This window comes from Alexandromys fortis, unplaced genomic scaffold (assembly GCF_014885135.2).
Source record: "Alexandromys fortis isolate MF-2015 unplaced genomic scaffold, M_Fortis_MF-2015_v1.1 scaffold_43, whole genome shotgun sequence".
Taxonomy (NCBI): domain Eukaryota; kingdom Metazoa; phylum Chordata; class Mammalia; order Rodentia; family Cricetidae; genus Alexandromys; species Alexandromys fortis.
The window spans coordinates 10,344,594-10,416,682 of record NW_026067928.1 but is presented as its reverse complement, the minus strand read 5'-3'; the positions used below and the strand labels follow the sequence as shown (position 1 = coordinate 10,416,682).

Below are 72,089 nucleotides of genomic sequence, written 5' to 3'. Positions count from 1 at the left end.
ATAAATTATATATGTTAATGTGTACAAGTTAACTATAGATATTTATATACATGAAGATTGTACATGTGTGTATGAATATATATGTCTGTACATGCATATATATGTGTGTATATAACTATACTGAAACACTGGAGGCAAAGTGTGTCTGCGGGGAGGAGAGAGGGACGAGACGGAAATAGGAGGTGAATGTGAATAAAGAAAATGCTATACTTGTGTAAAAATATCACAAAAATACATCATTTTATACAGTGAATATACACTTGTCAAAATGTATTTAGGAAAGTAAATAGTTGTATCATGCTTTTAAATCAATTATTTTGCTCATTAGCGTTCTTTGTTTATTCTTATACATTTCATAATTTGATGTTATCAATTATATAAACATTTCCCAGTACTAAAACCCAGAGACTTTCTACATGCTAGGCAAACTCTAGCCATCTCATTCATTTTTTTTTGTTTATATATTGTAGACATTATGCTTACCAATATATATCTATAATGAATTCCTTACATATTTCGTTGTAATTCAGGTGATAAAAACAACTCTGTATATAAATACAGAGAGCTTCATTATTGCTTTTTTCATTTTATCACATCCCTTCAAGCTTTCATCTTACATTCTTCCCTTTTCTACAGAATTCATACTGTATTTATTTTAGCAGTAAGCTACAATCATAAATCTATAGTAAAGATACAAAGATATGGATTTTATTGCTTACAATAGTACTTAGTTACAATCAGCTTCCCAGTGGAGTTTCTGTCTTTAACATTGCTCCATGTACAAAGGAATGGGGAATACACCGTAACAATGTTAGTACTTTAAATTGCTGTTGGAAATATCCCAAGTTGGTAATAATCCCATTTCACAATTCATACGGAAAACCATACTCTAAGTAAACATTGGTGAACCAATCCACAACAAAGAGAACTCAAGTCACATAGGCAGGTTCTTCCTGAGGTAGGCACAAATGAAGAAAAAAAAATTAAATGAACAGTACTTCCTGTAATAATATTGGTCTTGGGTGTGATGATAACTGTGTTAAACTATGCCAATATTGATATTGCTATTTTTCAGAAGTTAAATCTCATAAGCATTGCTCTTACTGTGTTTAAAATAAATAACATAAACAAACTTGACTGAAAATTTATATAATAGAATATTAAAGATCTACATTCTGTAACATTCATCTCTAGCAATATCTTATAATTGAACTTCAAAGTTCATATACACACAGCTACTACTCTCTCTATAAAAAACAAGTTGCTGTAGAAATTTGTTCACATTTCATTAAATATTTGTACCAAACTCTTTTCAACTTCAAACGACATGTTTAAGATTTGCAGAAATGATGTTTTGGATACAGATGTAAAATAAAGCATTATTTTATTTTTGACATATCTGAAATAGAAACATATCCATCATGCAGTGCCCGCAGAATAAAATTATATTTGCTACTGCGAAAGGCTCAATAAAACTGATATCTGACAAGAATTTCAAGGTTAGTTCTTTACTCAAAAAAAAAAAAAAAGATTTCCCTGAAACCTTCATCTATCCAGTTCCTAAGATTTTACATATTCTTTCTATTTGACCAAATATAGAAAGAAGAATTGGGGAAAGGAGTGCTGATCTATGACTTGCAATATTCTACTCGAACATGACAGGTTTTTGATCTTGGCCATTCTTACAGGTGTAAGATGGACTCTCAGAATTGTTTTGATTCGTATTTCTCTGATGACTAATGATGTTGAACATTTCCTTAAGTGTCTTTCAGCCATTTTAGATTCCTCTGTTGAGAGTTCTCTGTTTAGGTCTGTACTACATTTTTTAATTGGATTATGTGTTCTTTTGATGACTAATTTCTGGATGCTCAATCATGCCACAAGGACATGTGCTCAACTATATTCAGAGCAGCATTGTTTGTCATAGCCAGAACCTGGAAACAACCTAAATTCCCCTCAACTAAAGAATAGATAAGGAAAATGTTGCACATTTACACAATGGAGTACTACACATCAGGAAAAAAAATAAGGACATCTTAAATTTTGCAGGAAAATGGATGGAACTAAAAACATTATTTTGAGAGAGGTAACCCAGACCCAGAAAGACAGTTATCACTGTCCTCATTCATAGTTGGTTTTTAAACATAAAGCAAAGAAAACCAGCCTACAAACCACAATCTCAAAGAACTTAGACAACAATTAGGACACTAAGAGAGGCTTACATGGATCTAATCTACATGGGAAGTAGAAAAAGACAGATATTCTGAGTAAATTGGGAGCATGCGGACCTTGGAGGAGGGTTGTAGAGGGAAGATGAGAGGCAGGGAAGGGAGCAGAGACAAATGTAGTGCTCAATAAAAATCAATAAAAAAATAAAATGACAGGTTTTGTACAAGACTATTTCAACCTCATTTTTTTGGAAAAAAAAACAAGTAGGTAAATGATTGTGTAGAAATAGAAGTAGTCTTATATTCTCATAGAAAAATTTGAATGATGTCATTTAAATATATACACATGAAAATCACAATTTGAAGGTCATTATATCCTTTTCTCACAAGATAATATGAGAAGAAAAAAGTGACATTTTATTCAAAATAACTTAGATGTATATTTTTTATTCTCTATTGAAATCATATATAACATTCTTAAATTCTGTGGCATGAAATATTTGCCATTTAAATTAATATATTTGTGGAACTTTTGTGAGATTGAATCATTTCTGGTCCACATCTAGGAAATCAAATTTTCCTATATGTAGTCATGGTTGGAGCATTTCCACTTGGCCATACATCCAGCACTAAAGTGCTCCTTGTGATGTGTGATGTATTGCCATATTCAAGACGACATCCTCACTCACATCCCTTGCTCCAGTGTCCATGTGACTGGAAGTGCTAACATGCAGACAACTTTGGTTCTCCTTGCCCTCTTAAAGTGGCTCCATTGTTCTGCCCAAGAGATAAGCCATCTCAAAAGACCATGCAGCACTATTATATATCTCAATTCCTCTTGTGTGACATTCTAAAAATCTCAGGGAAGGAGAAAGATAAAAGTTCGTTATCATGTATCATTAGGGGTCCCAGAGTACTGCAAATATGTCCTTTTGTTTTGGTTAACTATATTTAAATAACACCCAGAATTAAGGAAATGGAATTCAAATTCTAGCTATGAGAGAACCGATCATGAAAATGAAATGTATTGTTGACCTAGTATTTCCATTTAATGAAAAGAACAAACAAATGTTTTCATATTTTACGGTCACAAATGAACATATTGCTTCATATACGCCTAAGAAGTGAATTTCCTCAGCTAAATATCATAGCTTAATAATAATCTAAGTCTTCATACATCAACAATACAATAAGAGTAGGCCTATCATACAAACCCACTATATTTTGTAGAGACTGAATTATGTATTAAATATTCTAGTATTTCTTATGTGTATCTTTTCATATAATATATAGAAAACTACTGGATAGGAAAAATCATTTTCTATATTGTAGTCCAGTATAGCATATTTGAATGTTATTGACATGATGAAGGAATGCTGATCTATCCACAACTTGATTCATCATTTCTTCCTTTGTTTACATGCTGGGACTTTAAACTGACAATCACTGACGCTTTTTCTCTTTTTTCCAATTATGTACAACTGAGTTTTGTAGTAGTTAATGTAGTTTCTTTATAGTTAACGTATGTTATTCTACTGTCTAGGCTGAAGAAAGGAGCTGAAAGTAATGAGATTACATTCTTGCAAGCGAGAAGTTACAATCCCCGACATTCAAAAAGAGCGTCTAAATTAGGCAGCAGCACAGAAATGAGGTTCTGCACATAAAACTATCTTTCTAATTTTTAGCATATCAAGAAATATCACCAAGCCAATTTACCAGAAGAAGGAGGAAGGCTATGAAAGAAATGGGATATGGAGCCTTTAATCCAACGTTTTTGGTTGAGAAATCTGCTTCAGGAATAAAGAGAATCGCAAGGACTCTCTGGCCTTGAGCTCTGAAATACTGGCTTCTTCTGCTGAGCCTAAACTTAATGAACTCTCAAAGTTAGCTCAACGTTTTGCCTTGTCTCGTTGTAAAACAGACTTGGAAATGCCATGTAGTGTGGTTTCAGAAAAAAGGCAGATTGAGAATATGGTGCGAGTTGAATAGCTAAAGCCATGGTTCAGGCAAGGAAAAGTCAAAACAAGTCTCCGAATAATAGAAAAGTGAAGGAAGCAAATCATACAGAATACATCAGGTTACTACATGCAATGTCAATCAAAGGCATCTGGGATCTTGCAAGGAATATGCCTAAAGCAGAAGCACCAGTTGCATAATACACATGTCCCTAAGCAGACAGCTCATGTTACACCTCAACACAACATACATATAGTGCAGAAGAGAACCAGTTATAGATTCATAAGTTGTTTAAATTTTTTTCTTCAAACAGAAGGACTATTTATAAAAAAAATGAAATAAATACATAATTTAACCTTGACAAATTTACCAAAATTATCAATATTAAGCTTTAAATTATTAAACAAGATAGCCACTGGATTCCAGCTCATGTTTTAATTACTTTATTTTTAGTTATGTGTATGCATGGGAGTATCTGCACACTAGTGTCATGTCTACAGAGGGCAGGAGAGGGTGATGACTACCTCAGAGTTGGCATTAAGGGCAGTATTGCACTACCTATGTGAGTATGAGAAAGGAACTCAGGTCATATGCAGGGGCAATGGTGCTCTTAACCACTAAACAGCCCCTCCATCACCCCAGATTCAGGTTGTCACTTACAAATGAGCTGTTCTTAAAGAAATTTACATCATTTGTAGAAAGAAGACAAAGTTTTCTTGTGGAAAAGTATATGCCCACAATCATATCATACATGTTCTCTTTTTCAAGCCTTACTGATTTATTATTCCCATTCTATCTTACCATCTCCACAGCTTTTTTAAAGCAGAACATGATAAACATTTGATTATTTAAGCAATATCCTACAATAATAATTTTCAAAAGTATAGACTCCAGGTGAATATCATCATCCAGCAGTTTATTGAAACTAAGAATTCCGAGGCCACACTTTATTCCAATGAGATAGAAACTCTTGAGCTAAATAAACACACTGTTTTTGTTTTACATGCTTTCACAATGAAAATTATGCTTGAAAAATTTTAGAGACGCTCTTCTGGTAAAAATCGCAATTTAATCTTAATTTCTGCATATTGGTTTTAAATGTTCCACAGTATGATCTCCTCCAACCTCAGTTGTGTGTATGCAGTTTGCCAAGGTATAAAAGTTAACTTTTAACATTCATTCTTTGACATTTCAAACATGTGACTATCCCTTGGCTGATTTAATTAACATTCTTCAAATTAGCCTGTGCTAACTAATTTGGGAGGAAATGCCAGGTGACTAATCTTGTTTCCTTAGATGGTGCCTCTTTCTATTGCTTTTGTGCTCCGAGCAGTGTAAGTCTGTTATGGAAGTTTCCGTTGAGGGTCCTCACTACAAAGTTTCTTAGCCAATGCTAATCTCCACACTCTCGGTTTCACTTTCATTTCTCTTGCCACTCTGACAGCCCCTAACTGCCGTCACCATGTCATTTAATATTTGAGTTTTCTGGTATCTTGGCAAATTTTAAACGAATGTATTTTAATCTACCTATACATCACATTTGATTTACTTTCTACATTTATAAAAGGAATGCTTTTCCTAAACATCCTCTAATATTTTGGAATGTCTTGACATCGCAAAAGGTTTCTCTACCCCAATTTCTGAACTGGCAGTATTCCTTAATGCATCTTGTTAGGATATCCTCCTTCTTGTGTTGGAGGGACGCTCCCCAATGTGTTTATGCATCTTGTAGGTCTAAAGCTTAAGCACTGATTGTTATAAAATTTATAGCTTTGAAGATGATCACACCTATAAAAATGAACAGACTTCCTGAGTCACTAAGTATATAAATATTCATGTGCTAGTCATGATATCATAAATATGACTTATTTATATCACAATAAACTTATGATATCACTATTTATTAAGAAAGTAAAATGCATTGAAGTGATAGAACCTGCCATTTTTTAAATTTCTAGATAAAAGTAACCAGTGTACATGCAATATACACAGCCTCAAATCCTTATTTTTATGCATGCTGATTATCTTTACCAGCAGAGTAGCTGCTTAGAATCCCAGATTACTTTTGATTACCCATATGGAAAATGCTGTAACCACTTATGCATAAGTCACATGCCAAATAAACTAGACAATTCTTGTGCAAGAATCTGTTTCCTGGACAGTTATTTGCACTTGGTTGCATTTGAATTACAAAAGAATATGTGCTTCAGGATATGGATCTTTCAGGTTCAAAGCCAGCACACAACATTACCCTTAAAGGATATGCCTTTCCATAAATATGTTTTCCTTCTGGAAACCAATATTCTGCCCAGGAAAACTGTAGAAAACGTCAGAGTGACATTTAGTGGATTTCAGTTTTGAAACGGACATGTGGCTGCACACTCTTTTATTGCTTCAATGTATCTTAGATCAAGACTATTGAAAAGATGATTCTTTTCATGCCCAAATGTCAATATAAAATGCTCCAGAATTAAAGTTTTCCTCAGAGTTTCTGTGCTTGTGTGGGCGTGTACAATACACATGCATGGGTATTAAAAACTGCACCTATTCTTAACTGTAAAACTTTTGATTTTATTAGTTCTCAATATTTATGTGGTAGATATTTTTATTCAAATTTACTTGATATATAAAATCATTCAATATATAAAAATCATTGAGAAATGAGTTAAGCATAAAATACATTATCTAAGTGAAGTATGGGGCCCTGAATATGGAAAGGCTTTCCTTATGCCACTTTCTCTGACAGAACTCTGGTGAAGCATGTGGGAACTTTAATATAAAATTCAAGTCTTTCATGAATGAAAATTCATATATATATACATATATGATATATAATATATAAATATATATAAATGTCATTTGTTTCTTACAATTTCTTTGTCTCCTACTTGATTCAAAACAAACTAATGTATGCTTCATGCTCCTAGAAGGGCAGGCAAATGAAAAGTGAATCTGTAGTGAGATCTAATTGTTATCAGAGTTGTTATCAACTTTCTGGAGAATATGGGATATTGATATTACTGTTATATTTTATTTTGTCAAATCCATTCATTTTATGCATTTTCTCTTCTCTTTCTTCTTGTAGTAGCTTTAAGGTCTGTGAAGAACCCATGTGTTTTTCCTTCTGCAAGTGTTCTTGGGCCTAGACCCCAATCTTTCATTTATTGCCCCCTCCAGAATATTTGTTCTCTCAAATTCTAATCCTGAGTGAATGTAAAAATATAACCTCTGATTCTTTGACCCAGCCACTGAATTATGCTGCCAGGCAGATATGTTATTCCTAGTCAAGGTACAGTATCTCAGCATCTAATCAGGATTAGTGAAGAATCTTATTATTTTAGTACTTCGGAGGTACACTCACTCATCCGTTCAATCCAGAAAACAAATCATATTTTCTTTTTCCAAATTTTGTTTCTCTTAACTACAAGTTTTTTAGTAACCAGGTAAAAAGCCGCACACACTCCAAAACCAATTGGGACATCACTAGGGGCTTTAGCTTTGCTAACATCCGCATTTTCCACTTGATCTGCACATCACGCACTGTTAAGTGTCATATCCACTACTGCTCACTTCTCCCTTCTGAAAGTCTTCCTCTTCTTTTTCATTCTGTGCTGAGATTCTTTTAGTCCTAGTCTGCATTTTTTCTTCCTTTTACAAATTTGTAGTGTTGAATTTTCTTAGAGTACTGTATTAGATTAATATCTAGATGAGTATTTCTTCTACTACATACAAATGCTAAGCATTCTGTCTGGTTTCTTGCTTGTTAGCATCTGTTCTCTTCATGCCTGGTGCTAATGTTGTATCATTTCACTTCAGCACATTCTCATCGTCTTATGTGTTCTAGTCACTATGAATCTACCATTATAACATTATACAAGACATTAACCAGAGATGTGTTTGTTCGGGGACCGAGTAAATGGAACTACTTGTGACCACATTATGGTCACAATGTACAATGACATTTGGACCCATGTCGATAAAAGCATAGAGAACAGGTCAATGATTTCCTTCCCTTTTGGTATTGTCATTATATTTTTGAAACAGCAGGCTTTCAGATGCTTCTTTCACTCATTGAATGTAATCATATCTTGTTATTATATTCTCATTTCTGCTTGGAAGCTGTAACTGTGTGCCTTTTCTCTTCTGAAAAAAAAATTGTACGATAGTACAGCTAAAGTCTTTGTCTGCCTGTAGTTGGATATGGAAGCTTTGCAGCAAAGGACTTGTTTTATTTTGGTACCTACAGGACACTTGACATTATTTATTTTGAGAAGCCTACTTTCTACCTTATTAGTGATGCTACATGCTTCATGGTGCCAGGTAATTTCTTTCTACATATATGCATAAATTCTCAACATCACCCTATAATTTTTCACATAAAAACTATATTTTAGTTCCTTTGGAAACTTGATCAGGTTATAGTCTCACATTTGAATATTATATTTAATGTCTTTGTGTATCTATATTTGAATGTTCTTAAGCAATAGTCTGTTATGAGTGTATATATTGCCAATGAGAAGTAATTTTTACAGTTACTTTTAAGGAAAATGTCAATAAATTTCTACTTACTTAAGAATAACACTCCCCTTCTTTATCTTTTCAGTCACCATTAAATCTTTCACATTGAACCAGAGATCATATATTGAAACTAATTAATTGTATCTTCTTATATTCTGTAAGTCTGAGAGCTAAGGCATCATCATACATAATGTTATTACAAAAATTGATGTGTCTTCTGTTTGATAAGACAAAAGTGCCAAGTCTGGTCAAGCTGTATGCCATGATATAAGGAAACTATAGGGCCTAAATAAAAAATGATTCATTTTTATAGCAAGTTCTCAGATTTATGACTTAGGATAATTTCATGTGCAGGTAGAATCACTTTAAATGTACTTTGTCATTTCTGTTTATGTTCCTTCGAACTAATATTTGCTTGCAATTTAGGGAAGTGTGTAGGCCAAAAATGCAGGCCCATTTCCTCCTTATCTGAAGGTCAGAGAGTTTGGAGATTGCCAAGCAAAGTTGAACATCCTAACTCAGGAGGTAATTGCTTGTTCTTTTGAAATTAAGATAGCTTATTCTAGTAAATCCATGTCATTTCTCTCTATATACTCTCGATGTTATCTATTTTATTATTTTTATGCATCTTCATATTTTTTATTTATATTTCAATTCTAACAACCCTACCCTGTTAAGAAGTATTTTTGTCAAGGCTGATCCTCAACAGTGAAAGAATTGTTTCCAAATTGCAGTTAATAAGTAAGTCCTATGTAAGATCAACAAAGAAATTATTGTAAGATGCCCTTTAAAATGTTTTTAAAATGAGAAACTATTAGAAATGTTTGAGGAAGCCACAATAAAAAAGAATTCTGAAAAGGAGAATACTACCAATGAACTCTCTCTCGAGACAAAAAGCTGCAGATAATGTCTAATAGAAAATGGTGGCAAGTTGATACCAGGGTTACCACACACCAGAGTTTGTTGTTTGTCTGCTGCTTATCAAATTGCGTTCAGAAGCCTCTATATCAATAGTTACTGGTGTGGTGTTAAACTAACTAGCAATAAATGCTGCTCATTGATTCTGGTATACTCAAGGACTTTGATTTATTTTGATTTATTTTTTGTTTGCTTGTTTTGTTTGTGGTTTTAAGCCCAAACTTTCAGACTACCCTAAAAATCAACAACAAAATTGTGTAGAAAATTGTGCTGATGTAAAGTATTTTAGAAGTCAAAACAAAAATATATGTTTTTTTAAAGATTCAAAATTCAGGTTGCAAGTTTTATGAAATAATATTTATACTAACTGCTTAAGTTCAAAATAGCTTGTCTTTATTTTATACTGTATTATGTTAAACAAAGTGAATTCAAAAGACACTGAAAAATTTTTTGAAAATAAATTATATTCAAGGGACACCATAATAATAATTATAATTATTAAATTGTACATCTACTCACAAGAGCAAGTGTTGGTACAGAGAACTAAAGTACAAACTGAAGGCAAACATTTTCAGAGATCAAAACAATAAACATTTGGTCATCTTGGTAAATACTTAGAACTAAACACTTCCTGATAGTTGTTTGTGAACGAATTTATGGGTCTAGGTAATAGATAAATAGATAAATAGTTAGTCTATTAAGAATTATTGCCCTATAATGAATAAAAGGAGATGCCAAGGGAGAGACACCTGAGAACAGAAGAATAATAAGGTAGGAAATAAAGAGAACCGAGAATGCATATGGAGGAAAGTGAGAAGACAGAGTCCTTGCGTTGGCTTAGTGATTCAAGACAATTGCCACTAACTGAAGACCTGAGTTTGATCCTTTAAAATAACATGGGTAGAAGAGAAAAGCAAGGCTGAAACTTTTGGTTCGTGTTCTGACCTCCTCCTAATCATGCTGCTAGGCTTCCTGAGCCTGCTTATTCCCCAGGGAAAGGTAAGTACACTATCTGCCCATTGCACAGCCCCACTAAGCAGGGCAGATGTGATAAGGAGTCAAGTCAAAGCAAGAACTCAGTTTATTACTATGAGCAGCAGCTTATATATATGAAGTAACATCCTGTGATGTGGGGGTTCCTACAGCCAATGAGAAGCAGCCAAACCCTCCCTTTGGTTGGAGGGGTGTCTACCTAGTTTTTGCTGTCTCAACCTCACTCAAACTCGAGCAAGGCTTTTCTCTATCCTACAGGCCTTGAACTCAAGCCAGACTTTTTTCTGTACTATAGGCCTCGAGGTACAGGCCCTGAGATAATTTTGGCCCAACAAATGCAACCTGACACAGGCATCTACACACACATAAATTCCAAACCAAGTTTTTAAATTGAAAGTAATGCATTCTATTTTATTTTCTATGAAGACAGAGGTCTGTGTAAATAATCAACTATCATTTAATTCTCCTTATTTAAAAGTATAAAAATTACTGTAAGATTCTTTCTCAAAATTACATATTAGCCTTTAGGAATTTATTCTGTGGATATAATCATAAAATTTCATTGGGCTTTCTTTGAAAATTACTTTTTAAAGGAAAAGCACAAGATCTCATGTTGATCGGAAATACATGGAGTCAACCACAGTATTATTTCTTAAATTACAAATGTTTTCGAATTACACTAAAGAAGATATAATGTCATCAGCCCAATGATGGTGCTTAATGCTTCTTGAATATAAATAAAATATCATTTTTTGCTACAACCTGATTAATATTATCATCCTTATCTTTTTATAATTAGGCCTATCTTTAATCAGTACTGTAAAGTCTTTAAAAATGTACCCTCCAATTATTTATTGTTTAAAAATTGATATGTATTTAGTTGGACTGACACCAATATGGAATAGCATGATATTTGACCCATACAGGTTTTTATAAAGTTTGTTTGCTGCAGAAGTTTGCATTCCCACCAGCAATGCATGAGTGTTCCCCTTATCCCACAGCCTCTCTAGCAAAGGCTATCATTGGTGTTTTTGATTTTAGCCTTTCTGACAGGTGTAAGATGGAATCTCAAAGTTGTTTTGATTTGCATTTCCCTGATCACTAAGGAGATTGAGCATGACCTTAAGTGTCTTTTGGCCATTTGAACTTCTTCTGTTGAGAATTCTCTGTTCAGCTCAGTGCCTCATTTTTTAATTGGGTTAATTAGCATTTTAAAGTCTAGTTTCATGAGTTCTTTATATATTTTGGAGATAAGACCTTTGTCTGTTGTGGGGTTGGTGAAGATCTTCTCCTATTCAGTAGGTTGCCTTTTTGTCTTAATGACAGTGTCCTTTGCATTACAGAAGCTTCTCAGTTTTAGAAGGTCCCATTTATTCAATGTTGCCCTTATTGTCTGTGCTACTGGGGTTATGCGTAGGAAGTGATCTCCTGTGTCTATGTGTTGCAGACTACTTCCCACTTTCTCTTCTATCAGGTTCAGTGTTTTCAGATTGATATTGAGGTGTTTAATCCATTTGGACTTGAGTTTTGCATTGAATTTATAGATTGCCTTTGGTAGAATTGCCATTTTTACTATGTTGTTCCTACCCATCAAAGAGCATGGGAGGTCTTTCCACTTTTTGGTGTCATCTTCAATTTCTTTCTTCAATGCCTTAAAGTTCTTGTCAAATAGATATGTCACTTCCTTGGTGAGAGTTACCCCAAGATACTTTATGCAAGTTGTGGCTATCATAAAAAAGTGAAGTTTCTCTGAATTCCCACTCTGCTTCTCTATTCTTTGTGTATAGGAGGGCTACTGATTTTTTTTTTTTTTTTTGAGTTGATCTTATAAGCTGCCACTTCGCTGAAGTTATTTATGAGCTGTAAGAGTTCTTTGGTAGAGGTTTGGGAGTCACTAATGTATACTATCATATCATCTGCAAATAACAAAATTTGACTTCTTCCTTTCCTATTTGAATCCCTTTGATCTCCTTGTGTTGTCTTATTGCTATTGCTAGAACTTCAAGAACTATGTTGAAGAGATATGGTGAGAGTGGACAGCCTTGTCTTGTTTTTGATTTTAGTGGAATGGCTTTGAGTTTCTCGCCATTTAATTTTATATTAGCTGTTGGCTTGCTATATATTGCTTTGATTATATTTAGGTATGATCCTTGTATCCCTAACCTCTCCAAAACCTTTATTATAAACGGGTGTTGAATTTTGTCAAATGCCTTTTCCCCATCTAATAAAATGATCATATGTTTTTTTTTCTTTCAGTTTATTTATATGATGGTTTACATTTATAGATTTTTATATATTGAACCAGCCCTGCATCTCAGGGATGAAGCCTTCTATAATTTTGTTGGATATATTTTCTGGGCCTTTGAGCTGTAATTCTTCTCCTTTTTCTACCCCTATTATTTTTAGGTTTGGCTTTTTATTATGTCCCAGATTTCCTGGATGTTTTGTGATGAGAATTTGTTGGATTTGCTGTTTTCTTTGATCAGTGCGTTTATTTTCTTTATGGTGTCTTCAGCATCTGAGATTCTTACTTCTATCTCTTGTATTCTGTTGGTTATGCTTGTCTCTGTCATCTCTGTTCGTTTACCTACATTTCCCATATCCAGCCAGTCCCTCGGTTTGTGTTTCATTGCCTCCATTTCAATTTTCAAGTCTAGAACTGTTTTCATTATCTGTTTGATTGTTTTTTCTTGGTTTCCTAGGGTATCTTTTATGAATTTACCCATTTCTTCAAACTTTTTGTTATTCTTCTCATCCATTTCTTTAAGGAATTTTCACATCCTGTTTAAGGGACTCTCTCACTTTCATAATGTTAATTTTTTTCTACTTCATCTGGATTAGGGTGTTCAAGTCCTCCTGTTGTAACATCATTGGGTTCTGGTGTTTTCATGTTGTTTTTCAGATTGTTGGAGGAATTCTTGCATTGGCTCCTGCCCATGGCTTCCTTCAAATGCTCTCTTATGGAACTTCTGGTACAGGATCAGATCCCCTTGCTGGCCAGGAACCTTGCAGACAAAAGGCCTACCTTGCAGCCAGCAGGCTATTGAAACAAAAGAACTTTGCCCCGTTGCACTCACCACCCCTTCCCAGCACCCAAACAGGCTGAGCTGGGGGATCTTATGGCCCTGAGGAAGGGAAGAAGGGAGGGGGTGCTTATGTGCAAGCTGGGATGGGATAGGAAGAGAGAGGCAGTAGCAGGGGAGAGTAGCCCCTGCAGAATGACCAGGAGGTCTAGGGAGTCGAGCCTGGTGAGATATTTTTAAGCTGTACAATTAGTTTTTTTAACTACTATCAAATAATTATCATTTGTATGGTATGCCAATATTTTCTTCATTTTATTAGTACTTTTGTTCTAATAATGGTTTCCTTTACTATGCAAAATAATGTCAATACACCATAATTAAATTCATCTATATTATTTGGTTTCCTGTGCTTTTGTAGTGAACAGCATTATCACATTATAAATTGGACCAATATAATAGAAACCTTCTCCCAGGATTTCTCTTTGTGTTTACTCTTTAGATTTATTCTTTATGAATTATTCAATTTAAGTTTAGTTTCCTTATTATTTGAGATAAATTGACTTAGTTAATCAATTAGCTAATTATTTTGAGTATACCTTTTTAATTATAACTTGCTAAGATGACACCTTTGTCATCACCTAATCACAGAAACTTTGTAAAGACATTACTAACCAAATAGAAAAGAATTTGTTTCCTGTTTTATTAGCTGATATTATGGTTTTAGGCTATTTTTATATGGCTGTAATGTCTAAGTGATAATCATTGATAAAATTAAGGTAACCAATATCTCTACTGTGGGGGATTTGATTTATATTTTTATTTATACTTTATTAGCACTTCCTTTGTACATTCATGGATTTCCATGTAGGCTATTGACAAGAATTAGATAATCTTCAACATGGGTCCCTTCTAAAAGCACTAAAATCTTTTAATTTTTAATAGTTTTTCATTTGTCCATTTTCATGATGAAAATATAGCTATGTGTATCCCCTTCTCACTATATTGTTTTTCCCTTATTTTATTTTCGCTCTACAAGATTTCCTATGAATAGAGTGAACAATTACAGGCAGATTAGTTGTGGGTGTTTTACTTTGTTTATTTAGCCACAAATTGTATTTTCATGGCACAATTTACATTCACACTAATTTTGGACACATTTCTCTATTTTTGTTGTTGTTGTTACTTGTTCTCTAGGTGTGTTACAAAACTCTTGGTTCTTTACTTCCGTCTCACACTTCAGTTCCCTTCTCTTTAACTTAAGTAATTTTTTTTACTCGTACAAAAGCCTTTCTTTAATAGCACCAAGGAGGCTTAAATACCCAGCCATCAATGGCCAACAGGTGAAAATCCCATCCTCTGATCCTCTAGGCAAGGCACAGCTTTTAGTAATTTCAATTAGAAGGCTCTACACAGGGAAGAGCAGCTGAAGGCCAGGACTTCAATTGGTCCCAAAACTTAACTAGCAGAAAATATGTTTAAAATATACTTTGGATAAAGAACTGTTTCTAAAATATACAAAAAGCTAATAGCCAGCATTCCAAATTAATATCACCTATGAAAATATTGGCAAATATTTCACTAGAGAAATGATGCGGGATTACTAAACATTTCACAACTCATTCATTGCCATTAAACATGATCACCTGTATAATTCACAAATAAACTGCTAAGTGATTATCATTAAATCCTTAAGAGAGTTACTATTTTAAAATATATGTTAGTAGTAGTAGTATTTGAGGGCAATCACTAATAGGAACAAATTTCCTATTGAATTTGAATTAGATGATAACCTGGATATTAATCATACCAGGAACTAATAACAAGAACTCTAAAAGCTATTGGCATCTGCAAAACTCAGGGATTTTGCATACATACCTACATGCATACCCAGTAAGTGTGTGGGTATGCATGTAGGTATGTATGTAAATTTTTTGAAACAGTTTCTCTGAATAACTTTGGTGCCTGTCCTGAAACTAGATATTTTTTACTAGACTTACCTTAAACTTAAAGAGATCCACCTGCCTCTGCCTCCCAAGTTCTGGGACCAAAGACCTGCACCACCACCACCTGGCTATTCCTCTTATGATAGTAAACAGTGCCGGGTGTGGTACCACATGTTTTAATCCCAAGGCTGGGGGGCCAAGGCAGACTGATCTTTAAGAATTCTAGGCCAGCCTGGTTCTAAGACAGAGTTAGTTCCAGAAACCCTTTTCTCAAAAATGCAAATAGAGAATAAAGTGTCATAATAAACCAAAAAGTGATGTTTTGAATGAATAGTTAAAAAGCTGAAGAGTCCATATAAGTTCAAATATTAGTAAACAAAATGAGTGTTACTGCTAAACTAAATTAATTCTCTGGGTCACAGTGAGTAAATACTAATATATCTATGATAAATGATTAGAAACTCAAGTCCAAATGGATTAAAGATCTCAATATAAATCTGACCATGCTGGACCTAATGAAAGAGAAAGTGGGAAGTAGTCTGCAAAACATGGGCACAGGAGACTAATTCTTACGTATAACCCCAGTAGCACAGACAATAAGAGCAACAATGAATAAATGTCACTTCCTGAAACTGAGAAGCTTCTGTAATTCAAAGGACACTGTCATTCAGACAAAAAGGCAACCTACTGACTGGGAGAAGATCTTCACCAACCCTGCAACAGACAAAGGTCTTATCTCCAAAATATATGAAGAACTCCAAAACCTAGGCATTAATATTCTAATTAACCCAGTTAAAAAATGGGGTACTGAACTGAACAGAGAATTCTCAACAGAAGAAGTTCAAATGGCCAAAAGACACTTAAGGTCATGCTCAACCTCCTTAGCGATCAGGGAAATGCAAATCAAAACAACTTTGAGTTTCCATCTTACACCTGTCAGAATGGCTAAAATCAAAAACACCAATGATAGCCTTTGCTGGAGAGGTTGTGGAGTAAGGGGAACACTCATGCATTGTTGGTGGGAGTGCAAACTTGTGCAACCACTTTGGAAATCAGTGAGTCTGTTTCTGAGGAAACTGGGAGCCAACCTACCTCAGGATCCAGCAATTCCACTCTTGAAAGTATACCCAAGAGATGCCCAATCATACTACAAAAGCATTTATTTAACTATGTTCATAGCAGCACTATTTGTAATAGCCAGATCCTGGAAACAAGCTAGATGCCCCTCAATAGAAGAATGGATAAAGACGGTCTGGCACATATATTCTTTAGAGTTCTACTCAGCGGGAAAAAAAAAAATGATATCTTGAACTTTGCATGCAAATGGATGAAAATAGAAAACACTATCCTGAGTGAGATAACCCAGACCCCAAAAGTGGACTATGCTATGTACTCACTCATAAGCGGGTTCTAGCCATAAACAAAGGACATTGAGCCTATAGTTCGTGATCCTAGAGAAGCTAAATAAGATGGTGAACCCAAAGAAAAACATATATTTATCCTCTTGGATATTGAAAGTTGACAAGATCATCGGGCAAAAGTTGGTAACAGGGGGGTGAGGGTGGATTGGGGGGAAGAGGAGATGGGGAGAGAGAAGGGAGAAGGGGAGGATTGGGGAGAGCTTGGGGGAATGGGATAATTGAGATGGAGGAAGTGTGGATATGGGAGCAGGGAAGAAGTTGTCTTAACCAAGGGAGCCATTTTAGGGTTGGCTCGAGTCTTGGCTCTCTCTAAAGGGGTTCCCAGTTGTCCAATGGGGATTTCTCCAGCTAGTTCTGTGGGCAGCAGAGGAGAGGGTGCCTGTACTGGCCTTATCCTATAGCCACATTGATGAATCTCTTGCATATCACCATAGAACCTTCATCCAGCGATGGAGGGAGATAGAGAGAGAGACCCACATTTGAGCACTGGACTGAGCTCCCAAGGTCCAAATGAGGAGCAGAAGGGGGGGAGAACATGAGCAAGGAAGTCAGGACTGCGAGGGGTGCACCCACCCACTAAGACAATGGGACTGATATAATGGGAGCTCACCAAAGCCAACTTGACTGGGACTGATGGAGCATGTGATCAAACTGGACTCTCTGAATGTGACAGACAATGAGGGCTTACTGAGAAGCCAAGGACAATTGCACTGTGATTTGATTCTACTGTATGGACTGGCCTTGTGGGAGACTAGTCTGTTTTGAGGCTCACCTTCCTAGACCTGGATGGAGGGGGGAGCACCTTGGACTTTCCACAGTTCAGGAAACCCTGACTGCTTTTAGGACTGGAGAAGGAGGGAGAGAGAGAAGGGGGTGAGAGGGAGGGAAATGGGAAGAGGTGGAAATTTTAATAAATTAATTAATTTAAAAAAATAAAAAAATAAAAACCATCTAGAAAACATGAAAACACCATTTGTCTAAAGGCTGGTGCTGTGTTGTCTGAGTGAAAGGTCATAACTACAGGGATGTGGGAGGAGTATAAAGTAACTTTAAAAAAGCTGCTTGTTGCCAATGCCTGGTCTATAAGGCTGAGCAGTGGGACTATTTTACTCTCAGATTTTTATATTAAAATACAAATGAAATGACACTACAGAGTTAATCTACCTAGTGGTAAAACTTTCTGCACAAACTATAAATTTTTATTTAATGATTGTTTTTAGAAAGTATTAAGTTGAGTTCTTTGATCCACTTGGCCCTAAGTTTTGTTCAAGGTGACAGATATGGATCTACTGCATTCATGCATACTGACATCCAGTTAGGCCTACACAGTTTTGTTGAATATGCTTCTTTCCATCATGTATTTCTGACTTCTGTGTCAATTCTTGTGTCCATAGCTGTGCGGATTTATGTCTGGGTCTTCCATTTCATTCTATGGATCAATGTGTCTGATTTTCTGGAAATACCACATGAGTTTTATTACTACAGCTCTGCAGTAAAGCTTAAAATACGGGATGATGAAACCTCCACAAGTTCTTTCATTGTACAGGAATCCTGCTATTTTTGTTTTTGTTGGTTTGCTCTGCTTGTTTTTTCATAGGGAGTTGAGCATTGCTCTTTCGAGGTCTGTAAAGAATCGTGTTCTAATTTGGCTGGGGATTGTGTGAATCTTTAAGTTGCTGTTGGTAGCATGGCCATTTCTGCCATGTTAACCCTAATAATCCGTGGGCAATGAGGGTATTTACATCTTTTGATGCTTTCTTCAATTTCCTTCTTCAAAGCCATGAAGTTTTGTCTTACAAGTCTTTCACTTTCTTGGTTAGAATTACCTCAAGATATTTTATATTATTTGTGAAGTGTGTTTTTTTCCCATAAATTCTTTTCCAGCCAATTTGTCATTTGTATACAGGAGGGTTACTAATTCTTTTTTTTAATTAATCTTGTTTCAAGATACTTCCCTTAAGGTGTTTCTCACCTGTAGGAATTCACAGGTAGAATTTTTGGTTGCTAGTGTATACTATCATATCATCTCTACATGTTGGTACTCTGATTTCCTCCTTTCCAATTTGTATCCATTCCATCTCCTTTAGTTATCTTATAGCTCTACCTATACCTTCAAGTACTATAGTGAATAGATATGGAAAGAATGGACAGCCTTGTCTTGTTTCTGATAATAGTGGAATTTCTTTGAGCTTCAATCCATGTAATTTGATGATGACAATAGGCTTGCTCTAAATTGCCTTTTTCAAGTTTAGATATGTCTCTTGTATCCCTGATCGCTTCACAACTGTTATCATGAATGGGTGTTGTGTTCTCTCAAAATCTTTTCTTACGTCAAATGAGATTATTATGTAGGTTTTTTTGTTGGTTTGTTTTATGCATTTTTAAAGTTTGTATTTCGCCATCTTCTGTAACCAGGCACAGTCTCAAGTAGAGGGAATGTAACATCAAGCCAGACACAAAATCATTAGCCTACACGTTATCTTGACTGCAGAGTGTTCTTCAAAGGAACCAGAGAGAATTCATCCAGCAAGTGATGGGTGCAGATACAGAGTTCCTCAGTCAAAAAGTAGCTGGCACTTGGGAATTCCTGAGGAAAATAGGGAGGAAGAAACAGAGGAACCAGACAGGTCAGGGACACCACACAATTTTGGGACACAGAATAAACTGACTGTGACTCATGGGGGTTCCCAGAAATCATGGCGCTTGTAAGCATACAACCTAGATCCTTGGCATAAATGCTATGGCTGAAGAGCTTTGTATTACTGTAGGATTCCTAATAGTTGGAGCAGTTTGATTCTTTTGTCAGGTTTTGGAACTCTTCTTCATTTTGGGTTACTTCATCCAGCACAAATATGACAGCATGTGGTGCCTTGTTATGCCATATTTGGTTGATGTCCCTGAGAGACCTCCTTTTACTGAGGGGAGGCAAAAGAGAGGTGAACCTAAGGGTGAGGAGAAATGATGGGGATTGGGGGGGGACAGGAGAGAGGGAGCAGAAATTGTAGTTGGGTTGCAATATGATAGAAAAAAATAAAAATAAAGAACTTATTACATAAGTACTGTGGCTACATTATGCCTGTCACTGCCTCTCATTCTCCTCCAACTCCTCCCATACACCCTGCTCCTAAAGTCTTAGTGTCTCCTTTGATTATAATCATTACATATATATGTACACCCCCACACATATATACATTGGAGCATGTCTTTCGGGCACCTGAATCCATATATTGCGATAATGTTACTGCCATTTAAGCTTGCTTTAGAATAAAGAGTCATTTATTTTCTTTGAGGTTAAAACTGCATTTTGTCTTCTTTAGGTGATAATTGTCACTACAGGTGTATTTATTTAGTAATTTGCTCTCTTGAGGGTTTTTTCTTATAGTAGACATTGATCATATATCATATTATAAAGAACTAACCCTTCTCTGACACAGTGAATCATGATAGCCTGCAGAAGAAGAGGAAGAAAGGGAAGGAAGAGGAAGAAGGGGAGTAGAGTTTTTAGTCTTGTTTATTTCGAAGATAGTTCTCAAATATAGAAAAACAAATACATGGAAAACTCGTTAACAAATCCGATTTTAAATGAAACTCCATCTTGTTCTGTGAAGTTTAGTTCTTGAGTCTTAAAAACAAAATGATCGTCTAGGGTATAACAAATACAACGGATTAGGAAAGGTGTTTCAGTCTGTAGCATTTTCTACCAAATGGTTTCCTTAATCATTCCATACTGATGAGTCTTGCAGGGAAGTTAATGAAATCTAGTTGGAAATCTATAGCATTTGACCAAAGCCACTTTAATCTTCCCCTTGACTCCACTGCCGCTCAGCTTCTGGCCAACATTTGTTTAGAGCCTGGACATTAGAAATCTTAGAACTCCTTCTTTGTCCCATTTGAAGTGTAAATCTGTTAAATCTGTTCAAAAAAAAAAAAAAGAAAAAAGAAAGAAAGAAGGATTAAAAAAAAAAAAAAACTTTCCAGTTTTAAGATGCAAAGATGCAGGTTGGCATTATTGCATGACCTGGGAAGCATTTCTTTGAAGTTCAAGCACCTAAGATAACTTTTTACACAAGCTCTCTCTCCATATGGGCAACGCAGGAGCTGAGCTTCCACGGGCTCTAAGAATGCCTCAACTTCTGATGTGAACACAAGAACAACCCTATTTATTTTGCATGAAATGGGCATCTTTTGTCTATTTTATTTCTCTTTGTACAAATTTTACTAGGAAAATGTCTAAGGCAAAAAAAATAATTCATGAATTCAGAATAGCAAACAGTATAATGATACGGTGCGACATACAAATTGGGTATAATAAAACATGTTTGCAGTGTGGTAAAAATCACACATCAGAAGTTGAGGCATATGCATTTTCTTTCTTCCTTAATGTGTATTGGACTAAAATGATAGCACAGAAGGAAACGACACTATAGAGAGGATAATGACTGGAAGAGAGGGGCAGTATTCACCAGCAATTCATTACAAAATTTATCTAATCTTGAACAGTGTAAATGGATAGCAAAACAGGATATATAGGGAATACTGTTAGGTTATAGACTGCTCTGTGCATCAAGTGCAAGGAATGGTGACGGGTCTCTGCACTGGGACCAATGATGAAAGTAGGAGACCGATGTGGGAAGCAATGCCATTGACGTCTGTAACGTAATCACCACTGTGTCACTATATCGACCAGCTTCCAGAAAGAAGTGAGTGTAGCAGAAGGGGATAAGGACAGGTTGGGATATTTTTATATTCTGCATCATGCAGACACATTTGAATTTCATGTATTAAAACTCAATCCCTATGTACATGTTAGTAACAGATTAGCATATACACACTTTTGATAGTTCTGAATTAGCTTCAATTTTTGTAGCAAAGAAGTTTATACTCACAAAAAAATAGATATACTTGGTGTTTGCAGAGCTGTCTAAGGCCAGATATCTAGAGGATGAGGGCAAAGAACACAGATGTTGGGGAAAGAAGTGCAGACAGCAGAAGTTGCAGAAACCTGTCCAACCACCTAGCCAGAGGCAAGCACAGCCACAGCTGTGAAATGACTCCTGGACTTCTCTTTTCTCACCTTCTCCCTGTAAAATCTGCTGAGAAGAAACATGGTGTATTTGCTGTCTCTCGGCTTGTTTAGTTATATGGTATTAATAACTTACTTCCTCAGAGCACCAGCATTGGAAATAAGGAATTACCTCACAACCCAATTCTTTTTTGTCCACTCTCTACCTTTAAAGGATGGACATCTTGCGTGCTGGTAATCTGGTTAAAGAAGAATATGGATTTATGCAACTCCAGCCTCAGAAATGCAGAGGATTGAGAAAGATTTCCATTTGGGGTGAGGTATGGACATTGTGGGCTTTTTGCAGGACACAGCAGTGATATACTTATGGAAAATGATAACAGATGGAAAAATCTTAACTGGGATGAATCCTTTGTTTTACAGTTCTTTGTCCCTCCATACTGAACCTGGGACTTGAGGGAGAAATTGGCTTTGCTTTTCAGACATCCACATTAGTTTTCTATAAGAAAAATCATGCAAGAAGTGTGCATTTAGAACACATGTGAAAGGATGCTAAAAGACTAGAGAGGGCATTAAAGAGAGCAAAGACAACACTTTCCACCGCTTTGGTCCATCGTGCAAGAAGACAGAAGATGTATTTGTTGTAAGAAGTCCTTTTGTGTGTTTTCCAGCCTCCTAACAGCTCAGACCCAAAATAATCACAGAGAAACTATATTATTTAAGACACTGCTTGGCCCATTAAATCAATCTTATTATTGGCTAATACGTATATCTTAATTTAAGCCATCTCCATTAATCTGTATATTGCCTTGTTGCTGTGGCTTACCGGCTAAAGTTCTGGTGTCTCTCGCCAATGGGGCTGAGTGGCTTCTCTCTGACTCTGCCTCCTTTCTCCCAGAATTCAGTTTAGTTTTCCCCACCTTCCTAAGTTCTTTATTATCAGGCCAAGCCAGTTTCTTTATTTACCAGTGGTATTCACAGCATACAGACAGAAATCCCATATCATGTATTTTTATGCCAAAAAAAAAAGAAAAATCAAGAAACTATGCTGATAATTTTCTCATTTCTCCCAGAGCTTTTAAGCTTTATATGAATTCCACCTGTAAGAATTTCTCTCCAGTCTATTATGGAAATTAGGGAAAAGAAAGCTTTTTTTTTAAAGTATAGGTGCTTTCTCGCCTCAAGTATGTTTAAGGTAGTGATACAGTTCTGAAAACCCACAGTCAGACAATGCTTTTTTTCTGTCACTTTATTTTTGGGAAACTGAGCTTCACAGGCCACTCTGACCACTCTAAAGGTATCAATGAGTTTATTATACTGATGGCTATACTGGGTTTTCGGTGTAAACAAGTGCTACTGGCCAGAGCGTTTTTGGAACATTTGACCTCAGTCCAGGCTGATTCAAACTGTGATGTGAATCAGTGCCTCTGGTCAGTAAGTGTGACCTTACTGACGGAGGTCTTTGTCTCTGTTTCTCTGACTTCTGTCTTCTCGGGTTGTCTGTACAGCAATGCTGCACAATAGGACATGTTCAGGGAAGAATGTAAAGTACTGAAACTAGATACCCCAGTATTTTTCCACCTCCTATTTCTGCTATATTAGGAGACATCTGAGAAGTCATGAAAAATAAATTGAAACTCTATTTTTCAAGATGAAAACCTTTACCCAGCCCATAAACAGCAACAACAGCAAAAATGTTTTATTTCCATACAAACAAAGGTAAGTTTTCTGTTTTCTTTAAGAGATTTTGAAGTTCCATAACTCTCAGGAAAACCAGTCTTCCTATCTTTATTCACAGAATTCCCTTTCAGAATTAAGACTCCTAGTGTTATTGGAAAACTCAGGTTCTTAATTGAAAATTCTAAGCCTTGTATATTAAAAAAATGGACTCAGAAGAAAACTTGCAAAGAATTTTATTAGACTTTGAAATAAATAAACATGGCAGAGAAGCTTGAGATCTCAGCAGATGCCAGAAGGTAGATGGATAAGAAGAAGAAAACTGCTTTCTTAGGTAAAGGTCAAAGAATTAGGCAAACTAAGTTATTTCATGACATGCCAAGTGCCTTCGTAGAAAATAGCAATGGCATCTAGATTTTGGGGGCAAGATTCAGATTTGACCATGTATTCACATAAAGGAAGAAGAAGGGTAAAGAGAAACATAGACTCTCTATGTTATAACTGGGAAAAATGGACAGGCTCACCAGTGAAGTTACATTTATGCCAAGTTCACACAAACTCAAGTCTTTGTAGAGCAGAGAACCACAAAAGGAGAAAATGTCTCTATAAAAAACATAGGGTTGAAGGGTATATTATTAGTTATTGAGTGGTGTAGTAGAACCTACCTCACTGTCCTAGGGGCCGTCCTTGGCTGGTGGTCCTGAGTTCTATAGAAAACAGGATGCATACCAAATAAGGAACAAGCAGGTAAGCAGAACTCTCTAGCCTCAGTCTCTGCACCTTCATCCAGGTCCCTATCCTGTCTTAATCCCTGTCCCGGCTTCTTTCAATAATGAATAGTGATGTGAAAGGAAAAGCCAAATAAATTCTTTGCTCCCTAAAAGAGAAGACACCATAACCAAAATTAGCTAAAATAATAAACAATGACATCAAGGAAAGAATGTTAATGCTTGAAAGCACAGAATTCACTGCAGAAATAGTTATTCCTACTATTCTTTTATACATCTAGAGGAAAGTTGTACTTCTTGTTTGTAGAGAGGGGTTTTCTTTTCCATGTGATTATCAACTCCAATTGAATTAATTTTAAGGGAGGAGAGAAGAATATATCCTTGGAAATTGACCTTTTATATCCCTAGTTTAGAAATGCCATGACTCCCAGAAAGAAGCAAAACTAAGACCCTATTATTTCGAGCATAAATCATACAATGGTATAGACTTTAAGGTATTAAAAATAAAAAGAAGTATTTGAATAAAATAGACATAATTTACATGAATCAGACATCCCTTAGTGGATCTGAGAAAACCCTGCTCACTTCTCCTTTTCATGTGCTATGCTATTCTAAATCTTAAGCAGAGGCAACTTTGATGATTCTTCCCTCCTTTCTACATGGTATCTTAAGCCCTAAGGAGGCAACTTTGTTATTTTTCTATTTATTAAACTAATATGTAATCAGTAATACTGGTGAAAAGATCCAAAGCTGATTTGGGGGGAAGAGTCCATATCACCAAATGACTTCTTTTCTCATTCCATTTGCATTGCTGTGATATACCCCATGACTGAAACAATATGAAGGAAGAAAGGGTTCATTTAGCTTACTGTCTACCACTATCCATCATTAAGGGAAGGTGTGGCAAGACTCTACCAAGAACCAGGATGTAAGAACTGAGGTTGGTATTAAAGGAAACTGTATACTATCTTGCTTCACCTGGCATTTCTGACTACCATTGTTATATGGCTCAGACATCTTTTAAGGAACAACACTGCCCAAAGGGTTATGGACCATCTTGCAGTCATTTGCAATCAAGAAAATTCCTGTAATCCTGTCAATAATAAAATTGGGGCTACTTGGTATTGAGCCTCCATCTCTATCTCTTGCATGAGATATGGGGGGGGGGTGCATACATATCTTTTAAGAGGATGACCCGCACCTTATGGTGGTGGTCCTTTTTACTGGAAATCACCCCCTGGAAGAACTCATCTTAAAGTTATTCATTGCTAAATGATAAAAATATCCTAAAGGCAGCTATTCAGTGAAATATTACCCATAGTCATATGATGCAAGAGATTAATTATGACCATTAAAAGATTATACTAACTATGAGTCATCATTTCAAGCTACATAATGATTTTAAATAAATGGGTTATAGGTGTGGGTAAAGATATGTTTGGAATGATGACTATTTATGTCATCCAAGTAAATCTTACTTGAGAAACTTCTATGAGAGAATTGGAACAGGGAGAGAATTCAACTGCATAAAAGTTCCATCATCTTCTAGTGAAAGCAGACATGATAACAGCAGAGCTCATGTGGTAGTTAGAGTGGTGGTCAAAGCAAAACTTCACTCCAATTGAGATGATTGCCATGAAATGCAGGAACAAACAAGCCCCCAGCTCTTTATTAGAAAGGAGGTACCTTCCACATAATCTCTACAGTAATGGAAATTACACGGTACCAAGGCATGGTAACAATGGAGGAAGCCCATCAGGTAGATGAGGAGGCAGAAGCACATCCTAGAAACCCATAAAACATAGAACAGAAATCACCAAATAAACAAAATATAAATTACACTGTCTTTAAACTCCAAAGATTAGTAGAAGAAAAAGATGTGTTGACTTTAAAGTTTCCAGTTAAGTTACTCTGATGCTTCTGTTCTGGGAGGAATATTAAATCTCTTTACTTTTGATGTTAAAATTGTTTCAACCAGGAAATGGTTGTTACCAGGAAACATTTTTTTGGGAGTTGGACTAATGTAAGTATTCAAATAAAATAAAGAGTTTCTAAAATACAAAAAAAAGAAAGAGGAGGAAAAGGAAAAAGAGAAAGAACAAGGAAGCAAGCAAGCAAGGAAGGAAGGAAGGAAGGAAGGGAAGAAGTATAAAATTCTGTAGATAAGACCACAGACTAATCAAAAGAAACTCTCTCTTCTCATGTGTGACAAGTGACAATTGAAGTTAACTATGACAACTTTCAAGTCTGCTAATATTTGATGCACTATTTAAACAATAGAATGGAAAGAATTTCAAGGGAAAAAAGTTTTAAATTTTCTTTTTTTTAAGTTTCAATGCATAAATAAGTATCACCAATGTGCCACAGAAATAAAATGTTTCAGCATTATGACAATAGCTGAATAATTTTCTGCCCCTAAAACAGTCTATACAAACTCAGACTCATATATAATTAAAGTTTGAGAGCAAAAGTCCTGGTTCCAGTATCCCCACCTAGGTATACTCAACCACATGTCCTGAATACCAATTAAAGATACTAAAATGATGAGAAAAAAAAATGAAGAGATTTCGTCAATGTGTACTTTGGGAAGAGAACTAAAAGATTTACATTTTTTAGATATGGTCATAAACTTATATAAGAATTTGGGCAAGAGAGTAATAAACATTTATAAATCATCTGGTTTATTTTCTCAGTTCTAGCTCTTCAGGGGGTGTGGAGACGTTCCTCTTGCTTAAGGAGACAAAACAACTAATAGATGGTGATGTCTCTCTCACCCTTAGAATTCAGTCCAGCCATCATGATAATTGCCCTTTCTGATAGTCGCTGTGTCCCTTGAGAGTCTGCTCTTTCTCAAATCCAAAATGACATCCAAAGGGGCTGCACCAGCTTGCATTCCCACTAGCAATGCAGGAGTGTTCCCTTTACCCACAACCTCTCCAGCATAAGTTATCATCAATGTTTTTGATCTTGGCCATTCTTACAGGTATAAGATGAAATCTCATAGTTGTGATTTACATTTCTATGATGGCTAAGGATGTTGAGCTACCCATGAATGTACCATATTGTGAAAATATACACTACCCCCTCCCTTGTTTCTTCTTCAAAACGGCAAATAAACTAACTCCCAGTTCTCTCCCTCTGAGGATCCTGTTTCTCATTCCTAACTTTAGATGCATATCTTTATAGCTATTTAGGGTGTGTGTGTGAAGAACTGTGTAAAGATCAGCTAGCCATTATGGAAGATTAATGAAAATTGAGGATTATATGGCCACAGGACATTGAATAAATAAAATAGCATAACTTTGTGTTCTTACTACAGAAATTACTGTCAGAGTTTTCTTTCTGCCCTTGAAAAAATATGCAAGCATTGCAGCTTTTCTACGCAGCCCTCAGGCTAAGAGCAACTGCCAGCTAGCAAGCCAACTATAAGTACAAAGGAGGCCAAAAGAATTAAGATTTCAGCGGAGACGTGTACTACCGCATCTGAGGTATCCAATTGCATAAAGTAATTTGGTACTGAAAATTTTGCTATTAATTTCTTGAGAATTGTTTGCTAGGATAATTGTTTTAGAATGAGAAACAGTTATTTTCAATAAGTTTTAAATGGCAAGGTGAGATGCTGTTGTTAGTATCTGTGTATTACAGAGTAATTGCTCATAATCGTATCTGTGCTCATTATCAAAATCACTGCCTTTGTTTTCAGCATTCAGTGCTGATGAGAAAAACAGAAATGCAGTCAACAGCAAGTTACTTTTAGAAACATTAAGTTCAATGTGCCATCTAATGAGAGCTGAGACAACCTAACACTGAACATCCAAGATGTCCTTTACAGAGGTGAAGCTGGATCAGACATCAGGAATCAGGAACTGGTTTGCGAAGCAAGGATAAATGCCTTTCAAACCCCCATCCTGAGAATAGAGATCAGGGAAGGCTTGGAACTAAAGAATGTTCTTGGCTACTTAATGATACCTGGTCTCACAAAAGAAGTGGGAGAAAATATTCTCTGAAAATTGCTGAACCTATTCTTTGAACATGAACAAGTTACTTGCTGCTCATGTAATCTTATCTATGTACATCCAACATAAATGCATAGGCTTGTCTTCAAAATCATTGGCACAGTGTATGTATTGAGAAATAGGCTCCCTATGTTGCATTTTATCTGCCTAATGCTTACAATGAACTTAGAGATTTACTGGTTCCTGAAAGTTCCTTTTTAAACTTAAAGGAGACAAAAAAAATGCATGAAAAAGATACGTTTCATCCCTATTATCCCATTCCCTCAAGTTGTCCTCAACCCCCTTCTCCCCTTCCTTATACCCTCCCACCTCCCTGCTCCCAAATTTTTGTCTGATTTCAATTTCCAGGTGGTTCTATATATGTTTTTCTTTGGGTTTAGCATATGGAAGGACAGATATGAGAGCAAGGAAAGAGATATCTTGTTTGAGGGAGCCATTATGGAGTTAGCAAGAAACCTGGCTCTAGAAAAATGCCCAAGAACCCACAGGGATGACCCCAGCTAAGACCCTATGCCTGAGAGGAGAGGGTATCTGAACTGACCTTACCATGTAGTCAGACTGATGGTTATCTTAAATAGCACCATAGAAATTTCATTCAACAACAGATGGGAACAGAGGCAACAATCCACATTGGAGCACTGGACTGGACTTCCAAAATCCAGTTGAAGAGTGGAAGGAGTGAGAGTATGAGCAAGGAATTCAAGACCTTGAGGGGGTCATCCACTGAGACAGTTTGCTTGAGCTAATGGGAGCTCACCAACTCCAACTGGACTGTGAGTGAACAAGCAAGGAAACAACCAAGCCCCCCTGAAGGGGGTTGACAGCTGAGGCAGACTGAGGAGCCACTGATAATGACACTGGGATGTGTCTCTACTTGCATATACCAGCTTCATGGGATTGTCTTTGGATGTAAACCGTGCTCAACCTAGATGTAGTAGCGAGAGCCTTGGACTTTCCACAGGGTGGGGTGCACCCTTAGGGTTGGAGGGGTGGGGGGAGGGTCTGTGGAGGGAGAGGAAGGGGACTGGGAGGAGGGGAGGGAGAAGGAATTTGGATTGGTATTTTTAAGTAATAAAAAAAGAAAACATTCATTTAAAAAAAAGATACCTTCCTAGTACTGAGTCCTCTCTTTTTTTAACCATAGCAAATTGGAGCAGACAAGTTTAAACTTACTCCCAAACCCTTCCCAATGTCACCTCTTACAATATTATGAAAATATGAATATGAATAAATATGTGACCTCAAGTTAGCACATACATTTTACCGTATTGATGGTCACTCTGCTTTTAACTTGTGTGCTTAGCAGATTATTAAATCTGTATAAGAAAGAAGTTATAAGTAAATTGCTGCATGTTTCAGATTTGGAAAGCAATTTTAACATTGTAGACAAACAGAAAAAAATCACTAAATAAAAGATCGTCAAATATTTTGATAATAAAAACATTTATAATAATATTATTTGAATTTTTAATTGGTAGTACACTATCCAAATTGTTATGCTCAATATATGTATGCTTATTAGTGATGGGTTTTCTATAAACATTCAGCAGAATCATATCTCCTGTGCATGGAGATTTTCAGAAGGCATTCCTGTCAGTGCCAATCAGTTTCTTAATCATTGTCATTGCAATGTGACATTTACACAGCTTCTAGCTGTCTCCAAGAAGCATTACAAAATACCCACATTTATAATTTACATCCTTTGTGTCCATGATGTATCATTTACAGCTGACCATGGAAATAGATTGCTTTAATTGGAAAGCATTTTAACAATTTCAGGGGAAGGCAATCTAATTAATGATAATCCACAGAAAAAGTTACAACTACTCTGGACTGACAAAGAAAAGGAATGTCTGTTTGGTGTGCTTTGAAAAGTAGTTTGAAACTTGTTTGGGAAAAAAAAAAAAACTAAGTACTGTTAAGTACAGGTGGTGGTGCTTGTCTTAACCCCAGTGCTCAGAAGGAAGAGGCAGGTGTATCTCTGTCAGTTCAAGGAAAGCCTGGCCTACAGAATGAGATCCCTGACAGGTTCCAAAATACACAGAGAAACCCTATCTCATAAAACAAAACCAAAAAAACCCTAAGTATAACACTTTTCTTTTTATTTCAAGCTCATTTCACAATTACAACATATAAAATATAAGGATGAAGTTGGGCAGTGGTGGAGCACGTCTTTAATCCAGCACTTGGAAGGCAGAGGCAGGCAGATCTCTGTGAGTTCAAAGCCAGCCTGGTCTTCAAGAACTAGTTCCTGGACAGCCAGCGCTGTTAAACAGAGAAACACTGTCTTTAAACACACACACAATATATATATATATGGATGAATATTTTTCTAATCATATATTTATATATATTGTTTCTATTTTGAATAGAAGTAGGCCTGCAATCTGGCTTTACAAAATTAAAAATTCATATCTATAGGTTGTCTGAGAGAATGTATTGTACAATGAGGCATGGGCACACTGACATTTGTGGCTCCTAGCCAGGGCATCTCCAAATGTCAGCTCACTTCCTCAGGGGTAGTGATGTCCTACTGATGAGTTCACAGAATGGCTTTGGCAGTTCGAATTGCTATTTCTGGTACTGATGCTTCCTGCCAAAAAGTTTTGGAAAGGTACTTTTAAAAATAAATATCCTCATGTCTATGTGCAGATACATTTCAAATGTAAAAGCTTATGTGTTAAAATGAAAGCGGTACTTGTGTTAATTTTTAATTAATATATAAGCATATAAGATTATACATTAAGAAATTAGCAACTTGCTTTTTCCCCATATCACAATTTTTTACAAAATCATGTCATATATATTCAAAGTTTTCTGGAAATAGATACCATAGTCATATATCAAACAAGACAAATTAGAGAAAAAAGTATTTGTATTTAAAATTATGTTTATGTTTTTCCTTAATGCTAAAAGTATCCTGATATTATACCAAACTGAAGATGAATTAGAACAAAAATGCTAGTATTTAAAATATGTTCATGTGTTTGTTCCTTAATGCTAGCAATAACCTGATATTCTATGTTCATATCTGCTACTTGTTTTGAATTATATATTACAAGTTATTTGTCAATGGCGTGAGAACAAAGATGTTAGGAAATGGAACATATAAAAGTTAATTGAAAGGACAATGATGGCAGGTATTATACCTTGCAAGAATAAAACTGATATTCCTAGAGAAAAATCCACATATTTGTACTGCAGTATTCTTGATAAAGAGCTTACTGTTAACCAAAAAGACTTAGAAATATCAGTAATACGAATACTGACATGGAAAATGATGTGAAAATAAATGAGAACACCTTGAAGGATTTAGTGTCATTCAAGGAATGCAGAGCAAACTGGGCTAACGTGTAAGAATCAGGAGAAAACTAACAATAACATCAGAAGTCTTTGTTTCACGAATATTATGTCTTGGGGGCTGGAGAGATGGCTCAGTGGTTAAGAGCATTGCCTGTTCTTCCAGAGGTCCAGAGTTCAATTCCCAGCAACCATATGGTGGCTCACAACCATCTGTAAAGAGGTCTGGTGCCCTCTTCTGGTCTGCAGACATGCACACAGACAGAATATTGCATGCATAATAAATAAATATTAAAAAAATATTATGTCTTCTATAAAGTAGTTTTATGTTATTTCAAGTATCAAAAATATTTCTGTGTGAGGGACACACGATATGACATACTGTCTGACACAGGAAGCTAGGTAGGTTAATGGAATTTGTCATCGGTCTTTCATTTCTCAGATTTCTCAGGTATCAAGTGAACTCACTATTAACCTGTTGCCTGAGCACATGAACAATGAATTACAACTATTATTATCATAAGAGAATGAGGCACTTTAATTATTCATTTCATCTAATTAGAAAATGTCATGTACATATTTGTATACTGCTGTCTGGGGGACCAGAAACATAGGACCTTGACAGGAACCTATGGAGTCAGCGAGGATAACCTTTTCTATTTGAGGGTGGTTAGGGAAAAAGGCACTCACAAACTCTCTTGGTGTTTTTTCTTCTTTATATCCTTTCTTTTTTTATTCTCTCTCTTTATTCTATCCCTCTCTCTCTTTCTCTCTCTATCTCATGTTGTTTTACAGCTTTTATACGCCAATAGAATCTTCCAGATAGTACAAGAGTCAAAACAGTTGCGTTCCATTTTTCAAGTGAATGATTATAGGTAATGATATGTTTTTCATCTCCCTCACATGATTAAACATTTTATTATTACAGATGAAAAGTAAATTATCCCAGGAAACCACATATATTTATACCCATGCAGCTTGTTATAGATTTACCGTGTGGGCAAGGAAGATTTTTTTTCAGGCCTTTTTAGTGGCAAACATTTTGTAGTTACAAAAAAGAAAAATGGGCAATTACTTTCTTACTTATCTTGAAAGCTAATCTTATAAGTACTCTTAGAGGAATCACAAACCTAAACATTTATATATAAAAAAAGAATCAGTCAGCTCCACTTTAAATCTTTAGCATACATATTCATTCATTAATAGTTTTTACATCAGGAGATTGAGGACAGAAATGGATATAAGGAATTAATTATCACATTTGGTCATCAACCAAACCTAGCAAGGAGAATATATCAGCCAGTAATAATTGGGCTACTTTGTTCTTGTTCCCTGACCTTAAAGAGTTCTACATTCAACTATGTTCCCTTCTAAAACTTTATATTGTCTTCTTAAGTTTTTCACCTCAAAGTTACTTAACAAATATATCTAGTCTAATTTTGTTATTTTCAAAGCTTTGCTTCAGCTGTGATGCACTCCAAGACCTGTGAGCACATCTCCCATCATTAAGGTTAAAAGAATTTAAACTAGCTGGGCTATTAGGACTCAATTGTTAGTCATTGACTTGAACCACAATCCATGCAGGTCCTTAGGGGAGACTCAGATGTGCTGGTAATTAAACATAACCTTGTATTTATTTTTATTTATCAAAACTCTGTAAGAGCTATCGTTATCAAACTAGACAGTACAGCTGAGGGAGGGGGTCATCTTCTTGACAATTCACAAGTAAAAAAGCCCAGTAGAATAAACTGTTTCCAAGAGATGGAACACTATATTTTAGACAGGGGAGATCGCCCCATGTCCAGTCACACCGTGCTAGATACCAGAGAAAGAGAGCAGCAACAAACATGGAAAGGCACAGAAGAAGCAAAAGACGTTCGATGGTCTGTAGTCCACTGGTCTTGCCTAAACAAACTGGCCCATCAGAGAATTTCCTTCTGGTGGGCTGACACGGGGAACTTCAATTGCAATTTGCTGCTTATCTGGCATGGCCCCAGATTATGTATAAGTGGATCAGTTCTTCATATTATACACTTGACGAAGAACACAAAAAAAGGAATCAAAACTAATACAAATTCAATGTTTTAATTAAAAATAATCATGGTGATATAGATTAATATTCTATTCAAGATACTGGGGTATAATCTTTAATAATCGTTGTTCTCTAATTAAGACTTAGCCATTTTTCATCATTAGAACAATTATTAAATTCTTTCTTAACACACCTCCCTTTGGAAGATTATATCAATTTTATTAGCATACTTCTTGATCATTTTATGACCATATTATTCAACCTATCTAGTAGATAAAATACAAAATTATTTTCTCTTTCTAGTTTAGACATCCAATGTAATATAAGCTAATTATTTATTTTTAAGTTTTAGCTAAATCAATTTAATTTTATTTAGCTATTATATTTTCATAATTTCAATAGCATAAAGTTGTAAAATATAAATATCTGTTATTCAGCAATTCCCTACTATTGTATGTAAATGTATGTTTCCACGCAACTATGTATAAGTGTACCTATGCCTATCATCAAATTGTAAGTAGCCCACAGGTAACAGAAAATAAAAATCCTGAGTTCAGATGTCATTTTTCGTTTCCACTCAACTGAAATTTTAAATAGTGCTTTAAATTGTATTTTTGAAAATTTTATAGATAAGAATAAACATACTTTGATACTACTCTCTTCCATTATTTTCTCCCATTCACTTTGGATTTCTTTCTACTAAGTTTCCCACTGTAACTTTCTATCTACCACTGAAAACATGAAATTATGTCAGGTGTTTCTGAGAGATAATTCACATATTTAATTAAGGCATTTGAGATCTGGAGTCTGTCTCCCAGTTGCTTAATATTGGATATGCAATGCTAGCAAAAGGATTAATGGTATCAGGATTTCAGATCATAGGAAGGTCATTGCTAAAGGAGACAAGAGTTCTTTTTGAGCCAAGGGAAAGTGAAAAAGAAAAGTATAAAAAAGTTTTTTTTTTCAAAAGGATTTTCCTTCTGAAGAAAATTTGAAATATTTACACTGTACTTTGTAGAGATACAGGATATTGTATATGATAGCCCCAGGTTCACCAAGAGAAGCTTGTTGTGATAGCCCCAATGAATATTTGTAGGACAACACAAGACAGCAGGTTGCTACACTGTGGAATTATTTATAAAAATTGAAAGTAATTAAAATCCAAACCTAGAAAATACAACAAAGAACATTTTCAGATATTTTTCTATAGGAAGAACAGGGAGTTTGTGCACTGTGCCATACTAGGCAGCAAAGATCCTTGAGAGAAGAATCAGACACTCTCTGCTCCCCTGATACCCAGAAAGAAGAACAAGCATACTGGTACTTTTCATCAAAAAGATTTTGATTTAATAACAAGAAAAGAGAGAAAAGTGAATAATTTAGATATTACATGGGTACCTCAATTACTTTTTCTGCCTCTAATAAAAAAATATTTCTGACTTGAATAAATGAAATGACAAGAAAATGAAAGTCTTTCATAAGAAAAAAAATTGAAAGGATCAAAGTTTAATGACCTGAATACTGGCAGCATATCTCAAGATATAAACAAAAAAGTGACGCAAATAGCTTCTCATCTTATCAAGACTAATAATTCCCTTATTATTCTGAGCTGCAAATTAACAACACTTCAGTCCTTCTTCGTACCAAAATGGCTTATTTTCTAACTTTGCCATAATCAGAATTTGAAAGTTCCTGTTACTACTAAAGTATCTTCTTAATTATAGTGTTTTCCAGGGAAATGACGTTGTTAAAAATGTGTGATGGGTTTGTCCATATGCATTTCTAGGCAAGACAGTGTAGAATGAACACTGTTCTATTCAATTTCTAAGTTTAATTTATGCTATTCATGCGTTTAATATATTTACCACTAACTCTCTTATACTTACAGATAGCCTTGTCTAGAACTAAGATGCTTACAGCTTCATATACCATGAAATTATTATATTTATCTTCTATCTTATGTGTATAGAAAATAAAACATTGCCTTTTGAAATTAAAATGTTTTACTGAGTTTGACTGTAAATTTTCTTTTTTTATTTATATTGTATTTCCATTTGGTATCTCCTCTCTTGTCAGTCATTAAGAAGTGGAAGGAAAGTATTTATAATGGCAATAGTATATCCCTGGGCATTGCTCCAGTGTAATATATATTTTTCTTCTTCTTTATAATAATCAGAGAAAGGTGTATAATTAGTTTAAGTAACTTTAAAATATTGTCAACCGTTTTTCTTCAAGTCAAATTGAGTTTTTAAAGGTGTGGTTTTCCAATAGTCTTCGAACAAATCTGAAAATGTTTTTCGCTGACAGTCAGTTTGTTGTCATTGCGCCTTCATTTTCTGGGTGTTTTACCACAGTCCCAGAAAATCAATTACCCTTTTCTTTGGATAATTCTTTTTTTGAACTTTTAGGTTGAATGACTATTAATATTTTGAATGGTCATGAAATCAAATACAATTTCAGATGGAATAAATGGAAAACTTATGCATCTAACACATTTTTTCTACAATTACTACTTTGAATTATCAGTTGGCAAAGAATAACCCTACTGTATGTACTGGCTTTGTGGGAGCCTAGCATGTTTGGATGCTCACTTTTCTAGACCTGGACGAAGGGGGGAGGACCTGGGACTTCCCACAGGNGGGGGGGGGGGGAGGGGGGGGGGGGGGGGGGGGGAAGGGGGAGGGAAAAGTGAGGTGGGGAGAAGGTGGAAATTTTTAATTAAAATAATAATAATAATAATAAAAGAATGTGAACTAATTGTGAAATTTTTGGGATAAGTGAACTTAACCAAATTAGGTGTAGATCATAAAATGTTCACAGTGTGCAAATAAATCAGTGGAACATATAAATCCATTGAAATCTGGAGAGCAAGATATTTTTAAATTATTTGAATATACTTTTAAATATGTGAAATTATACTTTGATTACATATATGCATATGTGTTCTACATTTACATAACTTAATAAAATACAACAGTTCATCTAGATTTATATTCCGTGAAGAGTGATTGAGAATGTTTCTAAGTTTAATCAGTGCATTTAATCAGCTGATATTCAGTCTGCTTGATTGTTATTTTTAATACAGTCACATATATCAGTGTCTCAAAGAGAATTAGAAAGAGTTAGTTTAAGTTAAGGGTATTAGCATATTCCCTTCCTTCTTAATTCAATTCTAAAAATAAGACACACATTTTCTACAGGAGAAGATGTATCCATTCTAGAACTTATTTTACCAAGTCATTGAGAGATTTCAATTTCTTAAGACTTTCAAGTATTAAAGCCCCTGTTAATACAGTGTTATGATCAGTCTCTTGAAGAATTCATTGTCTCATAGTAATATAGGTAAAATGGGCTATCTTTTGTCTCATGGGGGCTTTTTTGCTCACCCCAGGTAGTCTCTGATTCAGGAGATAGTGATACATACAACTTCCAGTGAGCCATAGAGGTCCTGTCTCTTGAGTTTGTATTAAAATTCACAGACCACAAGGGGAGAGCTTAGGAAGAAGTATTTTGTTATTGGTAGCTTAAGAAAAGAGAAAACGCAATGTTCCTATAGATCAGGAGCTGATATGAGATAGTGGGGATATTTCAAGCCTGCTGGTCAATAGTCTTTTTATTCTTATTGGGGGGTCAACAAAATTCATTATTCAATTCTTAATTTAAACTGCTGAAACTGTAATCTCAGCACTCAAGACTGAGGCAGGAATACTAAGTATTCCAAAGGGTGGGTAAGAAAAGTCTTTGTATGAAAATGAAACTGATGGATTCCAACTCCACTTTGACATATGCCTGGCTCATTTTGCTGAGAGGCCAGGTACACAGTAAGCAACGTTAAGGTCCTCTTGATAAATGCTTGAGACTGATGATACTCAATTGTTTTTTTGGGGGGGTCACTGGCCAAAAAAACCTAAAAGAGTAGTCATACAATCCACTTAATGAAAGATATCACCTGAATATTTTGTTATATTTCTCTATTATGTCTTGATTAAGATACTTATGATTCAAAGTAGAATCAAAAAAGGAATAGAGCAAGAACAATCAATTAACCAAAAGTTTGTTGCTAATTTTCTGAATAGTAAATATCAGTATAAAACATTTTCAGAGAAAGATCACTTTTCTCCCATTACAAAATATTAAATGAAAAACTCTGTTTTTCAAATAATGTTACTTCTGAGATAATTCCAGTGAAAATTGTAATATATATCAGAATATTCAATAGTAAGAGAGTGGCCTGGTTTAGTATTGTATAAAGAATTTTGTGTTAGTTATGGTACATACATAAGATTTTTAAATTTAATTTAGTTTACTTTTTGTAATTAGTTCTTTGGAAATTTCATACAATGTGTTTTAATAATATTTACCCCACTCTAACACCTATAAAGCCAAATCCCCGTCTCTACCTACCTAACTCGGTATTCTCCTATTTTCTTTTCCAATCATTAATTCCAGTGTGAGCCTCTTGTATATGTTGGATATGTAACTTTTAACTGGAACATTGTCAGCTTAAAACACACAATACCCTTAAAGAAAGCTGATTACCCCTCACCACATAGTATCAATTGTTAACGAAGCCTCTTTTAAGGGTAGAACTTCAAGTCCACCACTTATTCTCCATGCTGGGATTTGTTGTTTTGACCTCGCATAGGTCTTGTTTATGTTGTCGCAGTTAGTAAGTGTTCATATGTCCATATGCCCTGTTGTACCCAGAGGACACTCTTTTGTTTTCTTTTTCTCCCATTTTCAAAAACTCTGGTTCTAACTTGCCCCCTTTCAAAGCAATCCTTGAGCCATTAAAGGAGGTTATAGGCTACAGATGTCACTAAACGAAATGAACATTCCAAGTCTCTAATTCTCTGTGCCTTGGAAAGTTGTAGGTCTCTTAATTAACCTGTAGGTACTGCTAACAGAAGATTCACTAACTGAGCTCTTAAAGATGAACTAATCTATAGGTATAATGATAAGTGAGCAGAAGCTGGTTGGATAGTATATTTGTTTCACAAAATAATAGTAGGCTCTCCCCTGGGACCAACAATGTGTGTAGCCTCAGGTTTAGGGATCTAAAATGGTACCAAGTTTGGTTTACATCTTAGGGAGTGAATCTATAATCAGGAAGTAGTTGAAGACTTCATTCTTCCACAATGTTCATGTCATTATCTCATTAATATGTTGTCTTACTCAGGCAGACTTTATTGTAGCTGACAAGGTACACAGCTGGGTAGTTTGATGATTACATTTCTCTTCCTGCGGTTTGCATAGCACTTCTAAACCACGCGAAGGCTAGCCATTAGGATAAAGCTTCCACATCCATGCCAGCTTACTTTCTATATGTTCCTTGACATGAGTATGTGGTGTTTTTAACAAGAGGGTCTTACCATCAACTTTTGTAGGGTAAGCAATAGTATCGGTGATAGTCTGTTATATTGGGTGATCTATGGAACCTAACTGCCAAGCAACTCCAAAAGAGCTAAAATTTTAGCATTCTTAACAGAACCAAAGCAATTGCTTAAAATAAATGACAGGGGAAACAGGAGTCAATACCTGGTTAAAGTTTCCTTTTCCAATTCCTCTTAGGTATTGGGTATTTTAGTTTTTACATGGTTCTGATCCAATGGAAAAAAAATCTGAAAGTGACATCTCTTAGGATACTTGTCCAAATTATTTCCACTTTAGGTTCAAGCAGAAACAGTTTTATCAAGAAACAAAAAGACAAGAATGGAACAAAGACAGGCTAGCTCCCCTTACCCATTTCTGAGCTATACTGCGTCAGAGTGTTCACTTCCACTTCCTAATGAATGTTTTCTTTCAGCTTTCACCTCCCTACCCTTAATATGGGATATCTGGGAAATATTTTACCTTGTCTACATTAAACTGGGTTGCTTTAAATCCTGTCTATCCCATCAATACTTACCAGAATTTTATAATCAGTAGCTAGCTTGAATTCCTCTGCTGTTGAACATGTTTAATAATGTTTCTAAATTTTCAAATGAAGCAGAAGCATAGACATTAAATCATTTGTACATGTGATATTTTTATAAGGTAGATATTGTTTTGTCCATTCTCTAAAAACCATGAGATGCATTTTGGTTTAAGACACTCATAAAATTTACTGGATTCTGCTCCCCGCGATAAATAACAGAAACTAAAATGAGTGGGGATGCACATATCTTAAGATAGTTACCTTATAGTTGACATGTCAATCCATATTTGAATGACTAGTAGCACATACTTTGCTGATCATATAGGAGGTAACTAAAACTTATTTTATGTCTGAGTTGATTTTCAGTGTAAAATTGAAAACGATTTTGATGACACATACATATTTACAGACACACAAAAATGTATTTTGCAAATGTATTCTGTTGGTAACTTGATAAATTAAATAAGTAATAAGCCTGGTCCAATCCTCTAATTAAAACTTAAGAACATTTTTTCCCTATGACTACATATTGCACAAGGAGCGTGCCCCTTTGTTTCCTCCCAGCTGCCTGGCTAGCTTACACCCGAAATAAACAGAAACTGTATTCATTTAAACACTGCCTGGCTCATTAGCTCTAACTTCTTATTGACTAACTCTTACATATTAGTTTAACCCATCTCCATTAATGTGTATCACAACATGATTGTGGCTTACTGGCAAGATTCTAACCAGTGTCTGTCTCAGGCAGGAGATTCATTCCCTTCTTCCCAGCATTCAGTTCTGGCTACTCCTATCAACTATGCCAAGGCAGTTTCTTTATTCAACCAATGAAATCAACATATGAACACAAGGACCTCCTACACCAGCTACATCTAGACTAGACCTGAGTTCTGTTTTGCTAAATAGAAATTTTGGTTGTGTTCATTTATGTGTTTGTATTTCCAGCTATGGTGATGGAATAGAACACAGAGATTCATATATGCTATATAAGCTTGTAAAGTTAAGTGAGCTATTCCATAGACACGGATTCACAGAAGGTGACAGGTGTGATTCTATACTGTGTCAGTATCACAAGAAAGACTAACATAGGGAACCCTTACCAAGTGAGACAACAGTAAAGGCAGAGAATATGTGGAATCCAAGGTTGCAGTTAACAGCAGAGATATGGATGTTAGAATCCACATAAGCATAAAGAAATCAGGAATCTAGTCATTAACATATAGACTAGACCTGACCATCTGACATAAAAAATCAATTTCTATAGATATATCATTTGTATATTTGAAATATTTTATGACTGTATTCTATATTATGGGGGTCAAAAGCTAATAGTAAGAATTGGACAGCTATTTTAGTAGTTAAGAGCACCATTGCTCTTTCCGAGGCCCCAGTATTGATTCACAACACACACTTGGGGGTTTCCATCTGTCCACTTATCCAGTCCTTGGGGACTAATATCTTCTTTGAATCTTTGTAGGCAATAGACTTGAAAATGGTTTACTTGCATACAAGGAGGGAAAAACCTTCATGTTTTGATATAATAAAATAAGAAAATCTAATTGTTTAAAAGATGTATTGATACTGATTGTCAAATAATAAGAGCAAATAACTGGAGTTTGGTGGCTATATGTTGTGAAAATAAACTAGGAAAAAGAGAAGAAACATTCCCACAGAAAATACTGAAATCAGAAAGAAGGATGCATTTCCAAATTTTAAAAACTGGGTATTACCTTTGCTTGTTTTTGTTATTTCAATTAGATTATTTCTAACAAACAAAAGCTTTCAATATAATTATAATTTAAAATTGTTTTTATAAATACACACTCGTGGTATTCTAATGTTTTTCAAAAACAGAATAGCATTTGTTAAAAGAATAAAAATAAAGGTTAAGTATTTAAAGAAAACAATAACATATTGCAGCATTTAAGTCAAAAATAAGAAAGTTTCTGTAACAACTGAAATATTTCAAAATAGTTTTTTATTTCAGTATTTCTTACACACATCAGAAACACCTAGGGAGACAAAATTTCATTCATTCAAATTTTGCCTCCAGTTAAATCTCCAGGATTTCCAGATCATATATCATTTGCTCTTTCTAGTCTTGTGGTCTAGCACTTATATTTAAAACTTTGGATCTTCTGTAATCTAATGTTTCTGTACTGTGTTATTTTGTGGTCTACTCTATCTGAGGATGTTAGCTTTAACTTTGTTAAAATAGGTCACATAATCTCTTAATTGATTTCATGACCCAAGAATATTAGATCATAAAGCAGCATTTAGAAATGCTGTATAACCCTGCCTTGTCTCTCATCAAGCTGACTCATCAAACTTTGTCAGTGTTGGGGGAAGGACAAGTGGAGAGAAGGTTACATGGCAAGTTTCACATGGACATAAATAGGGAGATTTCATTTTGGAGCATTTCTTCTACTAACATGCTACAGAATTTACATAAAAAATTCATCAGACAAGCCGGGCAATGGTGGTGCATGCCTTTAATCCCAGCACTCGGGAAGCAGAGGCAGGCGGATCTCTGTGAGTTCGAGACCAGCCTGGTCTACAGAGCTAGTTCCAGGACAGGCTCCAAAGCCATAGAGAAACCCTGTCTCGAAAAAAAAAATCATCAGACAAATAACAAATTTGTAAATTTGAATTTTTCTAAGAAAGAGGAAAACAAAACAGATAATTTCTAAATAATATGGCCAAATCTTAAAGTTGTGCACAAATTAAACAGGAAGAACATGAGTATATAATGCACTTTTCAAATATTTTAGGCCATTCTGTATGCACATTCTATTTAGAGATACATTTGCAAGAGGATATGGACTACTATAACTTTCTGAAGCATTTTTATAGATCATGAAGGCTCTACTTTACTACTTCTTTATCTTAAGCTTTATTGCTAGTGTGTGTTTGTGTGTGTGTGTGTGTGTGTGTGTGTGTGTGAGAGAGAGAGAGAGAGAGAGAGAGAGAGAGAGAGAGAGAGAGAGAGAGAGAACACTTGTCTGAGATGGCCAAGAGAGGCCTTCTGTTCCACTGAAGCTGTCCAGTGTGTGCTGGCACCAGAACTCATGTCACCTGAAAGAGGAATGTGTTCTCCTAACCACCAACCAGTCACTTCTACAGTCCCTTCTGGTTATACTTCTAAGTGGAGAAAAAAAAAAAAACAACTTGGGTTTTAGGGTATAGCTGGCTAAGACTCAGACTCTTTTTTATTCATTTTTTTTGAAGTAAAAAAGCAAATTCTTAGAAAATATTTTTAAGAAGAATTGGTCCTTTATTTCCTCTGAAACCATAATTAATCAAATAAGTCAAAGTCAAATATTTGATATAATCAAAGTTAAATACTAGCATTATGTGAATAACAACATTTTATGAAGGAAAATTGTTTAGACATAACATATTAATATAATTCATCACTTGAAAGTAATACAAAAATGAGATAACTGATCTATTTACACACACACACACATATTACACTGAGCCGCATAAGAATAGTTAGTCTATAGCATCTCACCCGTTGTTATTGTCATCACAATGATTTATGTACTGGAAGCTGAGAGGTCTACCTTGCTAGTTCTGCTTTTCATAAATAAATAAAAAGAGACATGCTATGAATCATGGAAACCACTTGGAGATAATTTTTATAAGCATTAGTTGCCTTTATTTTTCTGTATTGGAAGAGGAAAAATGATACACATACAAACTTCTTACTCTCCGGATATAGTCAGTGCTTTAACTTATTGTTGCTCTCAAGAGGAGGTGGTGGTATGCATATGTGGATGTAATCTACATTTTTTTGTTAAATAATTATGTTAATTACTTTTTTCTGTGGTTATACATTTAAAATATTTTTCTGGCACCCTAGTACTCATTATGTAATTGGGCTGCTTGCTTATTTTTCTTTCTAACTTTCACGAAATTAATTTTGTTCAAAAATGCTGTTTAATAATGTTTTATGAGCCGGGCGGTGGTGGCGCACGCCTTTAATCCCAGCACCCGGTAGGCAGAGGCAGGCGGATCTCTGTGAGTTCGAGGCCAGCCTTGTCTACAAGAGCTAGCTCCAGGACAGGAACCAAAAGCTACGGAGAAACACTGTTTCGAAAATCCAATAATAATAATAATAACAACAAAAATAATAATAATAAAACGTTTTATGAATGTAGACTACAAATGGTTCTTGTAATCCTGTTTATTTTTAATGGAACATTGAAGAAAAATGATTTATTTTTTTCTTTGTTTATTAGTTTGTTTGGTTTTTTAAGACTGGGTTTCTCTGTGTGGCAGCTCTAGCTATCCTACGACTCACTTTGAAGATCAGGATGGCATCGAACTAACAGAGATCCACCTGCCTCTGCCTCCCAAGTGCTGAGATTAAAGATGGGTACCACTATACCTAGATAATGTGTTTATTTTATTGTATAATTCACAATAATTATCCAGTTATATAATTGGAACCGACTTCTAATCTTTGGTCAAATAATCCAGGTAGGATGTTCATATACTGCTCATCCTAGATCACTTCACTCCACAAGTATTTATCATTTTCTTTCTCTCTCTGTGTTTCTGCTTTGCTCTCTGTCTCTCTCTGTCTCTGTCTCTGTCTCTCTCTGTCTCTGTCTCTCTCTCTCTCTCTCTCTCTCTCTCTCTCTCTCTCTCTCTCTCTCTCTCTCTTTTTGTCTCTGTGTGTCTGTCTCTGTCTCTCTCTCTTTTCTTTCCAATATAGCATTTCTCGGTATAGCCCTGGTTCTGCTGCTCTATAAAACAGGCAGTCCTCAAACTCATAAATCAACCTGTCTTTGTCTAGTGTTGGGTTTAAAAGTGTGCTCCACCAAGCTGGGCTTTGCCACTTTCTATATTCTTTAATATACAGGTATGTCCTGTATATACTTAACATAGACACCTACTTCATTTGTTTTATATTAATTACCTCAAACATGAAAGCATTGTAATCACAGGGTTTGTTTAATAGAGTTCTCTGAAATTTATAGCACACGGCTATCAGAAATTTGAAGATTTCTGATTTATAACTGATTCTTTTCTGCCTTAGAGACTTCACTCTTCATTTTAATGGGGAAACGGCAAACACAGGCATTACTTAAGCATCGTTTTTCATATAAGATCTATACTTTCAGCATTTTAATCTTTTTCATAAATTGTGCATTTAAAATATTTTAATACTTTTAGTTCTTGTTTTTGAGCAGAAACCTCAGTTTATTAAATCTGCAAAGTTACTCTTACAGTCTGATTCCTCTTTCCCCCCCTTTTTTGTAGAGTGATTGGGAAATTTTGAATCTTTCTCTCTTCCTATGCCTTTCTCACCTTTTTATATCCAAATTTCTCCCCTTAGTGGGGTATTTCTTCATACACAGTTGGCAAACTACTAAACATCATACAGCTACTCTGTGTCTTTTCTATTTCAAAGGATCTGGCAATCTTTCCATAGTAACAAGCCAAGCCTTCTGCTGTGCCTTCCAAGGGTTTACATATGCTTCTATTATGCAGCACCCTGGATTCGACAAATGCTTCTTATCAGCCATTTAATCAGGGCTTAAGATAATCCTTAAAATGTGTGTGTTCCACGCCAGATACTTCACAAACTGAGCATCTTTATCATTCAAAGCTATTACAAGGAAAGAAAATGACTTAAATGTTTAGAAAACTATCACATTTGACTCTAATTGTTGACTATACTTTGTGAGGATGGTGTCATCAAACTGTGAACTATGGAAGGATATATGTTAATTTTCATATGCTCTTGTTTTCTAAAACTATATTGCGCGCGCGTGTGTGTGTGTAACATTTAGATTCATAAAGAGGAGTTGTTCTCCACATTTGCCAATGTCAAGCATTTGAAATTGAGACATTCTTTCTCATTAGTGTTCCAATATTGGCAGAGGGAGTTTTCTATAGCAGGTAAATAATACATTTATGTGAGCTAACTTAATTTAATCTTTTTTTTCCATTCATGAGAAGAAATTATGTTAAGATTATGCATTGCAAATGAAAAGATTAAAAGTAAATCTAATAACAAAAGACATGGTTTTCTCTGAGTGCTGTTTTGGTCTTTCTTAGCTAGCTGAGACTCTGTCAGTATAGTTGTCTTACCTTTGTCAGCTAAATCTGATATCATCACTACAAAGAACTCTTTGAATTTTATCTTCACAATTCCTGTGTGAACAACATGGTTCTACATTATCCTTAAAAGATTCAAAAATTTTGGTGGTGATAAATTTGAAATAACATCTTTTATCCAGTTCTATTAGCTTCATAATTTATATCAAAGACTATTTCTTCAGGAAACCAGAAGGAAAATCTTATTTCATGAACAATATGACAGTATTATAAATTAGAATCCTAAAATCTCCACTGTTTCCTTCAGGCGCAATGGTCTTTTAAGGTTATCATGACTCCCTGGGGGAATGCCTGTGTTTATGAGCCCCTGACAGTGTTTTTGAAAGGGAAATGCCTCTTTTAGTGTCCTGGAAATATATTGTCAACGTGTACCTGAGACAACTACCATTCCATCTGGTTGAAATGCTTTGCCCAGCTCTGCAGACATGTGCAATTATACATATGATGAATGTGGTGTAACCAGTGGCTTGGAGAAGTCCCCCAAGTCTTTCTCATATGTTCCTGTCCTCAAGAGCCCATGGCTAGACATTTAAATGTACATTTATTTTGAATGGCGAAATGATTTCTTAATGGAATAATAGTGGGGGATATTTGGTAGTAAAGAAAAACAATTTCTTTTTTTCTTTAAATAATTTCAGGTTCAGGTGTGGGGCAGGTTCTCTCAATAGAACATAATTATGGGTGTGAGGTTCCCTGCAGATTCCCCAGGGTGATGGTTCCTGTAATGATTTTTAGGGGGGAAATGGCTCGTGACAGGAGATCGCTTCCCAAGGCAGCTAGAGGGGGGGATTGGAAATGGACAGGGCTTGTCTCTTAAAGGAACATGGCACCCAGGTGACAGGCCAGGTCAGCAAATTGCAACAATATTCTTTTTTAAATTTTTAATTGAAGTAGATTCTTCTCTCAGACAATACACCCCAATCATAGTTTTTCTAAAAGAATTTTTATGTTAACATTGCAGTACTGAAATTTAAAACTAATGTATCTCTGTGAAATAAACAAATCTAAATCTACTACTTTTATAATTTGAATATATGTAATAAAAGTTATTGGAATCACTTTAGAAAGATATTTGTAATTGATGATAATCTAAAACCTTTCAAAATTAGGCAAATATTCTCCACATACCTTAATTGTCTAGATATTAGAATGAGTCAAAAATATAGCACAACACAATATAAATCATGATAGAATACTTGTTTTTTTAAAAATTTGTTGTTAAAATAATAGAAATATAAATAGTAACAATAATTAACCCTTAAACAAAATTTAAAATTTAACCTTTGAGTACTTTATATCAAACTATCCAGAGTCCTCATAAAATACATATGTATTTATATACTTATGATAATGTGCCACATTAACTCATTTCCTTTTCGTGATTAACAAACATTAGCTTATGCTGTTACTTATATTTTTACAAACCAATGGGCCCCGTAGAGAAGGTAATATGCACATGTACACATTTGAAAATAAAAATAAGAAGAGTTAAGACATATGTTACAAATCATGCAGCTGGTATGGTAGGGTCCTATTCCTGAAGACAGCACCTAGAGTGTTCATTGGACACAGATAAATTTAGCTGGTTCCTACCTAGAGTCAGCAAAGGTTTCTCTCCTACTGACTCGTGCTTATGGTACTAGAAGGCACTCTGTATACTAACAAAGAAGAAAGGAAAACACCACATCAATTACAAACCCTTCAATTTACAATGACTTCTTGCCTGCAATATGTGATCGTGTAATAGTGGCACAAAGCCTGTGGGACTAATCAACCAATACCTGATTGGATTTAGGGTCCATTCCATGAGATGGAGCCTATCTGCAACACTTCTTGAAGGTCAAGACATAAGCCATGCATCCGGAGAAATATCAAATACTATTGTTCTGCAAAAGGAATATTTCAGTAGAATGACTCCTCATTCCGCTATACTCACAGATCAGCAACTTACTCAGCCATTGTAAGAGAAACCTTTTTTCTGCAGTTTATGGGACCAGACCCTGAGGAAGACCTTTAAATACTCAGTCCTAAATGGGATATCTCCATAAATCCCTCCCCTCGGGCCCAAGAAACCCTGCAGAAGAGAAGGCAGAAAGAGTGTAAGAGCCAGAAAGGATAGAGGCTGCCAAGGATATATTGTCTTCTAAACACAGAAGGACCTAGACACATGAACTCACAGAGATCTATGGCAGTGTGCACAGGGCCTGTATGACTATGGACCAGCTGGGATCCCAGCACTGAGATGGGAAGTGTACACAAGCTCCCATCCCTCCTGCAAAAACTCTGCAACTGATAACTCTTCAAAAATGAAAAGTTAGTTTTCTCCAGCTGAGTCTCTAGACAAAGCATTCTTACAGGCTGGGCTGAAGCCCACCAGTAGATGACCAACACAACACAAACTCACTAGCATTTTTGGAGGGTTTTTGTCTTTTTTTAAAAAACCTTACAGATCTTTCATGTACATATTATGGCTTCCTGTTCTGTGTTTTTATGGGATTTCTGCATGTGTGAACATGCAGTTTGGAATATAAAATCTAGCCTTAAAATCTATAAACTGTTTTTTTTTAATTATTTCACTTTATTAACTTATTTTTAATGATAATATTTAAATAGCTGCTTCAGTACAATTTTGCTGACTTTAAAATTACAATTTTTTTCTAACTCATTATTATAGTTGCTATCAAAAGGAGGAGAAAATTTTTTGAATGAAAACAAATTGAGAAAAGTATGTTCTTTTACAATTCTACTTCCTCGGAATATTTTATTCATGAAAAGCCTGTTTTTGTGCTACAAGATAAACCAAATGAAAGCTATTTAAATTTAGATTCCTTGTTCAGCACTCACTTTTGATATGCAATAATGTCCTCTAGAGTGCAATGAATGGTAATAATTGCACACATAACAATCTGACCAGATGTTTACATTATTTGGAAGGTAATATAAAATACCAAAAAATGTGATAATAGTACATTCGTGTAAAAATGACTCAAATAAGTGATGCTACCTACTTTCTGGATGGAAATAAATTATTTTAATTATTTTATTAGGACTTGGGAATAGGGGGATTGTGTCTTTCTCCTTAAGAATTTGTTACAGGACATGTATTTTAAATACCAGAAAAATCTTTTAAAAAAGCATTAATGTCTTAAAAGAATACTGTTAGTGTTTATATGTATTGTGCCTTTATAAGCTGCTTTTTTTACACAGCAATTTCTAGCATATGACAAAGCATATTCATACTAAAGGAAGAACCAATGATGCATAACAAGAAAGAGAAGCTCCATTAGAAGTGCACAAAGGTCAGAGAACAACAGAATATATAATGAAAGCAGTTCTATTTTTAGGAGCAGCTCCTTGGTTAACCAAGGAGCTTAAGCTGAGTTCTTTAACCTTCATTTGAGAAACAAGCAGTAGATTTTCATTGTGTTAACAATCAGTATTTACTGATGTAAACCATGTGCCAAGCTCTATGTTTGATGTCGAGGAGGAAAAAGAATGCTGAATAAAATGTGTTCACCCTCCCTCAGAGAGCCCACAATAAAATGAGAGGCAGGTGTGAACAAATTATTGTAAATAAAATCTGGTGAGTAGAGGTATACAGTAAGTAATATGAAAACACATAAAGACTTTGTAGGGGGAAACAGCTAAAGTTAGTTTTGAATGTGAGTAGGAGTTTAGCAGATGGGTCAGGGACGAGGGCAATTTCCAGTGAAAGTAAACAGTTTAGACGACACAGAAATGTGAGGCAAAGGAAGCAAAATGATGAAAGAATTGTATTGAGGATACTGTCCTTTGCTTTGAGTGAGGAAGGGAACGATCCCAGAGGACAGCAATACCAGGGGCAAAATCAGTCAGAAAACGGCAGTGAGGCATTTAATGAAACAAGATTTTTCCATCTTGGATTCGAATCTACCGATCTCACTTCCTTCATGACAGTCATCTTACCTGTGCATCTTTATGGAATTACATGATTTTTTTTTTACTCTTTCAATAATTGGCTTTGGTCGTTAGAAAACATTTGCAAGGTCAACTTAGAACCATACGTATCACTTAAATTTGTTATCTGTATTTTGCCCTTTAACTAAACTAAACTATAGTACCCCCTAAACATATCTCAGCCCCAATATTTGGTCTATAGTACCATGCAACTTTGAACTTTCATTCTGTATCCCCTGACTATTAGCAATTTAATTCAGCTTTCATAGTGTGACTGAGGACTTAATAAAGGTTGTCAGGTGAATAAACAGGAAAATCCGCGTGTGACTTCCTGAGAGAATAAACTATATACCTGCTCACCTCAGAAAAAGGAAACAGGTACAGATCAACGGGTGCGTGATTCAAGTCAAGTTTGTGAACTGACTTCCAATGAGATTATTCCAATGACAGAGAGGACAGCTGATTTCAAAGTGACAACACCACTTTTACCTTGCTGCACTATGGGTGATAACCTTGTGAAAACTTCATCAAAAATACCACTTTGGGAGACACCAACTCCCCTCCCATGGAATTTCTAGCATCTTCCAAAGACGATTTTCAGATGTTGTGAGGAAGAGGGAAGGTAGTGGGCAGAGTCTGGCAACTTTCTTATTTTCCCATTATCATATAGAGACTTGGTTGAGTTATGGGGGTGGGGGAGAGAACCTTAGCAATTTCTGATAAAGTAAAGAAATATTCAAATTTAAATTTCATTGTAATGTGTCAAAAGTGAAAAATAGAGCAAGGATAGATCTTTCTTTAGTTATCTTTCTTTCTTGCTTCCTTCCTATCTTTTTTCTTCCTTCCTCCCTTCGTCCCTTCCTTCGTCCCTTCCTTCCTTCCTTCCTTCCTTCCTTCCTTCCTTCCTTCCTTCCTTCCTTCCTTCCTTCATTTGTCTGTCTGTCTGTCTGTGTATCTATTATAGGATCTTCCTATATAGACAAGGCTGCCTTTACTCAGAGACTTCTAAGTCATGAGTTGCTTGAAGTAAAAGTGTGTGTATGGTGATGACTAGATTCTTAGATAGATTCTTAAAATAAATTCTACAATTGAAAATCAATGACTTCTTGTTTCCTTTTTGACATGTTTAATAGCAGAATATAATTTATAATAACCATATTGGACATGTTTTATAGACTTTGCCTTTTAGAAACAAATGTAAATAATATTACTTTTACTATTTATGTAAATATATGTATCAATGTATATTTTTAAAAAATCTAAAATCATACTTTGATTATATATAATACATGGAAAGACACAGCTCCACTCAAAATAATAGTATTTTAATCCATATGTAAAGAATAATTGTGATTTTTTTAAAAGTAACAGAAATCATGCAAAGTAAGTGCTTTTTCAAAAGGCAAAACTCTTTTCTGAAGGGAAACAGAGAAGGAGTGGCTCTGGGAGAGACTGGAAGGAGTGGAAAGAGGGGAAACTGCAGCCTAGATGTAATATATAAGAGAAAATTAAATAAAAAAAGAAATCAAAAACAATAAATAAAGTTTCAAATTCAAACTAAAGCTTGACTGATTTCAAAGAGAAGGTCCTTTCACTGGAAGTGAACAAAATGTAGAAAATGATCACTATTTCAAATTTATTGATATTTACCAGCAGATAACTTCTCATTCTGTCTACCCTTTATCTAATGGAACAAAAACAATTAATGTATTACCAGAAAAATACAGCAAGCAAATTTTCTACAGAAGCCCAGTTAGCAAATGAGGCTGTATGATTCCTTTGGCAGCTATTCAGTTCTGCTGTCATTTGAAAGTAGGCAAAAAATAAATATATGAGTGGAGCTGTATCCAATTATACGTAATTTTAAAGACTCTCAGTCTGCTTTCTAAATGGATTCTCACGTTATGAAATGTTTCTCTTTCTCGTTTTCATTCTTCCTCTTCCGCTTTAAATTATTTGAGCATTCAAAAGTCTATGCACACTGTACAGAAACAGGTAGAAGGCTGGACCTAGGCCTAGACTTAGGATTTCATAAATTTAAAATGTGAGATGATTTAGTTAAACAGTCTAATATATAAGCATAAGAATAAAATTCTTTGTAAAAACCTATTTTGTATTTCCAGTGGCTAAAATTAAAAAAATAAAATTTAATTTAAAATTTAGTTTCCGTTCTATGTATTCCTGCTGTTTTGTTTTGGTTTTGCTTTACTTTGATTTTCTTAATTTTTTTTTGTCATTGTTGTTATTTGTTTTTATCGAAACAGGGTTTCTCTGTGTATCTGTGTAACAGCCCTAGCTATTCTGGAACTAGCTCCTGTAGATCAGGCTGGCATCAAACTCACAGAGATTAGCCTGCAACTGCCTCCCAGCTGCTGGGATTAAAGGAATGTGCCAACAAAGCCCAGCTAAACCAATAACTTTAATGATCTAAGTAATATTAGATATTGACATAATTCCCAAATCTCAGTGATATAACAAAGCACTCTAATTTTGTTAATTTTGTTGTTGTTTTGTATTTTCCACTAATGCAATTGCCCAATGTAGTCTAATGTTCTTACATAAGCAGTGGTACAGTCTTTTACTTTACAGTGCCGTTGTCTTCAAGAATCCTTGACTACATCTTTTTGTTATATCAGACATATGTTGGGACAGAGGAGGATGTAGATTCTTAGTCAGAAATGGAAGGTGATGTGGGGAGGAGATCTTGACAGTATCCTCTGCCAAAGTAGGAAGTTTGGAGTAATTTACACCAATTGTAAAAATCTTCCCTAATTGTTATTAAAAATTACCAAGCAGATTTGAAGTATTCTACTCTTTGACATGCATTCTAATTAATGATAAATCAATTTCTTTTTCTTTTTAAAGAACAAAATGTGCTTTTCAAAATCTAGCAAAAACTATGGTTTTATTACTGTCCATAACATGTTATTATCTTTAAATCTATAAAGTAAAATGTTTTGATAATGACTTTGTGGACCCATTAGTAGATTGGAAATCTCAGAAAAGAATTATGGATCTGTCGGTCAAATCAGTGGAAACAGAACTAACTTAAAAAACAGGAAACCAAAGATAACATAGAAATAAAAAGTGATTTTAAAATATGTAAATATCTGTATATAAAAAAGAAAATGAAGAGAAAAAACTAAGACATGAATTCGATATATAAATGTCTGAGGACTTTCTAAATTTATACAAGGTTAGGTAGATAACATAGACAAGAATAATGGGATAATAGACAAGAAAAATGGGATAATATAAGTTTTAAGAGCTAATACAAAGTCTGAGTTACTTAGACCAATCAGTTTATAACTAATGTAGACCTCTGTGTGATTTCTTTGGAACTTAACTACTGCAGAACCGAGCAGGACAGAAACCTGGGACAATACATTGTTTTTTTTTTTGTTTGTTTGTTTGTTTTTCCTTTTTTGGTTCTGGTTTAGATAATAATGTTTTCTAGAGTTTATAAGTGTAACTTCTGTTATTATTAAAAAAATCTCACAATTAATTCCCTGATCATCATGCTCTTTTAATCTTTCCACCTCCTCTTCCCCATGCAATGATTTTTATCAATGCAACTTTATAACACTGCCCTTTTTTCTTTAAATGTTCAAATTATATAAACTAAATTAGCAAATATTTTAAAGATTTCTATCAGTATTGCAAGTTCAAAATACAATATTTAAGCATTGACAAATAATAAGATATGGTTTGGGGGTATTTTTTAAACAGATAGAAAGAAAAAGTGACAACAATATTAGAGAAACATTCCAGAAAAAAAAACTGGAGAATAAGCTGAGCATGCATGCTTATATTTTATTAAATATATTAGATGTAAATAGAAAAGTCTATCATAAACTATTAATCATTTAATAAAATGATAATCCAAAAAACTGTCTCCTTGAAAAACGTGAATTTTAGTCGGAGTTTGAAGAGTTTATTTAACGTTAATTGTGAGGTAGAAAAACTGAAGAGTTGAGGCAAATTTTGTTAAAAAGGAATTTTATGCAATTATATGTTGGGAACAACTTTTGAACAACCATATAAACTCATCCCACTAATAAATAGCAAGAAGCAATTTATTGTTGTTGGGGTTTATGACAGAATAAAAACAGATGAAATGGGAGCTGTAAGAACTAGAACTAGAAATAAAACTTTGGCTAATAATTATAAGAGAGACATTATGTATAAACTAAGAACAAAAAGGTTTCATTTGTGATTCCCATTCAAGATAAAACACTTACATGAATATAAGCAATTTAATTCTTTTAATTTGCCTAATATTTCCTTAATATTCATAGGATGGAAATTTTAATGTAGAATAAACTTCAACAATACCATACCAAACTGAGGTCTTCAAAATTGTTCCTTAATGTCACAGAACATACTGCAGGGCAGTAAGGAGGAGTAATAAATTTAATCACTAGGAAATACCAGTTTGCTATATTTATTCAAAATATTAGTGCTGATCTCACTACATTGACTAAATCAACCTAGATGAATACAGACATATGTATAAAAATGAAAATAGCAGAGTATCTATAAGATAACTTTGAGCTTCCATAGTTTTTCTCTGAATCTACCATCCCCATCATGTGACTGGTTGTTGACCATTTGCCTGAACTCTATTTTGAATTAATTCAAAGGACATGGCATTTTTTTTTCTTTCTCCATTGTTCTAAGTAGCTGCTGATTTAGAGCTCACCTACAGCTCCATATTTCTTCTCTTTTACATTCTAATAAACCTTGTCTCTTGAAATAACTTTGGCTTTGATTGACTTTCAAACATTTCCTATCTTTTGATTCTTTAAAAATAGTACTATTACTACTAGTAAATATCTTCTTATATCCCCAGATTGTGTCAGAAACCAACTAGTAATTAAAATAATTTCAAAATATGACAAATTAAAAATGTTTGAATTAAATAGCCTTTTAATGATAGACAATTCTTCTCCTAGAAGACATGACTTATTACATGAAATTTTCAGAGCATGAGATGCTTCATTATTTTAGGGAGGCTCCATAAGTTTCCAAACAACAGAGACTATTGCCCTGTCCCTGGTCACCCGATGTAACTACACGGCAAAACTGTATATCTGAAGACAATTCACAATTTGGCTGCTGGACATAGAGACATAAATCTCAAACTGACAGGCAATTTTCTTCCTGTCAGCTAGTTTTCATAGTGTTGGAAGGTGCAGTGCTGGATGCTGGGAAAGAAAAGTTGGCAAGGATCTCACAAAACACTGTACCCTGCATGTTGAAATACTGACCAACCAGGCAAGCGTGTTCAGTGGTGTGATGGTGGGTATAACTGTGATGGCGTAACAGGTGTCTTCTGACAGGAGTTGAGGCCTGTCTCACGGGAGAAAATGTCATGTCTGGTGCTTTATTTCTGATCAATAGCCTATGACTCGGAGGTCACAGACCCCGGTGTAGCAGTTGATATTGTTATTTTGCTCAATGGTCACATTGACAGATTGTCTTTTAAAAATTAGGTTTATACCATAGGTATGAGTTGCCCAAAATCTTGGTCAAAGAAGCTTCTTACTGTGGGCAGCAATCAATGCAAAGAAGTGCAATTGAGCGAGGTGCTGAGAATAAGAGATTGAGTGCTCATCACAACTGGGATACTGATATAATTCCACCATCACCAAGGTTTCAGGAATATCAGAATGTAAGAGCCAGAGCATTAAAACTAGTGCTATGAAATGTCTTCTTAATATGGTGTGGCTACAACAATCATGAACTCAGAGCAAGAACCACATAAGATCAAGACAACCAAACTCTGTCATACATGAGCTAAATGAGATCAAGTCTCATAGCTTACTGAGGAGCTTTGACAGTTGGTAATTTTTAGGGAAAGAATCTGGTTTTGAGAATGAGGTAACTGGTAGTATGTCCAATAGTCAGGTAATTGGGCTGACATCATGCACACATGGGCAGCGATACCTGCACTTAGTAGGTTATCGGCAACAATAATGAAGACATGAAGGCAGGAGGGAGATGTGTTTGAGGGGAAATGAGGAGAGTTTGGGGCAAATATGTCTATAGTTCATGATATTCTGAAAGATAAAGAGAAAAACAAAACAGTATTTGACACTAATAATGGAAAATCAATAAAAAAAAATAAGAAACACCGGAATTTAGACTATCAGTGTGTTTAGAAGTCCAAACTCTACCCTGTATTCTGTAAGAGGTCTAATAGCATACTGATGTAACATTTGGGCACCCTGTGGACAAGTTAATTAATATTGAAAGTCCTGATCCCCGGACCCAGCAATAATATTTCTTGCTATATAACTACTAATGTATCCAAGTACTGTTGAACCTCCAAAATTTAAGAAGTTTGGCCAACTCTAAATATTGCAATCAATGACAGTTTTCCTTAATATCAGAAGTGATAATTTTGTTGTAGTACATCTGTGAAATAATGGATAAAATATACCACAGGAAGAAAATGGATACATTGTAATTAGAAAATTATTAGAATTAGAAAAGCACATATGGTAAGTCAAAATTAATGTTTATCAAAGTAAGATCATCACAGAAGGTAATTACTGCATGTGATCATTTCTATTAAAACCTTTCTAGAACTTAATATGAATTTGGCATGAAGTAAGTTTCTCTTTGGTGGGAGGAGCTTTAGGGACATTAAGCTACTAGCATGAGTAATTTCTTTTTATAACTGTGTCCTGTTACATAGGCATATTCACAAACACCAATTTATTTTATTGTACAATTGTATCTTATATAACTTTATGAATGTGTAATTAAGTTAAAATTTGAACTAAAATAATATTTAGTTGTCATTGTCACATAAAGTAATATCTCAGATTTCTAATATTGATTCTTATTCACCTCATCTAATTTCCTGGCTGTGACTATAGCTCAGTGGTATAGTGTTTCTTGAGTTTGCATGAGGACCTGGGTTCAAATCCCATTGAAATTACATAATTTTTGTGTATCATATTTGAGCAAAACAAACACAAATTTCCTTTCATACTGTAGTTTTCAAAAAAGGATATTTAAGGGTTGTTCTTATTATGTTAATTTCATGGGAAAGAAACAGGAGGATTTCAAAATTCTTCAGATTTGAGTCAGAGGAGCAATCTGAATAATTCACAAATTTCAGAAAGCAGTGATGCAGTGATTAAGGGGTAAACACTGAAAGATTATTTGGATTCAAGTGAGAAAAATGTAAAACCATTTAGAACCCGGTAATTGAGAGCTATTGTAAGGGACTTGAGCAAGTATTTTGTAGATAATGAGGCATCATAAAAACCTCTGCAAAGAAAAATGATGTAATTGTATCTGCCTTAATGAAGATAGTGACAAAAACAGATTCAAAGGATTAGAATCTAAAATCTGGATATGAGATTGATGGGAATTCTAACAGGTCTGACTGATGCTGAAAGTCTGAGCCAAGATACTCACAAAAGGAAACACTAAAAAGAGTTTCTAAAAAAAAAGCCACCTTCGTTTTATAATGTCATGTGTGGAAATTGAGAGAATCTAGCAGATGATAAGATGTGAACAATAAATGTGTGAAGTAAGATTAACTTTAGAATTTCTAGCCTATGAGAAGAGCAAGAAAAAGGGCCATGAGCAGAAATAAGGAACAAATGAATCACACTTCAGAGAGAAACAATAAGTCCATGCAGTGATATGGGAGCTAGGTGTAGTAGTGCTGGCACAAAACCAACCGGATTAACCAGTGTGAGACACTTTGGAATGTGGAAGACTCTGTAGTTTTAGCCTGAAGTCCTTTGAAATAATGGGGATAGTTTCTCAAAACTTTCCAGTAAGATATAATCTTTATTTATTATAGTCTATCATTGTCCACACAAATCTTATTTTAGGTTATTTTATGAACATATTTTTTAAAATATCACTGTTAATGGAAAACACTGATAAATATTTATATCATCTACCAAAGGATGCAAGATGATATTTGGTTCAGAATAATTACTCTTGCTAATTTTTTTTTTGATTTGGCTTTTGGGATATTTGATAGATACTTCATGTTTCCATACTTGTGAATTTTAGGCCGAGACTGCTAGTTCATTCATGGCCACAAAGACATGTATAATCCCATAGAAACTATATCAATCACAACACTGCCCTTTTAGTTCAGGATTTTTATTAACTAACTCTTACATCTAAAATTAATCAATGTGTTTAATCTGTGTATCCTCATGAGGCCGTGGCTTGTATAGTAAGGATCCGGAGTCTGTCTGCTTTGACAGCTACATGGCATCTCCTTGATTCTGCTTACTCTCTCTCTATCCCTTACAGTCTAGCTATATTCTGCCCTGCCAAAGACCAAAGCAGCTTTATTAATTAACCAAAAAAAGCAACACTTATATAGGAGGACATCCCTCATCAGTGAATTTTCATATCTTTTATGCTAAGACTATGAAATGTATCACCCATTTTAACCATATGTAACATGCAATTCACATAATGCATTTTATTTTTATCATAACATGTTTTTAACAGATAGTCAAAGAAATGCTTGCATTGGTGATTTCCATGTATATAAGTGTATCAGCCTGTAGCTGGACTTTTCTTTGCTCAGTGTGATTTTCTATTTCTTCCTTCACCCTTCAATGAATAGTTGAGCTGTGTTGTGTGATTTATGCACTTGACTTGCAACATTTTCTTCCAAATATTTTTATTGTGGTTCTTCTACATCATCAAAGTTTTTGTGGATTTCTACAGAATCAAATATACTGAAACAACCATTTTTTTTAAAAAATTATAATTTTAAGACCTCATGCGGTAATGGCATCTGGGCAGCTGAATGTTATGCTTGTGTAGACCTTAGGTGACTGGAGCCGTGGGTTCAGCGAAGGGAATTACCAAAGTTGCAGAAAGACTGCTGAAGACTGGTCAAGTACTGTGTGTGATGCTGCGTTCATCTTATCCAATGATGAAGAAGTCAATTTTGAGAAAGGTGATGTAATGGATGCTATTGAAAAGCCAGAAAAATGACCTAGGGTGGTGGAAATGCAGGAAAATCAATGGCATGGTTTCTCTGGTGCCAAAAATCTGTTACCATTACGCAGAATAATCTATTAATCAAAGGTTTGGAACCATTGCCTCCACAGTGTGATTACTTCAGGCCTTTACTCACTGGAAAGTTTGCTGGCAATTCTCGATATTAGGGTTTAAATCACCAGGCATCAGGAAGAAATAGTATTAAATGAAAGGGGTGTAAAGGAGACTTCCTCATTCTTGGTAGTCAATCTTTGCCAAATGGTTTCTCAGTATCACTAATAGCACAAAGGAAAAAAAAGCACAAATTTTAAAGTCCAACTGGAAGGGACTTCTGTTATGCCCAAATGAATGGGGTCCCCTCAAAAGCCAACAAAGGAGACTGATCCCATATGAAAAAGCAAAGAGCCTTTATTTTAATCAAGTTTGCAAGCCCGGTCTCTCCGCATGTCCAACTTATAGGAATATTCGGAGAGCCCGGAACTCAGCTGGCAGGTGTCTCTATCTACAACACTTGGAATGCCAGGAATTTCCTTTGAATGGTCTGTTCTTGAGTGAGGGTACGATGATCTCAGTTTGTGTTCCTCCTGCAGTCTGGCATTGTCTCAGGGTAAACAACTGAGACTCCAGTCTCCATTAAAATTTATCCATGGCCAGAGTCCCAGGTGATAATGGTTGGAAGTAAAGAACTTATTTTGGGTGACCTGTCCAGACTTAGATTATCATGGCTGGCCCCCACAACTGCTTGGTACACTGGGTAGTAGAAATTGAGTACCAAGGAAGAACTTGTAGAACATTACCAAAAGGCACGGATCTTTAACAAGGGAACAAGAAAAAGAGCTATATCTGGTCAAAAATTTGTCTCGATATTTATCAACAGTGAATATCATCAACTGAACACAGTTGTAACTCATCATGTAATTGAAGACTGAACATGTTGGGTCAATTGTACTTGCTTGCAAAGTGTTGTTTCTAACTGTATGAGAACTCACTGTAATACATGGGATTTTTGTTATAACTCAATCCATACGCATATCTTTATATGCAGTCCATCTATACAGAAGAATTCTTTATTCTTGGTTTTCTATCTTACCATCTTTTTGTCAATTTCCTCTTTATTTATTTAAGCTTTTGTATCCCAAGAAAAAATAATTTGGTTCAAAAATCTTTATATGGAAGAATTCTTTTATTGATGCTTCACTTCCTTGTAAAGACATCCTGTTCTCACATAAAATTATACCTACATGGTATATGTTAAAGTACTTTTTTTGTAAACTATTAATTATTTTTGTGACTAAATAGAAATAATAAAGAAAAAACTAGAAATCACTTTCAGATTTGTATTTGTCACAAGATATTGTAAATATAAAAAGGCATAATTTTAATTCAGAGAAAGCATTTATTTATCCATCTAGATAGGTAAGTCTTCACAAGTAAATGTTAACCCTTCAAATTTTGACAATTAGGTGGGTGGTGAGAGACCTATTTGGTGAGTTAGCCAACACCATCCTCTGACCTCCACCTTCACCAAGCTCAAACCTGGCATGGATGCGTGCATCCAGGCATAACAGCACTACATATAAGGCTAGGAACAAAATTAGTAATAGTTGGAATTTGTGGAGATAGTCCTGTAAGAAGAATGCAAAATGAGAAAGCATGAGGACCTGAGTGTGAATCTTCAGCAACCACAATTTTCTAAGCCAGGTTATGGGAGATGGAAAACAGAAGATCCCTGATGCTTGCTGACCAGATCTAGTTGAACTTGTGAGTTCCAGGTTCAAGCAGAGAACCTTTCACAAAGTAATAATGTGATAGGTGATTGAGGAAGACAACTGATACATACCTCTGGCCTAAATAAACACAGACACACCCAAACACACAGATGCAGGTGAATCCATGAGAATTTAATCAAATGGGTATCGAGAATTTAATAGAAAACACTTGAGGATACACAACAAGGTAAAGATCCTCTGTGGTCCTCCATTTTGCTCAGAGGTGAATGGAACCAGTTGTCCAATCTTGGACCACCACAGGAGCAAGAATGCAACTGCCTCTTCTTTCTGTTAAAGAGACCAGGTTGGCAGACAAGAAGCTCCACCTCTATCAAGCCAGGTAGCCCAAGATCATGAGCGGAATGAATATCCACTACACACACAGAGACACAGAGAGAGGGGGGGGGGAGAGAAAGAGAGAGAGAACACATACATAAACTACACAAATTATTCATAAATAATTATGAATTTGTGTGTGCATGTGTATGGGAGTGTACAAGTATAAGTGCCTTGGTGAAGAATTATAGAATCATACTGAAGAAAGATGCAGTAAAAGCTTAAATCGATCTCAGTGACAGTCTCTCTACTAGAAAGACATTTTTTCTAAAATGGATAATATGTACTGTCCCCTACTAAATAATACATTCATCATCTTTACTGCCACTGCTCTGACTTTCACAACATCCTTTATTATGTGAATTTCACTACAGTCTGTAAACTTTTATCCCAACTTCCCAAGCTCATGCAGTCTGCTGTCTAAAATCTGAATTTTTTTTTTTTTTATTTCAAGTCATACCAAGTAACTCATGAGCTGGAAAAAGCCCAACAACTCTCTGTTAATTTTTAAAGTATTCTATGCAGTCTGTATATCTTGGATCCCTGTCACTGCTCTTACTTCATTTTGTACCACACCATGTAAATTTGAATAATATTCCCTTTGCACAAGCTATGTATTATTGACTTCATATCATTCATTATACCTTCAACAATACTTTAACACATCTCCTAACCTTTGATGCATTCATATCTGTACTTACACAAACAATTACAAAAGTCTTAATTTGTGACTTTGAATATGCTACATATTGTGACAGCAATGCAGATAATTCAGTCAATATTATGCTTAAATTAGTATGTAAAAGATCTAAGTGACAGACCTGAAGATATTTTGTTAGAGCCCCTGGGCCCCAATGTAGAAAACTATTTTCCTTAACTGGACTGGTACAGAGGCGCAAGAAATAACCAGACACAGCTTACACCATCATCACGGAAGGGCATCTCAGGCTTCTCTGTCTCCTGAAGATCTACCCGCGTTTATTATCAAACATCTCTTAACCCCCCTCCCCTCGCTCAGCCAAGGTGGATACCTCATTAATATTCTCTTTCTGGGGAACCTGTGGCTAGGAACAGCACCTGCTTAATAGTCATCAGCTTCAGCAAACACCTCTCCCCAGGCGATCTACATTTATAACAAAAGAGAAGGATTAGCTCATCCTGGCTATTGTTGAGGGCAGTGACAGGCTGTCTGCAGGTCTATGTGACCTCCTCAGGTGGGCCTATGGCTTCATTGCCTGGCTGCCACACCATAAAGAAATATGGGCCTACAATATTTTGATAAAAAGAAATGGTATTTTTTTTTTCAAATGAGTCACTGGCTTCAAGTGATATGTTTCATGTCTTTAAGTGTTTCAAATGTTTACCATTATTAGATAAGTCATTTCAATACAACTGGAGGTTTATTTACTATGGCAACAAAATGGCACTTGTAAAGACTGTCAATCTACTGGACAGAAATAAAAAGCATCATTCTTGGTGATTTTATTTTCTATCTAAATTGTTTGAATTTTTATTAACAATAATTTTGTTGATCCAATGGGCAAGAAATGCACACAAGAGCACTTAGTGTGTTTGCAATAATTTAAAAGATAAAATTTACAAAATAATTCTAGTAATGGGTGAACCACCACAAGAAATTTTATCTTTTCTTGTTTTATAAAACTCAATATTCTTTAGACAAAGGAAAGTTGCACTTTAACACATGTAGTACTCTGTCTGAAAACAAAACTCAGCTCTTTTCATAATGAAAACTCTTACCTTATTCCCATATCACAATGTTAAATACAAAATTAAATTAACCATTTTCTCTTCATTGGAGCACTAATGAACTGTTAACACTGCCATGGTAATTTGTTGCATGGTTTAATGTAAGCAGCATTTTATTACTCCTACTTAAAACACAGTAATAATAGCAAGCCATTATACTTACATAGCTCCAGCATTCAGTAGAAAATCTCTAATTGTGATACATGTTTTTATAAATCCTCACATTCTCTAGAAAAGCAAGGAAATATGATAACAACATATCATTGACTGAAAAGCTTGTCGGTACTGTATGTTCTTTGCATGAATGGATGACTTAATTAGTCTCATTTACAGTAATCCGTTTAGATTGTTCCAAAATAGGAACACCCAGATGATAGATGGTGAATGAGCCAAACAAGTATTGTGTCATATTGCATACTACTACAATGCAAGACTAAATAATGGAACATTTATATATACTGAATATGGTTTTTGATATAAATGCCAAATGTATGGGGACTAATATTTTTCATTATTAAAATTCTTGTCAATTATGACAGTAATATGATATCAGCTTATTTTGCTATTAGATAGCAACTTCATTAATGTATTACCCAATCTCCCTACCACGTCGGTATGCATGTGTGCATGTGTACATGTGTGTGTAAGAGGCATCCCAGTCCATGCTAGGATTCACTTTTAGAGGACAGAGGATGGTATGGGTCTCAATTCTTACCTTACACCTTGTTTGAATCATTTTGTCTCATTGTCAGGATATAGCAGCCTAACTGGCCTATGTGCTTCCAGAAAATTTCGTGTTTCTGCCACCTGATTGTATTCAACATTACATGAAAACTGAAGCCCTAACCTTATCTCGTTTGGCAACACATTAACCATTGAACCATCTTCCTAGCTATACTACTCATAATGAGAGTAATTTGTACTTAAGATGAAGTGAAATTCACAGCTTTTCATTAGAACAAAGTAAAACAAGACAACAACACAAAAACCCAGAGGGCAAAGAACACTTCATTTGGGAATGCCATACATATACTGGGGAAAAATTTGTCTTGGTTAATGGATTTAAAAGAGTACGAACTGTGGTGGAGTTCATTAATCATGTTGACTTAGCTACTGCATGGGTCTGGGTTCCCTCCCTAACACTACATTAGAGAGTGTAGCGTTAGGGTCCTTGAGAAGTGCACAAAAGACCATCAAATATGTATGTCATTAACAAGAGTGTTTAAATCTCGAGAGCAAAACGCTCTAGCAAGCTGGGGTCACATCTGATACAAAGAAAAATTGGTGAACTGGAGAACATGCAGGCTCCTTTGAAGCCCAGCTAAGGGTCAATTTAGGGATAGTTAGGACATCCTGTCTCTGGTGGGCTAAGCAAGCAGAAGCTACATTAATACAGCTCTGATTGGCTAAGTCTACCAGGGCCTGGCTAGGGCTGCAAGTTTTCCATCTTTAGACAAGTCCCAGGACCCATAATTATGTTCTATTGAGAGAACCTGCCACACACCCAATTAACTTATCTGTTAGCAGAACACGCCTCACATTCCAGCTATCCAGGGAACCAGGTGTGGCAACTTGTGACTTCTTGGCCTACCTGTCCGACTGTAACCTCTTGGCCTACGTGATGAACCTGGCCTACATGACCTGGACCACGTGGCGAGATCCCGTGCCCTGCCCACAAAGTCCTCATCCAGGGCTATATAAGCAGCAACCATGATCCTAATAAACAGAGGCTTTGACAAATCTGCTTGGCCTCCTTCTTCTGTCCTAGCTCATTCCCTTCCAGGTAGCGCCCCTCCGAGACCCTGGAATAACTAGCTGCAGGGTGGGTTACAACCCCTAGACTAGTGACCCACCCAATGCAATCGACAGTGGGGGAGACTGCTGGCTCAGGCCTGATGCATGTTATCTACCTTGTCTCTGTGTGTATGCTATCTCTCTGGTTGTCCTTTTAGGAAACTGAAACTCAAGCCCAGTTGAAAAATGGGGTATTTTAGAAATTTCATCTAGCATATAGACACTGTGACTCAAGACTTTTAAAAATGATGTTCCTTCCATGTTTCTGCCAAATTTGGAATTACTTTTACAAGAAAGAAGATGTGAAGCTTGTGGAATAAAAATGATGCTACAATCTGCAATTGTTTCATTTTGCTCTTCCTCTCCATCAGTGTGACCCAAAAATGATGACAATCCTATGAAATCTTCCCTAGAATGGTTCTAAGTTAGTGAAATAGAACATACTTATATCTTCCAGATAGATCCATGGAAGCAAGCCTTTGGCATTTTGGTAAGTCCATTCATAGTGAAGTTTCTACATTGCAGTTTTATGTTTAAAACACCTGTAAAGAAGTGTGTGCTACTTTCAATGAGAAGTGCCCAATAGTCTAGGGCATTTGAATAATTCCCAGTCAGTGGTGCTGTTTATGAGGCTTCCTAGGCAGCCTTGTTGAAAGCAATGGATCACTGGAGGTAAGCTTCCAGAGTTCATTTTGTCCTTTGTGCTCTGGTTCTTATTTGCTGTTTAAGATGTGACTTTATCTCTTGCTCTTCCATACCTGCCTGCTGCAAGGCTACCTTGCTGTGATTGATGGTGATGAAGCTTGTCCCCCTGGAATTGTGAGCCCCAAATTAACTTTTACTTCTCTAGATTGCCTTGATCATTTCCCACAGAAAAGGGAAAACAACTAATACAATGTTCAACAAGAATACGCAAAAAAAAGCTTATCATAAAAAAATAATTAGGACAGTTCCAACAAATCACAATACATCCTCATTCCAGTTAATGTGACCATTATAATAAACAGATAAAAAGAATGTAGAGAAAGTGAAATTTAGTACACTGCCGATAGAAATGTAAACTAGCACAGCTATTATGGACAGCATATGGAAATGGTTCATAAAATTAAAATCAGAACTGCCATATGATCCAGCAATCTAACTACTGGGTATGTGTTCAAAGGAAATTAAATCAGTATGTCAAAGAAATATCTTTAACTTCCTGTTTGTTGCAGCATTACCCACAGCAGCCAATATGAAATTAAACATATGAATCTATCACTCAATGAAAAGGCACTGAAAATGTGAAATGTTCTGTACAAATTTAATGCTATTCATACACAGAAAAGAATGAAGACCTTCACTCCTACTAAGATCACTTCTCTACTAAATGACATGAGCCAAATATCTGAAAATTAAATCATTTGTTGGCTATCAAAAAAAATGGAAATAGTCTGGGTTATCAGAGATACAGGAGATAATCTGGGAAGTGTAGATAGGGGAAGTGTTGATCAAATTAGACAAATTATAGTTAGGTAGGATAAAGTAGCTGTGGCATTACATTGCTCAGAAGAATGGCTTCAAATTACAAAGGACTTTGAATGATATCACAGTGAAGAGAATAAAAATATAAAGAGATAGACAGATTTTAGCTTAATTAATGTTTAACAATATACAATATATACACCTGTCAAAACATCACAGGATACATCATTAGTATATGCAATTTGCATTTTTATTTATTAGTTAAGGCAAGTAAACATAACACAAAGTAAAATCAGAGAAAGAACGGCAAATTATACTTGAGGATTAGCAGGAAAATATAGGCATCAGCAAGAAAATACAGATATAAATGCATAGTAAAACAGAATAAAGTGAAGATTGGTATAAAAATTCTGTGTAGTTTATGTAGTAAAAATATCTTCAATATTCACATAAATAAGTGATTTATATTGGATTAGAATTCTAATGTTCATAATCCTTTCCTAATTTTTAGTACTATTTTTCTTTGGGTCACCAGCTACCAAAAAACAGCCCAAAGACTTCCTATTATGAAAACTCAGACTATAGCCTAGGTTTGTTCCTAATTAGCTATTAGAGATTAAATTAGCCATTTATATTACTCTCCATTCTATCCTGTGGCATTATATCTTTGATCTCAGACCTCCTGTTTCCTTTTTGTGTCTCTGGGGTTCCCTGCATTATCCTCTTCTTCCTTTCTCCATCCAGAAAATGTGTCTATACTTTCTGCCTAGCTATTGGTTGTTCTGGTTTTTATTACACAATTATAGCAAGACATCCTTATACCGTGTACATTAAACATTAAGTGGAACTTAGTAAGTCGAACTGGCAAGGCTCTGAAATCAAACTTTTATGTAGTTGCATTGTTATATAAATTAATTGTTTATAGTCAAATACCTTCATACTTACATACATATGAATATATACAAAAATGCAAAGCTTTGAAAGAATACAGGGATAATAAAATCTTTCAACTAGACACTACTGACACTGGTTGTAGCTTCAAATTAGACCTTGAAAATCATAATGCTCTTGAAGTAATTCAGGGCTTATTTCTAGTGTGTTAAGTTCTATTTGTTTTTACTCTTTTTTTTTTCTGTTTTTTTTGAGACAGGGTTTCTCTGTGGCTTTGGAGCCTGTCCTGGAACTAGCTCTGTAGACCAGGCTGGTCTCGAACTCACAGAGATCCGCCTGCCTCTGCCTCCCGAGTGCTGGGATTAAAAGCGTGCGCCACCATCAAGTTCTGTTTGTTTTTATCACTCTGTACAAAACTTTTGCTTTATAAATGATCTAATTTCAGAATCTGAAATTTCCCTAAAGTGGTTGTATAGTTTGAGTGTGTATATCGCAGATAAAGTACGAATGTGTTTTCTAATCCATGTTCTGTTCACTGAACAGTGGATGCTGCTGGGCATCTGAACACTGGGAAGAAAAGCAGTGTCTGTAAGTTTCTGGATGTATCCATCTTTAGTTTTCAAAGACTCTTACACATGGGATTCCATAGCAGTATCTTGAGGTCTTTTCTTGAAATAATTTTACAAATAGCAGTAATTTAAAATACAGAGACCTTTTTGTTGTTGTTGTTGTTGTTGTTCTCGTGAGGCTAGCCCCACTAGTAGCCAATGGTCAGCAAGTAGTGTGATTATCACATAAGAAGCCAGCAAGAAAAGAAAGAGGCTGGCAGTGCTTAATAGTCTGAAGGTCAAAAAACAACCAAGCAAAATGAGATTTACAAATGAGCCTTTTAGGAATAATGTATAGATGAAGATGTGCTCCCCGTTACATTTTTACAAGGTGAGAAATGAATGAAGGACCCTGAAGATGCCTACAAATGTATTCCCTAGCTTTTGATTTAAAAAATATGCCTACCACTAAATTGATGCTTTCCCCCAACAAATGGATACTTTTCTCAAATGTAAATGAGGATTATTTAACAGAGAACAACTACATTTTTAACATGGTGATGTTGAAATAAGTCTATGTCTGATATTATTTTATAATTTAATAGTACATGACATGCTCTTGTTTTAAACTGCAGAAAATAAGCATACCTTCTCAATTTTAACACCTTAAACTGTGTGAAAATATTTTTCTTATCAGTATCTTTTCCTTTCAGTAATGTCTGTTTGTTTCCAGGTGGGTTTATTTTCTGGTCTCTTAGATTCAAAGTGAAATATAACAATGAATACATAATTGAATTGGTAAATATGTAGCATGTGTTAGAGTCTTAAGTAGAAATTATTATTTGTGTGCATAATAGAATTGAAATATTTCTAAAGAAATACTCAAAATTTGTCTCAATAAATTTTAGTTGCATATGTTGGAGTATCCTGGTGAGGGCAGCAAATGACTCATCTTGAAGTCATTTGGATTGGGTTTAATTTTTCAAACTATTAATTCGCAAATAGTAAGATTGTATACTTAAAGAGTACAGTATGTCACTGTAACATGTGTGTTGTGCCGTGATGGAGATAAACTAAATTTATGTGTCACCTCACAACTCATTTTTGTGGAAAGAAATTTTAATTACCAGTTTAGCAATTTAGCAGTTGTGAAATATGTTTATAACTACAGTCACCACATGACACAAGAGAACTCACTAATGTTCTCTCGGCTGGGGACAATGACTCAGCAGGTTACAGAGTTTTGTATACAACCAAGGGGATGTGAGCTCATCTGATCTGCAGCCCTGTAAAGAGGCAGGTGTGGGAGAGAAAGGGTGCTATCTCAGCCACAAGTCAAGCTCAAGTCAAGCTCCATGTCCCTTGAGAGACTTTGTTTCAAGTATTTAAAAGACAGAGCAGGACACTTATGTAGTCCTTTGGCCACTATCAGGCATGAACACAAACATACATTAATCTCACTCTACTATTTAGCCCATATCTCTCCTATTTCCTACCCACCCTGTCACCACACAGCCCCAAGTACTGAGCATTCCTCTGGACTTCTATGAGGAAGTCTCAAGAATTGTTAATATTTCTGATGTAGTTTAGCCAATATGATTTTCTCTAGGCTTCTTTATATTACCACAAAAGACAGACTTTATTTTCTTTTAGAGGCTGCATAGTATTCTATTAAGCTATGCTAATATTTATTATATATGGTCACATTTTCTACGCATCTCTTCTTATGAATACAGAAATTATTTTCTTTCTTGAGCTGTTGTAGATGATGCTCCCAGTGAACTGGAGAATGCAGCTGCATCGTCAATCCACCACTTCATTTCCGTTGTATACATCTTCAAGAGTGGGATTGCTAGATCATGCAGCATTTTGTATTTTTAGTGTTTTTAGGAAACTCCTTATGTTTAAAATGCAAATGCACTACCATGCAAACTTCACGCTATCATGAAATCTGAGAAGCAGCTCATTCGTCACAAGAAAGTATTCCCAGACAAAACAGCTGTAGTTTTCATCTTTGCAATCACTACTCTATCATTGTCTTAGAAATCAGGAGTCAGACTCCTGAACTCATCTGTGTATTTTTCACAAGCCTATACATACCGCCAAAATAATCCAACAAACCTCACAAACCATTAGCATTATTTTGAATATTAAAATATATCTGCAAATGAAATCTAGGAGGAATGTACATTCTTAGTGATAAGAAAATATCACAATCACTCAAATGTAGCATACATCATTTATAATTTATTTCCTTTTTCAAGACTTGTCTTGATTCTCAGGAACCTTAAGTGTGTATTTTTCAGTATTTTTAATTAATAAATTAAATGATACTATTTTCTTTTTTGAGACAGGGTTTCTGTGTCCTGGAAATAGCTCTATAGACCAGGCTTTCCTCGAATTTACTGTAAGTGTTGCCTCTGCCTCCCAAGTGCTGGGATTGAAGGCCGTAATAAATTAAATGACAAATTAATTGAGAAATTTAACTGACAAATGAGTTTCACATAGCTAGTGGATGATAAGTAATTTCTGATAGCTAGTGTGTGATAAGATTTAAGTCCCTATTTATTCTACCTCTGCTGATGTAATAAGCCAATCAAACTGAATTAATAAACACACATTTAATGAATGGAACAAAGTACTCCTGGAAACCCTCAGTAGGGCAAAAGAGATATCAAAGGCCAAATATGTTTATCAGATCTTAAGAAGCTTATAGGCATGGTTTTGAGCACCCCCCAAGAAAGAAGCTGACACTTGGCAGGCTTTTGATGGGATGGGGTTTGAAATGGGAGATTGGGGAAGTAGCATGGAGTAGAACTTCCTCCAGAATAGTAGATATACTAAATGTTTTAAATATATTCTGTGCATTTATTCGCCAGAGCTCAATGTATTTTTTTATCTTCTAAATGTTCTATAAACATGTAGACACCTTAATCAGTAATATTTCTTGGACAGATACCGCATTGTTTTAACATTTACTTAATATTGCTTCATGCACTGTTATAGAAAAACACTACACAAATATGTAGAACCTTGAAGATAATATTTTGCTGACATAATGGGTATTAAAGTACTTGGTGTGCACTAGTTAATTTTTAAAAATGTTATTATTATTTTTATAATAAAAAATGCAATATATTTTGATCATATAATTTCTACTTCACTACTCTTACCAAATCTCCCAAACCAATCCAAACTCATATTCTCTCTCTGATAAACAAGCAAAACTCAAAACAAACAAAGATACGATAAGACAAAAACTACTAAACCAGATCAAAATGAAAAGCAAACAAAACATATGGACTGCCCTGAAGTGTTATTGATCTACCCAATGTCATTCCATTTGAGAACACCGACTTTCCTGTCTCCAACAGGTTTCAATTCCAAACAGGTGCTTGATGAAGGACATTAGGTTATATCTCCTTCACCCTGCTAGGACTTTGAGACTGGATGGTTGTTGTTGTTGTTGTTGTTGAATAGAAAAACAATTTAATTAAGAAGAATCAGTAATAGGAAAGAAAATTCAGGTAAAGTAGAGGAAAAGGAGCAAAACCAGTTTCGAACCTGCTTTAGTTTCTCCAGAGAACTACCTGCAGCACTCAATGCCTGTCTGCGCTCTATGTGCTACCATACAGTTTGCGAGCTTCTGAGCTTTGGGCAAGGGGCTGGAGGTTGAAAGATACAGAGACACACAGACAGAGACAGAGACACGGACCTCTAGTCACTGGTAAGAAGCCCTTTATTCAATAGCACCATGGAGGCTTACAGACCCAACAGTCAAGTGGGCCAACAGGTGAAAACCTTATCCTCTGATCCTCAAGGCCAAGAAAACAAGTGAAGCAGAGCTGGTAAACAACTTTGACACAGCTTTCAGTAACTCAAATCAGAAGGAAAGTAAAGATCTCTAGCAGGGAAGAGCAGCTGGAGGCCAGGACTCCAAATGGTCCCAACAGTGACCAAAATAGAAACGACTAAAGAAATTAGATACTCATATCTAGTGCTTTAAACATGTTGCTTTCCTAAGGAAAGTTTAGATTTGAAGTAGGACCTATTGTTACTTATTAACTCTCTATAAGTGACTTACACACTAACTTTGTCAGTTCATTCACAGACTGTAAAAAGACACTTATGTGACTATTTATCAATGAAGGTAGTATTTTGAAAGAATGGTGTATTTGTTTGAGGACAAGATGTGAGTTGTGATAACTAGTAATATACAAGAACTATATGTATATATATACATATACATATAAATTTTGCTTATATATACATATAAATTTTGCTATCCTTACTGGCAGGGTCTAGAATGGAAAATGTAACAGTAATTCTATGATTTTGACAAGCTGTGAGTAGTTTTACAAATATGGAATATAACTTCCACATAAGCATACTCAGTAAAATAGCAAAAATATTATTTTCTATTTTGTTGTGGACAATGTAGTGCTCAAGGGTAATCATGTAAACACAATGACATGTCTCTCAGGACCTTATGCTCTGTATATTGGGTCCAGACAATATTTTCTAGTTCTTCTCAAAAATGTGTTTAGACTTTAGTGATATTTTGTTATTTTATTGTATGTATCTCCCATAAACTACCTCAAATCCCTTTTGGAACCAAACAAGCTATTAATTAATTGCTTAATTCTATGCAGCTGCACTCTGCCAGTCCCTCTGCCAGATCTGGGAAATACTAAGATAAACACAATACAATCCCATTTTGCAAGAGATTGAAAATTCAGCCAGTGTGGTTCCCATTTTCAAGGCATGTTAAAATGTAGCATCTCTTCCACATTATCATTTTTGATACAGACACATGGGA

The 72,089-nt window shown here is 35.2% G+C and overlaps 1 pseudogene; it reads left to right on the top strand.

Annotated features, from left to right (window-relative positions):
- Positions 1–33,481: 33,481 nt before the first annotated feature.
- On the top strand, positions 33,482–59,595 carry LOC126503130 (cytoplasmic protein NCK1-like; annotated as a pseudogene).
- Positions 59,596–72,089: the final 12,494 nt, after the last annotated feature.